Source organism: Gavia stellata, chromosome 2, assembly GCF_030936135.1.
Source record: "Gavia stellata isolate bGavSte3 chromosome 2, bGavSte3.hap2, whole genome shotgun sequence".
Lineage (NCBI taxonomy): Eukaryota > Metazoa > Chordata > Aves > Gaviiformes > Gaviidae > Gavia > Gavia stellata.
In genome coordinates, this window is record NC_082595.1 from 65,681,013 (window position 1) to 65,753,101 (window position 72,089).

Below are 72,089 nucleotides of genomic sequence, written 5' to 3' on the forward strand. Positions count from 1 at the left end.
AAACAGCTAAATGCCAGACTTCGTACCTTCTTTCTAGCTCTGAATGAGTGAAGGTTTAGCCTACTAGTCCGTCATGTAGTATGAACTGGTAGCATGGAGTAAATACCCAGAATGAAGGTCAGGGATGCTTTTTCTTTGGAGGAATACTATTGACAACATAACATAGAAAAATACTACTGTTCTCCACAATTTAACATTGACAAATACAGTATACTTTTTTATGCTTTACTGCCAATAAAGGATCATCTTGTTTCAAATTTACGGTACACTTCATTGCCAAGATATTTTTCCTAATATTCAGACTATGCTTTCTCCTAAGATACTTCTTACACATGGGTTTCTTTCTGTTGTTCTGTTTGAATTTTTTATCTTTTTTGCTATCTCTAAGCTGATGACTAGCTTAGGAAGGTACAAAAGAACAAAAAGATAGATCTGATGTATTCAAAATAATGAAACCCTCAGGATTTTGTATTAAAGTTATTTACAATGATTCTGAAACTGTCTCCCCAACAAAAAAAGAAAAAAAGAAAGATATTAACAGTTATGGAAGGAAAGTTATGAAGGAAATCAAAATACTGAAGATACAGAAAATCTAGAAAACTATCATTGGGAGTATGGTAAGTAAAGAAACTCACGTAAGAATTTATTTTTGCTTAAGGACAGGAAGTCTACAGAACTATGAGAAAAGTTACTTACATTTTACAAAAAATCAATACTTCTAAATGCCCTAAGATTGAATTGTGGAATTCACCAAACGCCAAAACTAAATTTGCAGAGGCGATCAGCTCCTTTGCAGGCGCGTGCTGCAGTGGAGCAGGGGATTGTGGCATACTGGGGATTTCCAGAGCCAGGGAAACCCCAGGGGAGCGCAGACCCCAGGAGCCAGCAGCTCTCATGAGAGCAGCTGACGAGATGTGGGTGGGTCCAGGAGTAATGGTGGCCACCCCCCACCCCCACAAAAGGCAGCCCCAGGGAGCACTAGTGACCAGGAGCACTGAAAACAGCACGGCACGGCACTTTGCGCTGCACTTTGCACAGAGAGGGCGCCTCTTGGAAGGAGGGGCATTCCGCTGGCTGAGCAGGAGACTTGAAGTACAAATAACCCAGCAACCAGGCACCCTTCTGTGACCATCCGCACAGGTCAAGGGCACTCGTCCTACCTGACCCTCAAGGCAGAATGGTGGCCGGTCGTCTGAGAGCAAAGGCTGCAGCTCTGGCTGGGGGTTCTGCACCAGCTACCCCAGCAGTGACTGATGCCTCCACCCAGACGAAGCTGCTGAAGGGAGAGGCTAGAGTGCAGACCTCAGACTGCAGGAGGTACCTAGACCTTTCTCCTGGGGCAGGGACAGGTGGCAGACCTGCCTGCAAAAGGTGTGCCCAGGTGGAGGACCTCCTGCAGCAGGTGGCTGAGCTCCAGGAGGCAGTGAGAAGGCTGTCTAACATCAGGGAGGCTGAGAAGAATTTAGATAGCTGGTTCCAAGCGCAGTCTGCAGTGGACCCACGGCCAAACAGCCAAAAAGTCCCCCACCGGCACACACAGAAGGGGTGAGGGGACAATAATGCAGAAGAATGAACAGTTGCAAGGGCAAGGACCGGCAGGAGGAAGAGACTTCCCCCAAAGCCTGAAGTGCCCTTGCAGAAATGCTTCACCACTCTGCACCCTGAAGAGGAAAGTCCCATCACACCAGGAAAGATGCTGGAGCTGAGTAAGGCATCCCGGTCTGCTCCCCATATAAAAACCAGCGCAACTAAGAAAAGGTGATGGGTGATAGTAGTAGGTGACTCTCTTCTGAGAGGTACGGAGGCACCCATTTGCCGACCTGATGCGTTCTTTAGAGAGGTGTGCTACTTACTGGGGGCTCGTATCAGGGATGTCACCAAGAGACTACCAAGCCTCGTACAAACCACTGACTGTTGTTTCATGTGGGCACCAGTCGTACAGCCAGGAGCAGTTTGAGGAGTATCAAGAAGGATTACAGAGCCCTGGGGGCAGTGGTAAAGGTCTCTGGAGAGTAGGTAGTTTTTTCATCAATCCCCCCCAGTCAAAGGGAAGGGGTTTGAAAGGGCCAGTCGAACTTGGCGAATCAACAAATGGTTACAAGACCTGGTGCCTGTGACAGTGTGCTCCCCTCCTCTTCCTGACCTGACCTTTTCCCATAACCCTACTCAAGCAATAACCACCAGTGGTGGTCATGATGGATGCATCTGGTCATGACGCATTCGGCTCAGAGTGGATTTGGGGGAAGCAGATAACAACACAATAGCCAAGGGCTAATTTATGGCAACGCATCCACCTAACCACAGTGTTGGTTCTGTCCAACTCAAGCCAGATTTGGAAGAAACTAAAATTTGTAGTCAGTATGTAAATATGACTATGAGTCAATCATCTTACCCCATAAATAGTAAGCAGCTCAAGAGCCCTTTGAGCTCTCCTGCACAGCAGCGGGCTGCATGCCAGGATTTCCCCTTGAGTAGGGACACCTCTCAAGGTTACTCCTCGAGGTTGAGAGATTCCTTGCCACAACAGATTCTTGGCATGTGACTAATAGCATGCTGAAACTTTGAAACCTTAGCTAAGTGATATAAGGTTGATTGCGCATATATAATCCTTTAGACATAAACCATTGCCCAAGTCTGGGACTAAGTCTGGATCTAGCTGCACCTAGACTCCTCTCTGAAAAGGAGTTTAGAAAGCAAGGTGGTCCTTTCTGAACATCACAACTCAACGGGGGGTCTCCCTGACAATTTGTCTCACCCTGTTCTCTATGCAGTAAATAGTCCAAGTGTACCTTGCCATTGAATCTTGTTAAACCACTGTCGCATTTACTATCAAATTTTGTTAACTCACTATTTTATATCAATAAAATGTATTGTTGCTTCTCTCTTACTAGTGAAGTGCATCTGTGACAGTGCCACAGCCAGGTGTTCAGCTACTTAGACTGTGGAACTCGTTTTGAGAAACCTTGTCTACTGGGGGCTGATGGGGTCCATCTGCCAGTCATAGGCTTGCCAAGCTGGTGAAGAGGGCTTTAAACTAAAGTTGGTGGGGGAGGGGAACCTCAATCCATCCCACTCCTACCAGTTTAATGCCAGTGCCAGCAATAGATGCCCAGAGCCTGGAGAAGGATCACAGGTCATTAGGAGAGCACCAGAAGAGGAGCACAAAGGAATTCCAGCCACTCCAGCCAGTAAGTCAGCCTCATCGGGGCCCAACGTAAATGCCTCTATACAAATGCACATAGCATAGGGAAAAAACAAGTGGAGTTAAAGACATGTGCATGCTTGCAGGGCTATGATCTTCTTGGCATCACGGAGACATGGTGGGATTACTTCTATTACTAGAGTGTTGGAATGGAAGGACACAGGCTCTTTAGGAAGGACAGGCAGGGGAGACAAGGAGGGGGTATCACCCTCTATGTCAATGACCAGCTGGAGTGCATGGAGCTCTGCCCAGGGATGGATGAGGAGCCAACCGAGAGCTTATGGGTCAGTATTAAAGGGAGGGCAGGGACAGGTGACATTATAGTGGGGGTCTGCTACAGGCCACCTGACCAGGAAGACCAAGCGGATGAGGCCCTCCATAGACAAATAGGAGCAGCCTCACATTCACAAGCCCTGGTCCTCATGGGGGACTTCAACCACCCCAATATCTGTTGGAGGGACAACACAGCAGATCGTAAGCAATCTGGGAGGTTCTTGGAATGCATTGATGATAACTTCCTTCTCCAAGTGATAGAGGAGCCAATGAGAAGGGTTGCTATACTGGACCTTGTTCTCAACAAAAAGGAGGGGCTGGTGGGGAATGTGAAGCTCAAGGGAGGCTTTGGCTGCAGTGACCATGATATGGTGGAGTTTAAGATCCTTAGGACACCAAGGGGGGGGACAGCAAGCTCACTACCCTGGACTTCAGGAGAGCAGACTGGCTTCTTCAGGTGTCTGCTTGGTAGAGTACCATGGGATAAAGCCCTGGAGGGAAGAGGAGCCCAAGAATGCTGGATAGTAGTGAAGGATCACCTCCTCCAAGCTGAGGAACGATGTATCCCAACAAAGAGGAAGTCAGGCAAAAATGCCAGGAGGCCTACAAGGATGAACAAGGAGCTCCTGGATGAGCTCAAACACAAAAAGGAAGTCTACAGAGGGTGGAAGCAGACAGGTAGCCCAGGAGGAATACAGAGAAATTGTCCACACAGCCAGAGATCAGGTTAGGAAAGCTAAAGCCCTGGTAGAATTAAATCTGGCCAGGGATGTCAAGGGCAACAAGAAAAGCTTCTATAGGTACATCGGTGATAAAAGGAAGACTAGGGAAAATGTGGGCCCTCTCCGGAAGGAAACGTGAGACCTGGTTACCCAGGATACGGAGAAGGCTGAGGTACTCAGTGACTTTTTTGCCTCAGTCTTTACTGGCAAGTGCTCAAGCCACACCACCCAAGTCGCAGAAGGCAAAGGCAGGGACTGGGAGAATGAAGAACAGCCCACTGTAGGAGAAGATCAGGTTCAAGACCATCTACGGAACCTGATGGTGCACAAGTTCATAGGACCTGATGAGATGCATCCGCAGGTCCTGAGGGAACTGGCGGATGAAGTTGCTAAGCCACTGTCCACCATATTTGAGAAGACATGGCAGTCCAGTGAACTTCCCATTGACTGGAAAAGAGGAAATATAACCCCCATTTTAAAAAGGGAAAAAAGGAAAACCTGGGGAGCTACAGGCCTGTCAGTCTTGCCTCTGTGCCCGGCAAGATCATGGAGCAGGTCCTCCTGGAAACTATGCTAAGACACATGAAAAACAAGGAGGTGAATGATGCCAGCCAACATGGCTTCACGAAGGGCAAATTGTGCCTGACAAAATTGGTGGCCTTCTATGACGGGTTTACAGCATTGGTGGATAGGGGAAGAGTGATTAATGTCATCTACCTGGACTTGTGCAAAGCATTTGACACTGTCCCACATGACATCCTTGCCTCTAAATTGGAGAGACATGGATTTGATGGATGGACCACTCAGTGGATAAGGAATTGGCTGGATGGTCACACTCAAAGAGTTGCAGTCAACAGCTCAATGTCCAGGTGGAGACCAGTGATGAGTGGTGTTCCTCAGGGATTGGTACTGGGACTGGTGCTTTTTCACATCTGTGTCGGCAACAGGGACAGTGGGATTGAGTGCACCCTCAGCAAGTTTGCCAATGACACCAAACTCTGTGGTGCAGTCGACACACTGGAGGGAAGGGATGCCATCCAGAGGGACCTTGACAGGCTTGAGAGGTGGGCCTGTGCGAACCTCATGAAGTTCAACAAGGCCAAGTGCAAGGTCCTGCACATGGGTCGGGGCAAACCCAAGCACAAATACAGACTGGGCAGAGAATGGAATGAGAGCAGCCCTGAGGAGGACTTGGGGGTATTGGTTGACGAGAAGCTCAACGTGACCCGGCAATGTGCGCTTGCAGCCCAGAAAGCCAACTGTATCCTGGGCTGCATCAAAAGAAGTGTGACCAGCAGGTCGAGAGAGGTGATTCTTCTCCTCTACTCCACTGTCATGAGAACCCACCTGGAGTAGTGCGTGCAGTTCTGGGGCTTCCAACATAAGGACACGGACCTATTGAAGGGAGTCCATAGGGCCACGAAGATGATCAGAGGGCTGGAGCACCTCTCCTGTGAAGACAGGCTGAGACAGTTGGGGTTGTTCAGCCTGGAGAAGAGAAGGCTCCAGGGAGACCTTATTGAAGCCTTTCAGTACCTGAAGGGAGCCTACAAGAAAGCTGGAGAGGGACTTTTTACAAGGGCATGTAGTGATGGGAGAGCGGGTAATGGCTTTAAGCTGAAAGAGGGTAGATTTAGATTAGATATTAGGAAGAAATCCTTCACTGTGAGGGTGGTGAGGCACTGGAACAAGTTGCCCAGAGAAGTTGTGGATGCCCCATCCCTGGAAGTGTTTACGGCCAGGTTGGATGGGGCTTGCACAACGTCATCTAGTGGAAGGTGTCCCTGCCCATGGCAGGGGAGTTGAAACTAAATGATATTTAAGGACCCTTCCAACCCAAACCATTCTATGATTCTAAAACTAAATAAAACTATTAACCAAAGCTAGGAGGATTATGGAAGATGGGTCCTTGAATACCTTAAGAAGCCACTCAGCTCCTTATTGCACTAAAAAACTTGAAAAAGGACAACAAATGCAATTTATTTAAGTTGTTTCCCTGAATGTCTGTTGATTATTGCTGACTACGGAAAAACAGAGGTTTCAGTACTAGGATTATCTTTAAACTGTTATAACGATTTGATTCTTTAGTGCTTACATTGTTTAATGTATACTAGCAGATCATGTTTTAATGATCTTTATTCTATAAGACAAAGTTAAAAGTTTTTCATGAGTTTTACTGGACACCCAAGTTGAAATTTGGAAATTTTTTTTCCAATTTAAGACATTTATACAGATAATCAGTAATTTTCAGTAGTTTTCCCTTTTTTTCTTTTTTTGTAGTGGAATGAACTAATGTTTTTTTTTTCTAGTAGAGCCATATTTTAACTTTCCATCACTCCATAAGGACTGGAGGAATAAGAATTAACTGATCTTTGGCTTTGCCTCACTTCTTCATTTATGTGCCTACTGCAATGCAAAATAGCAAAATAATATTTATCTGTCTTTCAACCTTTACAAGAATTCAGAAATAAAGGCAAATGTAAATTGGAAAATTTAGTTTATTATCTAGGGAATTTAATTGCATAATGAGATCACTCGTCTGAACTTACCATCCAGAACATGGATTCAACTTCGGAAGGTATTCATCTTGATGGAGTTTTTTTATGCAATTTTAGTTTACATATTTAAATTTAGCAGTAAAATAATTACCTTTAAGAGTTATGCACTGTCGACAAACAGCAGAATATGCTATTTTGCAGCAAAGTAACTATAATGATTTATTCTGGTCTAGATTTAGCTTAAAACAGCAATTAGTTCTGAAAGTGAGATGTGAGAGTATCAACTTTGTTTGTTTCATTCTTCAGATTGGGAAGGGGTATTCTGGAGGCCACAGATTAAGTCACTTCAAAAGCTGAGTAGCCAGCTTTCTTCAGCATTTCCTTAAAAGTTACCTGTGTCATCCTACCCTATGCAGGTTCTCTGGCTAATTTTAAAGAAATTTGAACACCTTCTTCAGGAGAGCTCGGTGATGTGAGTAACGTGGATCATGTATGCTTCTCTTTCTTTCATTCATCTCCCTAGAGAAGAAGTGTGGCTGTCATAAGACATATCCCAGTTGGATGAGCTAGGTTTTTTCTGTTGCATTTTAAGCGTGCACACTACTATTGAAATGTACTAAATGTTAAGTAACATCATATAAATGTGACATACAATAAAACCAAAACGTCAGGTTTGAAAGCCACACATCTTAGGCTAGCCCGCCTACTTTGTCAAAGGAAATACTAACACCAAAGACTGCAGTCTTTCCTTAGTACGGGGACCTCCTGTTACAAGCCAGTAGCAACAGTGAAGGTAAATGAACAGGATTCTTGTCCCATTTTATAACCTTAGCAAGCAGTGCAAATAAAATAAAAAAAATAGTAGTAAATTAAATTTTAAACATAGATTGTAAGAGAACAAGTTTTTGTAACTATTTTAGTCCTTGGTTAAGAAATTCATAGTTGTTAGTGGTTACTTACAATGATTTTTATATTATCTGGTTGTCTATTCATCAATTCAGAACTGATAAAAGTGCAAATTAATTGTATCGGAACAGTCATACCCTCTCTAAAAGATGGAGAGGGGCATAGTAAAATAAAAATAAATCAGTAAGTAAATAAAGGCAAGGCCAAAAGGCAAACTGCTAAAAATAAATCTGTTGAATGCACAAATGTGAAGAAGATATTTGCATTATTCATTGTGAGACAAAATATCGAAAGGATAAAGGTACCAAAAGCATTAAATGAATTTTGACAACGGTAAGCTATATGTCAGGGCTAACCAAAATGCAGACAACTAGCAGCAGGATTTAAAACTCCCAGTCAGAGGAAATGTTCCATGGCTCTAGAGAGATAAATAGTTGAATCAGGTTACATATTACTGCTGATTTACACAGATGACCGAGACAGAGAGACTGGCTACAAAGCTCTTAAGTTTGTTCATGGTAGAATAAAGTAACCAGTGAGCTGAACTCTGAAAAAATTGGATTGCTAATACATAAGAGATTAATCCTGGGAATTTACACTGTACAGTAAGAGTTTATTATTTCAGTTTAATAGCCTACTTCTCTGAATATTCCAGACAACATGAAATAATAGGAAGACTTTAAAAAATCGATCACTGTTTTAAACTACATACCCAGCTGTATGGACAGAATGGAGGTATAGGTAGCTTAAGATAAGAAAAAAAAACCAAAAAAAACCCCCACTAAATAAATAAAATTACGCTTGCTATATTAATTTTCTGTATTTCTTCTAGTAAGCCAAATCTCAAACAATTTAACTACTCCTTTCTTTATATTAACTGAAATAGTTCAAGATATGTAAGTAAGATATGATTTCCAGAATTTTCTCAGAACTGTATTGTTTGGAGTCAGTTTTGTATCCCAATTCTATAACACAGCCAAAGTACTAAAGGAAATTTACCATATAACAACATTTTCTGGAAGGCACTCAGATACTATAACAAATGTTAGCACCTTTGATTCATACTCAGGAGCTCAAATAGGTATAACAATTACAGGGCACATACCACATTGAAATTTGTAAATGGTTTAACTGTATGAAAGGTGAGAGTGAAAAGCAATTTTGCTTTTGACACATTAAAAGTCAAATATTTTTCCATCACTGGAAAAAAAGACGTAGGTGAAAAAACCACCCCAAACCTGATAGAACTAAAAACTACAGAAAAAAGTCTTGTGCAGCAGTTACATAAACAACTTTAATTCTCCCTTTCCTGAATAATGTGATCAATAAAAATGGAAGATCAATGAAAATAACTGTCTCTTGAGAGTGTGAGCTGCAGATGATATCCCTTACATTTTACTTAAGGAGGGTGTCATTAATATAATATAAATGTCATTATATGGTAAATTAATACCTTCAGCTGATCAGAAGCAAAAAGACAGTTGAAAAGTACTTTTTAATGCCTCATATTCTGGTGAAAATACAGCCCAGTCAGATCAACAAATCTGTAATTGGCAGGAGACATTAATATTTACTGATACAGACTCTCAGATACATTGGTAAACTTTGAAATCATCTTCGTCTGGCATTTAGACACCGTGACACTATTTGAAACCTAAGAGAAATGAGATTATAAAGTAAATTGTACTTATACATCTTACCATTTTTTTTTTTAACTTGAATCATGAAATTTAAAGCTACAAAGGAAATATATCTAAACATTGAGCTTGGGCATATTACAGAACTCTTAATAGTAGCTGTTTATGCACAAAGCCTGCAGTGGTTTTGAGGAGAGGAGAGGAGAGGAGAGGAGAGGAGAGGAGAGGAGAGGAGAGGAGAGGAGAGGAGAGGAGAGGAGAGGAGAGGAGAGGAGAGGAGAGGAGAGGAGAGGAGAGGAGAGGAGAGGAGAGGAGAGGAGAGGAGGGGAGGGGAGGGGAGGGGAGGGGAGGGGAGGGGAGGGGAGGGGAGGGGAGAGAATGGTATGTTTGAGGCTCTTCTGCATTATTTTGATAATCTGGAATATTAGAGTTTTAAAAATTATATTAACAATATGGTTCTTCCTTTAGTATAGATTATTCTCTTTTGTCCAGGGCAAGATTTTAAGTATAGTTTACCTATTACAAAAAATAAGTTCCCAGTAGTCCTTTAGCTTTACTTTGATATCATTCTTTAGATCAAAATCAATGGCTTAATAACCTACAAAAGATGATGAAAAATAAAAGAAAAAATAACAACCTATCTGTAGTATGTACAAAGTTTGAATTCACCTACAAACTACCAATAAAGAAAAAATCATATAGAAATTAAGCGAAAGAGAGAACTAATCTTGAGCTTACTTAATTTAGATTCAATTTCTCACCAAGACAGCCTAGCAGCTTCTTGGATTGTCTGTATAAAGGTATCTTCTTCCTCCCAGCAGTTGTCTGAATAGCCGAAAACCCCTATGAGGAAAAGTAGCTGAAGACGGAAGGCTTTGGTGATTGTTGGTAAAATACCTTTTTCAGCCCTCTCATTCAGGGGGGCAGGCTGCAGCGGATGCCTACCCACCATCCCTCAGGTTACTCTTCCACGTTATCTTGACCTTGAGACTCACAACCAGCACATCCCTGGTTATGACCTCTGTAGTAGCACACTTATACATGATACAAAAAGTCACTGAACAAAACATGTCTGATATTTGCTGCACTTACGAATCAAATTAAGTTTTCAACTAAGTGAATAATTTTATGAAGGAAGAAAGGCTGACACAGCAAAATTCATATACAGTAGAAGCATAAAATCCTTAGAAATGTGAGAAGAGAATGACAGAATTCTCTGTAGCTTGCTGTAAAGTAAAGACAAACCTGCAATTTATACTGAATATTTTGGGGGCAGGGGGGGTGGTGGTAAAAAAAAAAAAAAAAGCTTCTTAATTCCCTTTAAAAAATAACAACAGAAAACCCCCTCAGGTCTCTTCCTGTAAGGACATCAGAAGGAAACCTACCCTGTCTGGAATGGCAGGAATCTTTTTTCAAGAGATACATCTCACAGGGTTAGCTGTTTCAGCAGCACCTAGAAAAAATGTACAAGCATTGACATTGCTTAATCTGAAGTCCATTAGGGAAAGAAATAATAGAATGTGTCTCTCTTCAGTAACTAATGAATATATAAATTGCAGAGCACACAAGTAAATACCTTGGGGAAAGCCCTTCTCTCCACGTTGAATGTTTTCTTAAATCAGAAGTGCCTTGATTTAGTATTATTTTTTAACAGATAAATGTATTTTGCTGTTTAAAACACCATTTGCATGTAGTTTATTTTAATAGTAATAAAGTTTTGACCTTCTTTGCAAAACACTTTGAAATCTGTTAATGAAAAACACTATAGGAAAACCACGTGTTAGTATCATTAGTATTGTATGTGCAATTTAAACGACAGGAGTTCACAGTGAATTATACATGGTAATACACTAACAATAAGAAGTGGAAAAATAAGGAACATTTTGCAGGGACTTCTACTCCACCTCTATGGAGATTTATTAGGGGAGAGGAGAAGGGGAACGGAAATAAGTAAGCAACTCCTGGTGGTTCTTTCACACTAGTTAAGAAACTAACAGCATTCTTAGGGAATTATTCAGCTGCATGTAAGATTAATCAATAATATAAAGTATGTAAATTAAGTAAGCATTATGGCTTACAAGTCACTTGTAGTTAGTTCATGTGAACATACTTCCGTTGCAGCCATTCTGGAAAATATCTAAAGAAAAAGAGCATTACAAATACCCACTGATCAGGCAAGCTTTCAGTTAAGCAAGACGGAATCAGCACAAGAGTGCAATTTATAATCATCAAACTTATAGAAAAAGGAAAAAAAGTGGGAATTTATATAAGGAGTACCTCTTTTTTTTATTTCATTAACACAATTTATTTATGTGAAATAATAGGTGTGCCTTCTAATGCTTGAGATGAGATTCTTATTGTATTTGTCTGAGAAGTGTTAATCAATGTGTTTGACTCAGTGACAATAAGCCCCTACTCTTATAAGACTTAGGTTGTAAAACCAGTATAAACAATGATGGAATAGTCTGCAATTAACCAAAGTGAAAGGCAATAGGAAGTACAGTAATTTTCTCTGTTCAGAAATCTAATAGTGGGAAAAAGAGTATGGCAAGGTATTAGAGAGGTTCCTAAGACAGGAAATAGCTGGATGAGTAATTTGAAGTTAGTAAATCCTTTGGCCAAGGCAATTTAATGTTGCCAAGTGTTAGTAACAAGCCTCAGGCTTTAAAAACAATAATTAAACATACCATGTCTCAGGATTTGCCAAGCTTTGTCTGGACTTGTTTGATCTCAAGCATGTTTTAGCTTGATTTTACATGTATTCCCAAATTATTTAAGAAAAATCTGCAGTGGTGTCAACTGTTTTATGATGAGATGACTATTGCCTAGGTTGTGCTAGCTGTTACGGCAGAATGGTCAGGCCACTTGTTTGTGATGTGATTTTGAGCTTTTTAAAGGCATGTTATTACCTAACTTGCTGCTACCTTAAATTTTACTTATTTCTTTTGCAACTGCATGGCACATATTCTAAAATAAAGCATATTATATTAAAAAAAAAAAAAAGGACTAACAAGCCTACATAATCTTATTGTAAGTAAACCACATGGGCTAAAGGTGAATAAAGTGTGTAACTCATGAGCAAACACAGGGTTGAGAGGTATAACAATAACCCTGAACAATAACCCTCAAGACCGAGGAGGAAGAAACTCCCACTGTCAACATTGTGCTTGTCCCAGGAAAGAACTAGGGATGCTGACAACTTGCCATAACAACATGTAAGTAGGGTGGGCATTACACCAGACAAAGCAATATAGGCTAGAAAGTCAGTATATAACAATTTTAATTGTATTATTAAGAGGAGTTAGCAATAATTAGGTGAACTGGACTGTAAGTATTAAATTACCCCTTTAAACTGGACTTAAAAAATAACTCTCTATTTTGTTTAATCTGCTAGAACACTCACTACACTAATAGTAAATTGTCTTCCATCATTTCTTGCACATAATAAAAATGTGCAAGTAACAAAAGCTTTGAAAATGCCCCACGGCTTGAGTGATTAAGGATCTCAGTAAGAAAATATGATCAAAAAACACAAGAAATGCAGTGGGGTAGATAATGATCTATCTAACTCACTTTTCTATCTTTGATAATGGCAATAGAAGGTGCTGTTTAGGGATAGTACATGAGTCTGGCCATTATCTGCGGTCTATTGTTCCTCGTAGTCTCCAAGCACCCCCAGTCACTGGAAAAAGAATTTTTAGAAGATATACCCTTGCCTGCTCCCTGAACTATTTGGTTATGGACCTACTGTCCATGAATTTGTGTAAACTCTCTGATATTACCTGTCTTCAAAACCCTCTGTGGCAACTGAGTCCAAAAGTTCAGTCTGCTGTGTAAAAAAATACTTTAAAAAGCAGTGTCTTACTATTCCCAGTGAGTGATCCCTAGTTTTATTATTATGGAATTCTAAGAACAGAAGACGACCTGTGGAATCCAGTGCAAAAGAAAGGATTTAAGCAATATGAAGGATCTGCCTGTGGTGGGTTTACCTTGGCTAGCTACCAGGTGTCTACTTAGCCGCTCTCTCACTCCCCCGCCTCAAAAGGGGGAGAAAATACAATGGAAAAGCTCATGGGTTGCAGTAAGAACAGGGAGATCACTCACCAATTACCATGACGGGCAAAACAGACTTGACTAGGCAAAATTATTTTAATTTATTGCCAATTATTAATAAAGTATGATAGCAATAAATAAAAACAAAACTAAAAACACTCCCCTCCTCATCCCAGGGTCAAATTCACTTGCAAATATTCTATCTCCTCCCCCCTGCCTGAACAGTGGAGGGAGATGGAGAAGGGGGGTTGCAGTCAGTTCATAACATTTTGTCTCTGCCACTCCTACCTCCTCGCACTGTTCCCTTGCTCCAGCATGGGGTCCCTCCCACACGAGACAGTGTTTCACAAACTTCTCCAACATAGGTCCTTCCCATAGGCTGCAGTTCTCCAAGAACTGCTCCAGCATGGGTCCTTTCCACAGGGTCCTTCAGGAATGGTCTGCTCCATTGTGGGTCCCCCACAGGCAACAGGTCCTGCCAGAAAACTTGTTCCTGCATGAGCTCCTCTCCACAGGGTCCTTCAGGAATGGTCTGCTCCAGTGTGGGTCCCCCACAGGCAACAGGTCCTGCCAGAAAACTTCTTCCTGCATGATCTCCTCTCCACAGAGTCACAGGTCCTTCCAGGAGCCTGTTCTGGTGTAGGGTCTCCACAGGCTGCAGCTTCCTTCAGGGCATATCCCCCTGCTCTGGCGTGGGGTCCTCCATGGTTTGCAGTGTGGATACTGCTCCACCGTGGTCCTCCATGGGCTGCAGGGGAACCTCTGCTCTGGCACCTGGAGCAACTCCTCCCCCTCCTTCCTCACTGACATAAGTATCTGCAGGGTTGTTTCTCTCACGTTTTCTCACTCCTCTCTCTCAACTGTTGTTGTGCAGCATTTTTTACCCTTTCTTAAATACGCTATCACGCAGGTGCCACCAGCATTGTTGATGGGCTCAGCTTTAGCCAGCGGTGGGTCCATTTTGAAGCCAGATGAAATTGGCTCTCTCTGACATGTGGGCAGCTCCTGGTGTCTTCTCACAGTATCCACCCCTTCAGCCCCCACGCTACCAAAACCTTGCCATGAAAACCCGATACACTGCTGAAGTAAATTTATGAAACACCTGACAGGAGAAAGGATCAGCTTGAAAATAGAAATCAGACTTTTGAAGATAGTTGTGAATGACAACCTCATAGAGGTGTGAAAGCTGGACTTTAAGGTAGTGATTCAGAAAAGCAGCTTTACCTAAAAATAGTGAGAATACAGAAGGCAATTATCACTTAATCCATAGCTATCTGTACAGAGAGATTATTGAATTATTTGAATTATTTTATGTTAATTTTATCCAAAGAAACATCACAGTCAATTTGGTTTTAGATTCTATGGAATATGCTTTACCCATTAGTTGTTCCAATACCTTTGTGTAACTGTCCTTTTTAGTATTCTCCATGAAATTCCATAAATTCCAAATGGAGTCCATTTAGGATTAAATTTGTTTATCCCAAATCCCTTTCACTGTTTTTCTATGAGAAATACATCATTTTAGTTACCATTAAATTAGAGTTTAGTTTAGTTTAGTTACCATTAAATTCACCTCTCAGAAAGTAGGATGACATGAAAAACACATTATGAAAAAAACCCTGCATGTAAAATGGAAAAATTTGCAATGAAAAATGAAAAAAAAAAAAAAGAAGAAACTAGAATTTCTGCCCTGGACCTGGCCTGGACAGGTTTGAATACTGCAAAGAAAATGAAAGGAAAAAAAAGGATGCTGTGTTTTATTTTACTGGGGGGGGGGGGGGGGAGGCGGAACATGTAAATTATTTCAGCTAATGTCTCCAAGGAATTGGTCTAGATAGAATTTGATTTACAAAGGAGGGGCATCTTAGATTTTCTACGCATGGTAGATTTTCTATATAAGAAGTGTAACGTCAAGATAATTACAACTGATATTAGATTAGATTTTAATTTTGCACTGTCATCGTAAGAATCATTTTGACAGCCAAGAAGAAAAGGAGCAGAAATTAAGATCTCGGATAAACACAAGTAGAAAAGGTCAGATGTCTAAATGCAAGATGTTCAAATGCAAAGGTGACTTTTATAAAATCATCACATCCCTGATGTAATCATGGAGAAACATAGCATTGTTTATCTGTTTTAGCCTTACGTTAGTTTTGTTTTTATGGAAGATTTGGGGTGCAAGGCAATTGAGTAGTAACAGTATGAAGATATGAACACAATAGGTTGACCCAAGATACAACAGAGGATTTAGTGAGTATGAAACTAATTAGTAAGCAAAGAAAGAAAGTAAAGAAGCAGAAGAATATATAAAGAGAAATGTTATGTAAGATAAGAGGAACGAAATAGGATGTTTGACTTGAAAGACAAATGTGTGCAAATAACAGCAAACAAGTAAGAATGATGGAGAAATATCTCAAAGTTACACAACATTCAGGAAATAGTAATTACAGAATCACAGAGTCACAGAATCACTATGGTTGGAAAAGACCTGTAAGATCATCAAGTCCAACCATCAACCCAACACCACCATGCCCACTAAACCATGTCCCACAATGCCATGTCCACACATTCCTTGAATACCTCCACTGAGGATGACTCCACAACTTCCCTGGGCAGCTTATTCCAATGTTTCACCACTCTCTCAGTAAAGAAATTTTTCCTAATATCCAGCCTGAACCTCCCCTGGCACAACTTGAGGCGACTTCTTCTTGTCCTGTCACTAGTCACTTGGGAGAAGAGACCAACACCCACCTATCTGCAACCCCCTTTCAGGTAATTGTAGAGAGCAATAAGGTCTCCCCTCAGCCTCCTCTTCTGCAGACTCAACAACCCCAGCTCCCTCAGCCACTCCTCATAAGACTTGTGCTTCAGAATTAAATGTGTCCTGGAGAAGTATTACACAGTAAAATGAAAGAAAGAAAATGACAGAGGGAAAAATTTTGATTTTTTTTCCTTTTAGGAAAGAAATATTGCGTATGAACGGTAATGTAGGTGAGAAACCCACAACAAAGACAAGGTAAAACTATTGAATAGTATTTACAAGGAACAGGTATTCAGTAAATCTGTGAAAGCAACAGTTATATCAACCTGTAACAAAAAGACAAGAATGAGCACAAGACATACGAAGGAATTTGTCTGTTTCATATTCCAAGAAAGCTCTTCATGGAGTTTTTAACAGACTAGAAGGAATAAAGTGGAGCTTGCAGAGCAATAGGCCAGATATGTATCTGCAGTGCTAAACCAGGAAAGCAACAGATTTAGAATTAAAATCAATTTGAACAAGACAAATGCGGGGTGGGGGGCAGAGAGTCAAGGAAGGAAGCAAATATTGATAGGAAAAAACCCAAGAACTAGAAGGGAGAGGAATATTTTGGAGGATTCATTTAAGAAAAAAAAAGATTATGAAGCTGACGGAAGATTCACTCACTACTGTTGCATCTGCTCAATCTGGATATTTGATAACTATCAATATCAAAAGTTATTTGCTAAAAATTAAAGCCAACATAGCAAAGACAACAGTCATGATGAACATGGCAAACTACTTGTTGCAGGAGTATATGGAACTGAAATTCACTGAAGGGACAATGAACAAACAAAACTGAATTAAAGTGAACAAGCAACACAAAATAAGACCTTATCAGATTTTAAGAATGTAGCTGTCATAGTTTGGTTGTGTATCAAGTATAATGCTATAACAGATACCTGATGATAGGTATCCGAGTGCTCAGAGGAGAATAGTTAAGTGCTACATAGGCATGATGAACTAAAAGATGGAACAAAAAGATTTATAGAAGAAAGGAATGATGGAAATCACATACAACTAAGACCAGAGGAATTGAACTCTTCAGTGTAATAAGATGACTTTATTACACTGATGTTGACCTAATTTCTTTGACTAAAAAATATATATATATATAGTGACTGTACTGTTTTTTACTCAGGAAATCAGTGACTAACTTTGTGCTATTGATTCCAAATTTTCTCTGTTGAAAATTTGTATGTTCTGCATGTGTGGCTTATTGACTATGTCTATCAAGCCAAAAGCGTGAATCATGGACCAAGGACCCATTATTCTAGGCACTGTATTTACACATAGTAAAAATGTCAAACCTAGCAAGGCCATAAAATCTCTTTTTCTTATTTCCTCCATTTTGGTCCCTCTTGTCTTTCCCATCCTTTTCCCTAATGTGAATTGTCCTGTTATTTGTCTAGCGTGAATTTGGAAACCCAGTAGCATTTGTGTATTATTAGCCTGATACCCCGCACTTATATGTGTAAACAAACATATTCAAAGTTCACAGTTGCAGTTTCCTGCTCCAGACTTTATATCTTTCTGTAAGATTTTTTATACTATGAGATTAAAATGGCTTCTCTATCACAGGAACAGAGAAGATCCTGTTTAACTAGCCTAACCATATATACCTGAATGATCGAGTAAAGTCAGTCCCAAACCACAATCTAATCCAGATTGACAGCCAGTTTAGCACTTACCTCAATCAGGAAAGTTAGCAACATAAATAAATTACTGAATTCAGTCTCAGGTAAATCAACAGAGAATCTACCTCTAAAATAACACAGTTAAAAGGAGAATATGAATTAACTACATCAAATAACAGTTCTCAGACATTTAGATGCAATTTTTGTCCTAATGACTGTATGTTCCGTTTCAAGGCAAAGACATTTCCTCCTCTTCTGTCTCAGCAGATTACCTTCCTTAGCCCAATGCTGCAGGATAAGACATAAATCAGACTCATTTTGAAAACATAACTGGAAACTCTATGTTAACTATTACTTGTTTTTCACACAAATTACAAGCCTTTGAGTTTAGTTTGTTCTTGATTTTATTTTCATCAAATTTATTTATGGTGTCTGTTCATTCTTTAGCTATGAAAAAACTGTGGTAAGGCTGGAGCCAAAGCCAGATGTGTAGTTGAAATACACTCTAAACAATTTCCATCTGTATGATTTCTTCGATGTGTGATTCCACTGCACTACATATCTTGGCATGCTCGTCAATCTGCCCCTGTTTGAAGTTAACATTCCCTTAGGAGAAGGAAAATATCATTATGTAAATTGCCTGAGTGAGCTGTTCTGTCTCAGTGTTTTCACAAACAGTCAATCTGTGAGTACTAATGCTAGGAATCAGAACAGAATCCTTTTTTAAGAGTTAAAAAAAAAGTCTGAGATGCGATGAGATGATTAGGTCAAGTAAGCAGAAATGTAGTGTGCGTTTTAAAGCAACATATCATATTTTCATGGCACATTATCTTACTTATTTAGTATCATTAGATTTCTCACAGTTGCAAGCGATCACAATCTGGTGAATAAGCTCCTCTAAATGGTTCATATATCCCATTCAACTATTTATAATTGTTAAGCCTGTGTAAAAGAACATTTTAAAAGTTGAGAAGTCAAGTAAAGAAAAATTAATCTGAAAGTTAAAATTGCCTTATAACCTTGCTTCAAAGCCCTTCTATATATGTTTTCTGATGTTGCCATATTTTTGTCTACTCTCTTGCTTCATTTGGTAAAAAAATAAACATTGTTAACTTCCACCAGATAGTTAATATTTTATATTTTGGTTTTGTTTTAACTTTATTGTTCAAAGTATAGCTTTAGGGTCTATTTACTGGACTTTATTTAAATGCTGTTCTGATTACAGATTATCAATTATCTCCCAGGTTGTTCTGGACTATTCTAAGCAGTAGAGTATCTGAATTTTTAAAAATATATTTGGGAGGTGAGGGAGCAGTATAATTTCATTTTATAGCTGGAGAGCCAAAACAGAGGAAGATTAAGATTGAAAGACTGCTACATTTTGGGCAGGAGCAGCTGGAACCTCTTATGCCTAAGTAGTTTTCATTATGTAGCACTTGATATGTTCAAGGCACATGCCTCTTTGTTTTTAATTGCTGTTGTGAATATACAGCATCTTCAGCAAATTGTTTTGAAAGATCTCATATTCGATAATTCATAAAAATGATTGACCATTTTCAAAGAGTTTTGTTAGGTTACTTGCTTCATATCTCATAAAGTCTCAAGCAAATCAAATAAGAATTTGTCCTAATTAGCTTTTAGAATACTAAATCAGTAGAGTATCCTTCTATCTGATGAGGACTCTACTTTAGTCCTTGCATACTTCCCAGATTCTGAAGAAAGTAATGTAGCAATGACAACCTTCATCACTACACAATCTTTCTTGCTGTGTCTGCATCTGTCCTATGCAATGAAGTAAATGCAAAAATATTATTCCACTTGCAAATAACAGTTTCATCATTGTATTAACATTCAAGGTAGCATATAATCTGTCAAAGTTTGGCTTTGCAATATGTTATCAACTGCTTTTAATGTGGTTTCAAAGTTTAGATTTTTTTTTTTTTTAATAAAAAGTTTTATAAAGACACCTCTCTGTTATGGCTGTTGCCAAATGAACTGGTTAACAACAGTAATATGTTGTTATATACTACGTGAATAGCATTTAAGCATTTTGCCATTCTGTTTCTCACCTATTGCTGACAGAAACCACAAAACTCAAAAATCTTCTAGTGGGTGAGAGATGAACAGAATCTTCTGCATATTCCCCTACTATAAATCAGGATCAGTTCTCAAATCTCTCTAATCCAATTCCAAGCCTTGTTTTATTTTGCTTATTCCCTCACCTTCAAATCCTATTCCCAATTTCCTTGAGCAGTGAGTAAAAATATCCACCTTTTGTTTCTATCTTCAAATTCAAAACCTTTCTCAGTTACCACCTTGCCTCACCCTCTAAGCCCAACACCATTATTGCTACCAAATCTCTTCAACTCTTGTCCAAGAAGTATATAATAAGTACATTTTCCCCTTCGGATCCTTTTCTAGACTGCCTTACCTCTGTCTTGATTTATTTTTTTTCTGAAGATTAACCTTCCATTTTGCCTGGTTCTGTGTGATCTTCTAGTTAGCCATTATTCTCCACCACAATTCTCCTATATTGTCAAAAATACCTTTTCACAGTGTTACATTTTTAGCCCTAGTCCCAATATCTAAATCCATCCTCTACCCAAATTAATCCAACTCTCTCATGTTTCTTACTCCAATTCCCTCTTGTCACACTTCTGTTTGCATATATTCCTAACAAGCTTTCCCCACATTGCCGAAGGGCATCCAGACGCAAATTCTGCAATCTCTGCAGCTACTACTTGACATTCACAATACCAGTACTCATCTCCCCTATCCTTCTTCTAGGCCTCATTCCCTGTCTTAATCCCTCTAGAAAATCCTAGAAAAATGTGTAGAGTTCTGTAATTTGGGAAGATAAAACTGTCATGTGGAATAAGACAGCTGTCATGAATTGAAGTCTGAATTTGTTTTACTAAAGATAAAACCTTTGTGATTTTTTGTTTGTTTCTTCCCAAATAATAGTAAATAAATTAAAAAAATATTATGGAGAGATAAAAAATATTCATTAATTTATGTCAAATTCAGGTAATAAAAAGTAATTGGATTTTTATTTTTATACATTTTGTTTAACTATTTATTTCAAAAATCCCTTTCTTTTAGAATTTTAAAAAATCCTTCTAATTATTTTTTTAGGATTTTTTTAATAACCTCTTTTAAAAAATACTGAATGTGGGTAAAACAATTTTAAAATATACGGCACATTTCAAGGCACCTAGTTCAATCCCAATAATTTTTGGGTTTATGTTTATCTTACAAAAAAGGCTGAAAAATTTTAAGTGTTCAAATGAAATCCAATTTTTATATCATTATTTCACTGGTGATCAGAAAGATTACCTTAAAAGTACCTTTTTCCTGTCCCTGCTAAGAGTTTTTGGAATGTGCAAGACAAAACTTAGAAGTTCAAAGAGGAAAACCAATATAATGGTATGCTAAATGACTCACCTGAAAGACTTGGGTGATTAGCACAGATTAAGCTAACATTCTCCATTTCTTATATTGGTGTCCAGCTCAGTCAGGACAAAGAACAGCCTTGAAACAAAAAAACGTGTTTGCAAAAAAACCAGAATGAGGTTGAATTGAATGGTCATCTTCAGAAAAAAATTCTGCCCAAATTTCTCATTTTAATCTACAGCCTTAGTAGTCTGCTGTTAGCTGTGTCCGTTTGCAAAAAGACTGATCTCTGTGTCAGAAAAAAGAAGTTATATACACACACAAGATACAGAAGCTTAGCTATATCTGTATAAACTTACATTAATGTTTAAAATGTAGTGACTTGATGGAGAGAATAAAAAAACTCAAATCTATATAACAATTTATATAGTCATCTGTAAGAATTGAGCTGCATGTGGTATCAGTAACATAAAGTGTTCCATTTATTAAACCGATATGCTTGAAAGCAGCCAAATATCAATCAAAACACTTCTATCTGATCCAGTAAAACACACATTGTAAATTCTATGCATATTCATTAGCTTAAATATTTGTGTTGTTCACTAAATCACAGTTGAATGTTATTTTTTCACTCTATCTGCATTATGTTCAACAGAAATACAATATTAAAAATACATAATACTGAATTTATAAATACAAAAAATCAAGAAAAAATTAATTTCCCAACTCTCTGGAGTGGCAGACAGTCATGTTAAGAAGAATGTGACTGTTTTGCTACGTTCAAAAGAGCTTATATACATGTCATACCAGCAAACTGCCCAGTGTTTTGCAGAAGCAGAGAACAAATTCAAAAATTTTGTTACAATAACACAAAAAAGCTGAATATCAAAAATGTTTTTGAAATACATTATAGAAACAAATTTTGTGATAATGACAAATTCCACACAGTCACTATTTCAGAAGGAAACTAGGTGAGAAATAGTCCATGCCTCAGAGCACTGAAGCAACAGGGACAGATGATGCAATTTTATTAAGTTTAGAAAATATACCTTTTTCTACCAATATGAGTATTTTTATTTTTATTGCTTCTTTGTTCTTTCTCCCTAACATAGTTTATGATTACCTGTAGTAAGGTGTCAGAGCTTGCAAGCATTTTAAAATGTACAATACAACATACCCTGAGCTAGAATTTTTCTTTTTCTTAAAGTTTCATTTGTAACAAAGCAGAAAAAAGATGAAGAAAGAAAGGAAGGTCTGTTATTTCACAGATAGTTTATGGTACAATTTATGTAGTAAAACTCCAAGATGGAAAATAATACACAATATGGAAATTATATAGCATCTTTAATACAGCTTTCTGCAATAACTAGCTATTTGTTTTACTTTATTCTGCTCGGCTAGAGTAGAATATGTTCCACTAGTAATATAAATACAAAGCATGTACTGCAGGAGATATTGCAACTGAAAGGTTGGATGTAAGTGCTAATACGGTTGTGTTAACAAACACAATTTTGTGCAAAAGTGTATTGATATTTTAATGTGAAAATGAAAAAGAAACTTACTAATATGACAAGACTTTTATATCTGATATTTTACTTTTCCATGTTGACAATTTTTCTGCTGTTACAGTCATCTCTCAACTCCTGATTACATGATAACTCTCTATTACTATGTGTTTCAAAGTGTGAAGGCATCCTTTAGGTTAAAACACTGATTTGTCCTGTATTTCCATTTTCAGTTTAGCTGGGGATATGCTTCTTCATTGAATCAGCAGAAATACTTCTTGGATTTCATAGAAAGCCTACAGCAAAATTTCAGGTTTCAATAAACAACAATTTGGAATGGGCTTCCGTCTATACCCAAGTAGTTTGTTGGCATTTCACTCATTACTTCAGCATCTCTAGATTCAGAATATTCCCTCATTTATTCCCACAGCAGTATATAGCTCTGTTGTTTTTCAGAATATTTAACTCTCTACATCCCATACTATGTCTCAGAATAACCTCTGCCACATTGTTTTATTTATAAAGTCTCATCTTACTATCAATTTACTATCAATTGTAATTGGTATGCACTTAGAAAAACAAACACTGGTGATGATGTTGTTTGTTATTAGCAAAGGAAATATGACACAATTTGACTACTGTAACTGTTGCTAATAGTTGGTAACCACTGCCAAATGTTGACTTTCCAATGGCAGCAGATACGGTACTTACTCCATGGAGTGAAAGATAGTGAGCATGAAAAAACTATAGTTCTTGTTCATTATGGTTTCACATCATTAAAGAATGACAGATAGTTTATCCCCTGCCAATATTAATTTCTTTCATGTAGCTCAAACTGTGATTTCTGGAACCAGAAATCCTAGGACTCTTTTTAAAGTCACACCTAGTTGCTAAATGCATGGCTATGAAAAGAGCATTGATTTTTTTCCAAGGGTGAGCTTAAAAGATTTAACAGCAGTACTGTATATACACTATGTCATGTGGGTCTTTTTTTTATTTGCGGTTATTTTTGTGCTCAAGGCAAAGAAATATTTATTAGAACCCACATGAGGGCCCTATGGAAACAATCAAGGAAGGCTTTTAATGAGCTAAGAACACAATTTTCATTGCAAGATATGGCAGAGGGTCTCTGCAGACATAGTAAGCAAGAAAGGTGTATGCACAAAGAAAACCGGAAGTCTTTTGGCCTTCAGGAGGGATTTTCTTTAAGACAGTGACGAAAGTATATTTTCTCTTTTTTTTTTCCTTGTCTGAGTAATTAGGAATGGGTGAATGGCTGAGAAATATCCATTGTAAAAAATTGATTAATGAAGGTAATTATAAGTTACCATAATCATTTGCATATACTTTTTTTTCCTGAAGAACGGTTTGCCATTGACTGAAGTATATGAGTTCTGCAGTAATGGCTGAATGCTGGTATCATTTTTCCTGTTGAGTAACAAATTTGAAATCTTGCAAAAAGGGAAATAGAAGTGTATGTATGAATCCTCATGCACACAGAATACAATTTCTAGCTATCAGCACTTTTTAAAATAGACCTAACAGTACTTTCAGAAAAATAGAAATAAAGCCATAGAAAAGAAAGCAGGCCATAGTCACCACTCATGTTTTGCTTCATAGGGCCTCTCAGTGGTTGAATCTCCCTAGACAAAGGGATCATTTATTAATGTGGCATTTCAGATTGGATCTAAATGAAAAAACATAAAGACACATGAATTAATTCATGTATTATAAGCAGTAAAGCAATCCTAGCAGAGCATCTGTGTGGTTTACTATGCATGTGGATGGGCATGGAATGGATGGTGCTATACTGATATATTCCTAATAACATTAGTCTCAAAATTAATACAAAAATCTTTAAAAAAACCCATAGTGAACATCTGCTGTAAATGTCACCACAGCATCTGTGTGGGAAAATAATTCTGATAAAATACAGGTAATTACTCCTAACATTCACAGAAAGATTACATTAGAAGGGCGAGTTTCTAGATGAGTCAGAGCCAGCCAAGAAGTAACTAGCACATATCCTCATGCAAACAGATAGCCCGGCAGGAGAGGATTTTAACAGAATAAGCTATTTTCAGCTTCTTTGAAGTCTCTTTATTGGCAGAGGAGAGTGAAACCAAAAAAGGAAGCAGTACAACTTAGCTAAGAAGGCAACATGGTTAGATTAACCATGACAAGTAATGGTAAAATAATTTAGTATTTTAAGGCTTCAGGTGGGTTCAGGTTTTTAAAGATTTTTTGACAATCAATGAGCTGACTCAAAACATCATATTTTGTCTTTTTTAAATGAACTTAGCTTTTTCAAATCCCCTCTAATAGACATCTTGGCTGTGTTGCTTTTTATATAGCATAAATGTTATTAGAGTAGTTTAATCAATTTTATGCCAAAACTTATCTAGGCTTTACTAATGCTTTCAACTGGAGTATAGAATGTTATTTGTTCTCTCCGAGCCTGGGTACAAAGAATTAGAATGACGGCATACAATTTCATACTTACAGCTCAGTCTTTTAATCAGCTATATTTCAGAGCTGGACAAGAAAAAAAGATTTTTTGCTGTTTTAAAACATCACAAATGCATATGAAGATAATTACTTGCACAGCTAATAGACTGTTTTAGTATCTTCTCTGTGGAGTGCTTTCTTGTTAACTTACCCAGTACAGTCCTGTCAAAGTTTAATGCTTCAGATGCAGCATATAATTTTAACCTAATGCACAGCACTGTTAATATTTCAAACATTATGGTATGTGCGCTGAGACAGAAATGTGTAGTTCGTTTAATAAGCCATCTAAAATGACTTGGATCTCTGAAATTATTTGGAGATTTAAGGCAAAATGTGGGTTTTATGTGTGTTTTGTTTTTTTGTTTTGGGTGGGGTTTTTTCCCTTTTTTTTGTAATTACGCACAGGTGAGCCAATTCAGCAATACCCATCTTGGCTGAGGAAGATGTATGGTTACCCAACCAGTAATCAGTGTTAAAATGGAAGGTTTTGAGATATGGCTTTCTCTCCTTTATGCTTAGTAAAACAGCCATTTTATTAGATGTTGATCTTAACTTCCAACATGATGACCTCTGATCATGACGCTGACTTGCCGTAAAAGCACAGAGTCTGGTCACAGAAAGCAATCAGTTGCATGATTATGATTCTGAATATCCACTCCAAATCTTGCTCTTTATCAGGAATTCTCTGCCTTTACACACAAGCTGTAATCTGCATTGTCTTTACCCCTAAAGGACTGTACCTATAGAAAAAAACTAGGCTAACAGACATACTGCGTATCAAGAAAGTATTTAACAACCTAAGTACTTATACCTCACTAGAGCATTAATTTGTTGTCCCAAACTCGTATCTTATAGATGGATAGACAAGCTGTAATGGATGTTTTTCACATACGAGATATAAAATAAGAATTTCAACAGAACGAAAAATTTCTTCCCAGTTAGCTGTTATCTCTCCCTTTCTTGCTTTGCAGCTGATTATGCAGATACAAGGAAAGAATGCAGCATGATGCCTACAAGTGTCCTAGAGTAGTATCCCTGACAGCTGTTAGTTTTCTCTTTCTCTGAGGTGCAGTCTCTTGTACTGATTGATGTACAGACAAGCACGTCAAAATCTAACACATACATGGGCTAGATTCATTATGTTTTCCACCTTTTGGTTCTTGTCAGTTTGATCTGTACTGTAGGGACCATACAAGCCACTTATCATTCTTGTTGCCAAAGGGCATCTGTGCTGTTCATTTGCTCAGCCTTGCAGAGATAAACGCAGCTTGCTGCAATTAATAAGATAGCTGTTCTCTGGACACAATTTGTAGAAATAAATTTAAGTTATGTCACAGTGTGCTCATGGATATGTATGGGTAGTAATATAGATCTAATACACAAGACATTTCTTCTCAGACAACTGACATAATCGGTATGGTAAAGATTATCTTTTCAGCCAGATTCCTCTGAACATATTTTGGAATCAGTTACAGACAGACACAAGAGAAAATATGTATTTCACACAGGTTTTCAACATTTGTTTTTGTTCTCCAACTGAGAATGAAACAAAATATTTCAAAATGCACTATGATAATGTTTCTTGCCCTGTGTTCCATGGAAGCAACCTATGAAACCATTGCAATGTATTTATTTTTTTTAAAACATGTATTTGACCATATATTCCCTGTCATGTGGAAGATAAAAAATGGAATGGAAAAGGGTGATAACAGCTTACTACTGTGAACTCACAAATCTCAGGCTTTTAAGAAAAATTAAAATAAACACCATTGAGGCTATACTGTGCACAATGGCACAAATCCAGCACTGGATTTGGTGTGAGGGTGGGGATGGGGCATGGTTTTTGTTTGTTTGGGGTTTTTTTCCAAACCAGCTAGGTGATACTTGTGAATTTTGGTTTAAGTGTTCCATGGGCTATAAAAAGACTGAAAAACACCACTTCAGTATTTTAAATATTGCCTCAATTTAAATATTTCTTCTTCAGTCTTCACAGTTTATATTTTATATTGTACAGTGATAAGTTGTTTTGAGGGGAAACATGACATATTTAATTCAGGAAACACTGAAACAGAACATTAAGGAAATGCCTAACCACTTACCTTGTCTTCTCTGAAACAATTTTTGTATAAAATCTCCATGGTGTCAGAGGTACTTTACTTTCTTTGCACTGATCTCTAATATTATCCATACAATAAGGGCTGAACACAGAGGAAACTACTACACATTTTCAAGGAATCAGTTGTGCTTCAAAAGAAGCATGTTAGTAAAATATAACACTAATTTCAGTACAACTTCATTTTACTATCACCTTAAAAACACACGCTTCAGAGAAGTTTATCCTACAGTCTTTATATAGATAACTCACAAGAAAGCTTTCCACAACAACTGGTATTTAGAACTGAAATTCTCCAGTGAGGCAATAATATGGACCAGAGGAGATCTGTTGAGAGTGACAAAAAATAACTGAAGTATTACGCAGGACATGTGTTAGTAACCAACAACCAAAAAACATTTTCCAGTAACAACGGAGTCCAGGTCCCCATTATAAGAACAGATAAGTCCCAGCTGCACAGAATTTCAGGATACCAATGTATCAAAGTACATATAGCCAACCAACCAAACAAAAAACCCAAACCTAACTGGTTGGCAGCCTTGCAAAGAAGATTAAAAAATAAAGGGAATGCCTGTTTATTCACCTTCCTGAGCTGGAGACAGCTGGAAGGAAGAAAGAAGAGTCCTCAACAGCAAACACCTCTCTGGCTAAGAAAGCTTTCCTGAAAGAGGACCAAGAGGATTCCTGAAAGGGAAAAGGAGTGTGCCTGGGATGAACAGGGGTTCTGGCTGAGGGCTTATGGAGTGCTGTTCCACAAAACAGATGATCAGGATAAATGCTTTTGTGCTTGACTGGTACAACCCTGAGAATTAAAAACATCTTCTTTCCTGCAGAAGGGAGTTCAACTCTTTTACCTCATCAGGCATTTATATACACTATTTTAAAAACGTAACTTACTTTTTTTGACCAAGAAAGATTTTTTAAAACCTTTTTATGACTTTGAGACTTAAGTCATTGACATTATTTAAATGCAAATTTTATATGTGCAGTGTGATCACTGAAGCTTGGTTTTCTTCCAAGTTATCCCACTGGGCCATAACATATGCTTTAAGACCAGTTACGTTTAGACGGTTTTGGGATATGTATAATCACACTGAATAATTCCAATTCTATTTGTTTCCCTTGGAGGTTTCTCAAATACTTTGATGCATTCTACTTCTCTGTCTTTCCATTCCTCATCAAAGTCACAATGAATTCCCGTTAGAGGCATTATAAGAATATATCCTCAGGGTTATTATTTATTCTTAGGCAGACTGACTAAAATTCAGTTTTATCCTTCTCCTATCCCACTATTATTCAGTGGGCATTTAGAAACACTAAGTCTCATTGGCTTAGATTCAAAGAGAATTTAGGAGCTAAAGCATCCCAATACCTAACTTTTAAGCACTGGTCCCAAGGATGGAATCATAACATTAAGCTCCCTATATGATTCATTAGAGAAGTTAGGCATCTTAAAGTAGGATGCACAAAAATGTACATGCTAAGGAGGGATCTATGTACAATGCATTTAATTCCTTTTTCTCCATTTTGAGAAGTTACAGTCTATGACTCTCACTTGTCCTGTCCCAGCAGGACGGTTCTATATCTCCCTTGTTCTGGATGCCAGGATGAACATATCAGATACGTATTGAAAATGTTCTCACTCTACACAGAGTAACAAATATCACTCAGCCAGAAGGAGTAGTCTGCTAGATTTTAATCTTGTGACAAAAGCCTACAAGAAAGGTGTGAGAAAGCCTGAAAGCTGTATTTTCCAAGATTTACCTCAGCATTTCACAGGCTTTCATTTGGCACACAGATACTTTGGTTATGTTTATGCTGGTAAACAGAATGGACTAGGACTAACATTGCTACAACTAAACTGTCATCCATCCCTCAGATGGAAGACCTCATCCATACTGCTTGGCAGGAATACCCTTAGCTCTCCTCAAAAACTTTATTCTTTGCTCTTCTCCAGACTACTTTGCACAGCCTGGGAAGGTGTTAGCTGTCATGAAGCAAAAGTTTCAGGGTGTATGTTAATGGTTAAACAGTCATTATGTACTCAATTCCATGCCCTGGTCACTTAGTTTACTAGTACAAATATGATCTTTATGGGATAGGATGAAAATGCAAGACGTCCTGATTCTCAGGGGAAAGCATTCCTATTACGCAACTGGGAAGAAGAGTTGCCTCTTATTTTCACCCTAGCCTGGCGAGTTTATTCCCCTAGAATTAGGGGCAGGTGGGAGGCAGGGAGGACACCATGCACTTTTATCCAGGAAATAGATGTGAGGTTGTTTTCTTCTAGAGAATAAAAAAACAAACAAATAACCAAAACAACCCAGCTTTCTCACATTTTAGATTAACAGTCTAATATAAAAGGGAAATTTCAAAACAAGTTTGAATAAAAGCCTTGATGAGAAATAATCTGAGAAATATTGAGTTTATGAATCTTAATGAGGCATGGGCAAGAGGAGAGAATCAAGCTATCCAGTTAAAACTGATGGATTTTTGACCATATTCAAAGGAGGAAGGTCAGTGCAGCAGATGAGGCTTTCAGGATCACAGTTTTGAGCTAATATGTCTTTCATAGTGATCATAATTTTATATTGGTTAATATATTCCATAACTTCATATTAGTATATCAAGGTCTATCTTCCCTATTTCAGTCTGATCTGCACTTTAATCACATCTGAGGATTCCTTCTGATGTATGAACACATCCAAGTACGAGAAGGAGGAATGTGCATACATCTTGTGCTCTGATGCCATGATGTACTTGGGGTGTCCAGGAACCATCAGAGAGAGTCACACAAATAAATAATAAGAGTCACAAACTGGACAGTCTCTGGTTGTCTTGTAACCTGAAATACTCTGGTTTGTAAGGCAGCTGCGCCTTTCAGGCACAAGCAGGGAAAAGGAACCATTGGATGCTGTGAAAAAAAGTTATATTGACAGTATTCTAAACAGCCACACAGTGCATGCTCTGTTTAGGGAACATACACACATACATATACAAAAAAAGGAAACGTAACACAAAGACTGCTGAAAGCTGCTGGTCAAAAACTGAAATACTATGTGCATTGTAAAAACCCTGACTTAACATTTACAAAAAACACTGCGATTGGAGTAAAATGCTAATGGAAACATGCATGTAATTCATATTTATGACCTTAGTGAGAACTGGCTCTATTAACTTGAGTACAGATGGTCAGATATTTCCCAGGGAAATATTTTCATTAAAAAATGTTTCACTGAGCCTGAATGCTTTGTTTGACTCATCTCAGGTTTGACTACATTTTGCCAAATCAAAGGCAAATCCTCCAGTCCTGCCAGGCTGCTTCAGAGCAATCAATTTACTGCTGCCAAGTTTGGCAGGTCTGGGACAGATCTACCAGACTGCTTCCAGAACAGGAAACATGAAAGCTTTGCTTGTCAAAAGCTGGGGCAGGTTCACATAACTGATTTGTTCTGGGTCAGTCTACATGATGGATCTGCCCTAGAGTCACTGACCCTGGAAGCGGTTGGCTATGGTGTTCCCAGTTCTGGAACGAATTGTCTGGTAACCGACAAATTACCGAGATCCTGTGGCTTGAGAGTCTATACAGCGGGGCTGATGGTCTTACTAAAGCCTCCAGTCTGAGAGTCTGGGAGCCACAATGCAGCAAAGCTCTGAGGGGCTTAAATGATCTCTCAGAGATCGCAAGCTCTATGCAACAAAGCCAGGACCTAAAGCCCTTACAGGCTTCTCCATTCCGCCTTTTACGCTGATCTGCATGATGGGGCATCCTGAAGACACATAGCTCCAGAGCTGCTCGACAATGATACTGTCAATTCCTCCAGCCAATGTTATCTAGTGTCTTAGGCTCAGATGCAGTACTTCAGAAATTTTTCTTTTATGGAAAACTATATGTATATATACGTTTACATATACATACATACATATGTGTATATATACACACACACAAACATACACACACACACATATGTGTACATATAAAAAATATGTATATGCATGTGTGTTTGAATTTAATTCCAGGAATCAAGTCAGTTCCAGGGATCAAATGACAAGAAACCATTAAAAGGATAATCTCCACAAAATGACACATTTAGGGAAGTAGTTAATGAATGTAGTAAAAGCCACCAAGTAGTCTGTCTTACATGGCAATAGACACACTGCAATACGAAGGACTCCTTTATTTGTAAGAAAAATAATGATACAAAAGTAAAGAAAGCAATCTAGAATAATAAGCACTTACTTCCATTGTTCTTCTCAGCTACGTGAGTTTGAGAGGCCCATTCTCTATTTTTTAAATAACTTTGATTACTTCTTTTTTTCTTCTCAAACTATTTCATTCTTGCAATCAAAACTCTAATCAAATTTTAAAGGATTGATCCTCTGGTTTTTTGGTCACTTATCTCTCTTTAACCTCTTGCCAGGGTACTACTTAATTTTCTAATTTAGCTTAATCAGAATGAAACCAGCTATCAACTGTAAAAGAGTTAAGGAAAACAGTCCAGCATTTCATTTCCATGTCTTAGAATGTTAAGCCATAGTGTGACACTGTTTTACTATATTTTCAGCTTCAATGTTAACATGCAATATCACCCAATAACAACAACAGAAAAGTATTATAGCTTGACAAACTGATTTCTCAAGGTTTGCTTCCACATTTGGAATGTGATTTTTATCTGACCCATTCAATCAGCTCCAGCTCAAAGTGAGGAAAGAGGTATTGTTAGGTTTCTAAGTGTATTCACTATACTTTCTGCCTCTTTTATTCCTTTTTTTTTTCTTTTTCCAATGATTTTTTTTTTCTTTTTCCAAAGATTTTCCTTTTTAAAACTTTAAGAAGTGTGGGGCATTAGTCCTAAGAATTGAGTGGTTCTATTTTGAGTGTCCAACATAAGGTATCTGAAGAAAGACAACTTAAAATAAAAATTATAAATAAAATAAAGTAAAAAACAAACAAACAAAAAAAACCAAACAAAAAAAAAACCCAAAAAACCTGCTGGCTGCTTGTGTTCTGTTAATTGATGTCCTCTAAGGAGTCTTGAACTGGGAAATCTGAAATAATTTGTTTAAATCTGAATTTCTGAGGTGTTTTCAGGCTCTTTATTCCAAGACGTCTATTGTATTTGTGAAAAATATACAGATCTAGTTACTTACAAGTTTTGCGGATGGATAATACAAGACCATACAAGATTAATTAAGTAATATCCAGCAACTCAGCAAGTCAGTGGCAAGCCAAAGAAACTGAAAACCCTTTATTTGATCTAGATATAAGATGACTCTTTGGGAAACAGCAAAAAGACAGTATCCTCAATGAGCTTTTTAGAAGGATTAGTCTCAAGAAAATATTACGTAATGCTAATATAAAGGGCAAAGTGCTGTAGGGAAAACAAGACTGAAAAATAAAGTAGAGAAGGTATTCCTCTGGGCTTGTGGGCTAGGGAAGAAAGGCTGCCAAAGTTTGCCTATAAATGATAAAAATTCATTGGTTGAACTCATGTGAGGTGGTGGGATACCTTCAAAACAATAGCTAGGGATAAAAAAACCATCTTGACTGGTATGGAATTTCTTGCTTTAGGTAGAGAGGACATCATGAAAATGATTTATTTCCCATTTAAAAATAATGGTGGTGGAAAGAGTAGGGAGAAAAGAGGAATCTTCTGAAAAGCTTGGCAGAGGTAGTTTAGCTCTGCATTGTAATCTTTTGCCTTCTCTTAGATTAATTTGATAAATGAGCTATTAAAAAATTATGAAAAGAAGTGAATTAGTGACCTTAAACTGGTACTATCTGCGTGAAAAATATCCATATTACTAAAGTGCTTCAGACATAATGGTGAAAGTAATCTCTAGACTATTATAAGTATTCATACATGCTATTACTATCCTATCTGTATGTCACAGTGTCATGTGCACCAAGATGGGATTGTGAAAATACACAAATGGCTTAGCTGATCTCATCTGGACTCGTGAAAGAAAAGTTCAGATAGGTCTGACCTGCAGTAACAGATTGCAAAATCCAAGAGATTGAGCCTACATATCAACAACTACATATAACTGTAGTTTCAGATCTGAAGTTGGAGCCAATAAATCTAAAATAAAAAAGTATCAGAAAGTTAATAGCTTCTATACTTTGCTCAATAAACTTTCCTTCCATAAATTCTTGCCTCAGTGGTGAAAATAATAGTTGGTTTTGATCTAATGTCAGTTCAGGAGACAGGTGCCAGCCAAACAACACAGAGGATTTTACTGTTTTCATTTTAGGAAAACTGAAGGAAGATCACATGCTGGGCAGGAGAGCATGAAGATTGTTTGATAAGATTCCATTAAAGTGAGCTGACAGCAAGGTTAGAAGTGAACTGGGAAAACCTCACCTGGGTAATATCTAGGAAAGAAACAATCAGTTTGACATTTTCCAGGTTAAAGATTTCACATTATCAAAATGGAAGTCAAGTGTTCCTTTTTAAAGGCAGCACAGCCAATACTGGGATCACTCTAACTCATTTTGGACTGAAGAAATAATTTTCTTCCTATGGTGAACATGACAGATGAAGAGTTCTAAAATTGCACTAAATATTGTAAGAAATATTGCTGTAAGTGCACTGTATCTTGCCTTGCTGTATTACGATACTCAAAGACTGATTTAAGTGTTAAGCTAACTCCATTTCTGATTTTTTTTATTTTAAATATTCTGTCATATCCTCATTAACATCTCATTACTAAGCAGTTAGCTAAGGAAAAGGACAAAGAAGGAAAAAGAAAATTAGATGCAACACTATAGGGCATATTTTCACCTTGATGAGCAAAAGTAACTCATTAGGGGTTACTGAAAGTCATACACATGCTTTGGACGAATAATGCCCTCAAGGTATTTTGAAATTATTAAAATGTTACAGCAACAATATTGATTTTTTTATGTAAAAGAGTAATTTACTAATTCCAGATAGGAATACATGTAGGGAAAAACATGTATACAGACAAGAGAAAAATAATTAAGCACTTCCAGAATTGCTTCTTTTTTTCAGTGACAGTGGGAGAGAGGAAATGTGAGAATAAAATAACACTGTAATTTAAAAGTTAAAATGGTTAAATGCATACATAAATTATTAATAGTTTCTTCACTACTATACAGGGACTTCTGAATAGTTTCTCATATTCCTTTTTGGAGGGGAAGAGGAGATGATTTTGAGAGAAGTATCTGAGAACTGACTGAATCCCAAATGAAATGCATATGTGATCTGAACAGGTACAAACTGAATCCTCTGGAAATGAAGCAGTACTGCATTAAGGGTTCAATCACTACAGGTGCAGCCTCCATTAACCATGTGTGTGCTTCAGTGCTCTGCTGGAACAGAGAAAGAATGTGCAGTGCTTAGCAGGATCAGCCCCAAACTCCCACCACACACACATACATGATCAAGTTATTTCCTCTACATTTGTATTTTCATTGACTTAGTTTTGGGTTATGAAATTGTTTCTAGTTGGCTAGTCACACGCTGACTCAAACACTAAACATGCCTTCAAAACCAGAAAAGCACTGTCATCAAAATGGCTTCTGTATCAGAAAATACAAAGAAGCTCTGTTTCCCACTCACTACCACTAGCTTAGCCGTAAAAACCGAAATTACCCTTGTCAGCTTAAATTCGTGAAGAGAATAAGTCCCTGAACAGCAATCCGAAACATACATTTGGACTTTGGTGAGCTGCATTTTTATTCCCACATACTGCCCTCTGAAATCTGGTCTGTTTGTGCAGGGGTGTTCTCAACTCCAAATTACCAGTGCAAGAACTTTCAGAACTGACATCTATAGAGAAAATAGCATGGCCTTTTCTGACCTATGAAACATTCCTGAAAGAATGGGTGAATGACCATCAGGTACACTCTGTTGAGTTGCAATGTCTTGTTAATATACATCTGTTTTCTTTCTGGACTATATTATTCTTGAGCAGCCACAGGAATGCCCTACCATTTATTTAGCAGTTTTCTCCTGTTTGTTTTGCTAGTACAACCATGGCCACAATGCATTTGTAGTAAATGCTGCCTGTTTCAGAGATTTCGTCTTGAAGACTTAAGTGTCTGAGATCAACTGGGAGAGCTCTTCAGCAGAAGCAGTGTCTGATTTAAGGATCCAGTTATGTTTTATTCTTCTTAATCTGTGAAAATATTAATGGTCATCACACAGAAGTGTATAATGGCACCAAAAGCAAAGGCTGCAGAGACAACTTTTTGGGTATCAAAAGTGACAAGCTGGCAGCCCTGGATTCCCTCTGTGATCAGAAAGGAGGAGAATCTCTAGCTGCATTTGAAGTAGTAACATTTTGATGCCCAGTCACATATTTGGATGTTACTTTTTTGCCAAAGCCGTGCCGTTAGTACAGCTGCCCTACCACAGAGAGATGTCTCGGGACATTAAAGTATCAGTGTGCAAGAACATGATGATGAAACTAAGCCAGTATTTTTTATTAATTGAATTTTTAATTATACAAAAGGATCTACAAGTGACTATACTAATTACAGTGAACTGAGGAAAATACAAAAGCCAAAATGGAATCATTGTTATAAAGTATAATATTTTATAATTTAATGTTCTATTATTTTAGACAAGTCAAATAAAAACAATGCAAAGTGGGCAATGGGAATAGAATAAGCCACTGGGAACACAGAGTAAATTTGTAGGTCAAACAGAGAAATGCCGTTCTGAGCCAGGAAACCATCACTGTCAAACAATGACATTACTATCTCGGACACTGTTTCAATAGGCCTAACAACAAAACGCCCCCTGCAGATTGCAATTCTGAGTTCACCTCATTAGTCAAACAAATAAATACTATGCAATTTGATGGCGGAATAATTCCATACCTTCAAGAACAATCTTTTATGGACTTTGATGTTGTAAAACGTTATAAATTAGTGCTGGGTGCTGCTGGAAGAGGTCCTAGTTCAATCTCCTTGCTTAAAGAAAGAAACAATCGTACTTAAACCAAATTAAGTCTCACTTTAAATCAAGTTTCATAAATGGGAAATACATGTTTGACCAGTCATTTTCCTTTAGTAACCATTTTGATACCCACAAAACCGCAGCATTTTTATGAATCTACAAAGAAAATCTTTGTAGGCAAATAATTTTCTTCGCTAACATGACTAAAGAAGCCACTAATGCTGTCCACAGGAATTATGCAATTGACTGTGTATAAAATCACAGTAGTGAGAGTAGTGACGTCTAGAAGTAACGGGCTTGAAATAAGCTAGTTTGGGTGCTAGCTGCAGTTTAACAGAGTTTAATGTGTGCTTTTTAATGTGATAAGCTCTGTGTTGTCAAGCCTGTATGCTTACAAATAAACTTCAGCTCAGTAGTCTCTAGTTTTCTTGGATGCTTCTGTAGCCACTTTGCATCACAATTAGTTTGCACAGTGGGGCAGACTCAGGGCAGTGAAAGGGCTTACGAGGAATCAATGCTCAAATATGGTTTTCCTCACAGTTCTGTAACATGTAGGAGGAGTCTGAATCCAGGCTGGGTAACATGTCATTAAATAATTTATTTGCACACATCAATAGCTATTTCAGTATGCAGATTCTTACAAAATATGTGAAAAAGAATTCTACAAGTAACGTGTTCCCAAGAAAGCACATGGTCTTAGGCTCCTGCCTGTACTCTTACTTCAGTAAGGTTGAAATCTACTCTTCAGGTAAAGATAGTTCACAGATCCTTTTCTACTTCTTTCCCTGGGTGAGTGGACTGGAATCCAATGCAAAAATAATCTCTGTCTTTCATGGCTTTCCTGTTTTATATAAAGTTTCTGTTCATTATTAATGGTGGCTTAGAGAATATTTACATATTCTCTGTTTCCAGACTATATTTATTCTCCATTATTTTTCCCATGCTGAATATGATATGTAACAATGAAAGCCAAAATCAGGAAGAAGGATTTTTTTTTTTTTTTTTTTTTATTAGGAGATCTAAAGGAGAGGTCCATTATATTTAGATGATGTAGTTACTATTTTTATGACAAGCATAAGGTCATAAATATCAGGTCATTAGTTTGAAAACTTTAGCATCAGCTCAATGCTAGTTCTTAGCCTGAGTATTTTTTTTTTCTGTTTTTATTCTAAGGCATATTGACAATTTGTGGCATGCACACAATAAGCAAAGGAAAACATAAAAAGAGCTGTCTTTGTAAAGCATCTTGTTTTGAGAAAAGGGAATTCAATCATCTTTTTTGGAAATGGAAATGTGAACAGAACTTAAAGCCTTCAAAAAGGCACAGTCTAAAATTATAATGCTTAGCATTGGGGAGTATGTTAGAATATTACTCCTGCTATGCCAGTTGGCATGCAAGACTTCCACTTAGCAGTAAAGAATGTTGATAATGTGCCTCAAGTGTTTCTAAATTCCAATTAAATACTTCCTCATTTTGTGTGTGCGCTGGGACCATTCTTTCATGGCTTGAATAGATCAAACTATGTTACTGGGGCTGTTGTGCCCATCTTGATGCACAGACAAGAATAACAGTAGGATAATTTTAGAGTTTTTTTGGCTCAGGGTTTTTTTGGCTTGGTAGTTTTACTTTGTTAAAGAACTTAGCAGTTGAAAAAATGTATGTATTAATGGAAACAAGAATTACAATGTCAGGACAGGTTAACAACTATTCATGCCTAGAATGCTCCACACTGACTGGTGTGGGATACATAAGAAATAGAAGTAAAGCCACCAAATGTATGCCACCTATGGCATACAATTATTTTTTTTATCTGTTTACTAATAATTTGAAATCCTTGTTTTGCCATTAGAAATCAAATTTTCCTGCATATTCATATCTCAGCTTTCTTAAAACTGAAAATATTCATTTTCTCTATTTTGAGCTGATTTAAAGCTGTGATTTTCAGAACATATTGAGAACTTCCCACTCAGTGTTACTCCTTTTGAGTACAGAAAAAGAGAGACATCCAAAATGACTACTTATCTCTGAAAACCTAGGAAATAAATCTCTACTATTTCCCTGAGTGTTCTTTAGCCATTTGCTTTTGAAATAGTTCATACCTATTAATAACAAATCATATCACATCAGTTAATTCAATAGACAAACACTAATCATAGAATCATGGAATCATTTAGGTCAGAAAAGACCTTTAAGATCATCAAGTCCAACCGTTAACCTAACCCTGCTGAGTCCACCACTAAACCATGTTCCTAACCACCTCATCCACACTTCTTTTAAATACCTCCAGGTATTAATAGTAATAATCTATTTAAATGCCTCCTGCATCCTGCACCTAAACTGGACTGCTGCAGTTTGTCTGTGAGAAGGTGTCAGCTCAGAAAAGGCTAGAAACCCTTATTGTGCCGTTTTGTTGTTGAGTCATGAGGAGACAGAATTTTCTTTAGTCCTCTGTTCTCCCTCCTCTCTGAGTGTATATAAAATGGAACGGCAGACTCTGGCAGTAGGAAAGTAATTTCCCTTTCTGTTTATGCAGTATGTAACATTTTGTCTTAACATAAATTAGCACAAAGCCTCATCCTTAAAAGCAGCATCTTCATTCAGCTTTATAAGTGCTTTCTAGGACTTTTCAGCAGAGGGAGACACTGTGAAAAATTGATCTTGCTTTATTTCTTTCCAGTTTGGCTTGAAGGTCGATGTAGATGTTTTGTCTCATTTGACTAATGTGGAGTCCGTTTGAACAGCCCAAGGGCAGAAGTTTAACTCATAATCAAATGCTGAGATCACATTTTCTCTCTAAAACACAGGAGGTGGGGAGAAATATGAACAACAACAAAAAAAACCCAGCCAAAAAAAGAATTGCGCATAACTAAGGAAAAAAGGTAGGAATGTGACACAAATGTTACTGGACTGTACAGAAAATAACTCTAAAGGAAATAAAAATACTTTAGAAGATAAAAAATTATTTTAGGACCATCAATACTTAAGGTTAGGCAATTTTTTTCTTTTTTTTTTTTTCTTCCTCTGACTAATATATTTGTATGTGACTTTAACAGGTCAGTCTGAAATTTTGCAAGTAGATTGTCTGTTTGATACAGAAATTTTTGGAGAGTTTCAGGAAAAGAAGTCCAACAGAGGAACATGAAAAACTAGTAGTTATATTCTCAAAAGTTGTTTTCATTGTTTATTCGTTTGTTTGTTTAATCTTTACTATTCATATACTTAGAGATGAAACAGTTCATGGGTAGCTGTGGTGCCAACCACTGCAAGTAAGATCTGGTACCATCATTGCTCTGCATACCAGTTCCCAAAGGGCACAGAGAAATACAGGGAATCAGTGCAGTGGCATCAGAAAATCCCTTGAAAATCTCTCCGAACTAGGAACAGAACACAGTAAAGTAAGAAGAGTGGGAACCATCACATGATGATAAGGAGAGAAAGAACGTAAAAGAGACAGACCAATAATCAAGGGCAGAAAATGTGATCCACATGTATCTCCATATATATTTATGCTGTGCATATAATGTGGCAGGGGACAGAGAAAGCATATGACACTGTGAGGATTTAGGCACATCCCACCCATAGGATAAAATTAAATGCTTGAATCCTCAATAAGACATCAGAAAAATTTGCAAAACCAGTGAAGTGGCTCTTTGCAAGCCTCTACAAGGAAATCATCTTCCAGTGCCATTCTCTACTTAATCTTGTTCCAAAGAGTTTGATAATCTATTAATATCATCATTTGCTCACTCAAGCTCAAGGCAAAGTTATCTACTGTCTCTAAATGTCACCATCATGTGTCTGCATTTTCTACTGGCTTCTATAGAATTAACATTTTCTGTTTACTTTGTCAAAACCCTAGGAAATTACACTTCCAGCACATCACCATTATTAAAGTTAAAATTCAAGTTCTAAAGAGCAATTACAAGATTAACTTACATATGTAACCCTTATTTTCTACGCTGTTATATATGGAATTGTATTCTTAAATGTGTGATCACATGATTACATGTTTGCATGTAATTTCATGACTATAAGCTATTTTTCCCAGTGATTTCTGTCTCATTCTGTTCACAAAGCTGATATTGATTAATTAATAAACATTTGCTTATACTTTGCTGCTTCTCATTTTTTCAGTGCTTTAGTAAAATATTCTGATTTTGCAGAATATTGTACATGCAATTGTTTAGTTTACTGGACTATTTTTTAATTTTCCTCCGTGTCAGCAGACCACCTTAAAACCAAATCTTCCTCACTGCCATCTAACCATTTGTTCTAAAATTATAATTTCACTCCATTCTAGTAACCTTCTGTATAATTAGACACTGGCTTCTAAGTTGGATTGAAGCAACAACCTCCAGCACTATAAGAAAAACTTAGAAGATAGAACACAGTATCATAGCTGTCTGAAAACATCCTGCAAGAAAACTAAGTTTCCTCACATATGCACCAGAAACCACACTATATATCGTAAGACTATACTCTAGGAAGCTTCATTGATTTTATTTTTTTTTTATAAATATGGAAATCCATAGATTTTTCTTATTTATTAGACATAACACCTATCACTACAATAAAAAAGAATTTTCTGTACTAATCCTGATGTTCACTCATGTCCAATATCAGAAGCTCTCTCCATAAAGACTAGAATTATCTGTCTGACTATTTTAACTTTTTTTCTCTGCAGTAATTAGTTAGCCATTTGAACATAAGTAGGAAAAAGGAAATGTTTTTTGTTGTTACTTTAAATAAATCCCATAGCCATTTATTTTCCAGGGGGTCTGTAGCCAAAAAAACTGAAGTTCATTTGAAAGCTAAAGCTTTACAAGATAACCTTCAGTGGGGAGTGGTGCCTTTTATTGTCCTATAGGAAATCTGTTTTGATTTCACAGAATGATAAGCCTTTGAAAACTGTGGACTGAAAATACACAGTAGACTTTTTGTTAAGCTCTTTAAGTGCCCAACCAGGAAAGGATTCACTGCACATGAATAAGAGCTAAATTAGCTGTGTATTGTAAAGTCTTATTAAATGCAAGGTTGTAAGTCCTTGGCAGAGCTTGGGTCCCAACAAAGGTTTTCTGCACACTTTGTCAGGTACTCCAGAGAGATCACCATTCTGATGTGCTATAAGATCTTTTCAGCATTCTTTGGTTGATCTGAGCTTTAAGCCATATCTTCCAGCAAATCTGAAAAATAGTTATGTTTTTTTGTTGGAGGAGGCTAATTTATTTGTTTTTCCTTTCAGGCATCTTTCTTAAAGAGGGAATGTGTTTCACAGGAAGAAAGGACTTAGAAGCAGCTGTACCGGATTCTTTAGCTCAGGATTGTATTATGACTTCTGAATATATGACAGTCACCCACAAGTGCAAAGAAGAACAAACATATTTGTGTTTTAATTCTATATGTATAGGAAAAGACAGGTGCTGTTACTGTATAAAAGGCAAGATACAAGAGGTGAATGAAATAATTAAACAAGCAGGTAACAGTGGACTCTGAAATAATCTCATAAAAAAAGTACTCTCTGTAGTCTTATGCATGCATGTTCCTTTAGATTCTATAACAGAATAATGAACACCACTGCAAGTCTTTTAAATGTTGATGATATTTTACAAGAAGGCTGTAAAGGAAATATGCATATTCTGAAATATCTTATGCAGGATACGTTCCCTGTCATTGCTTTCATAAGAATCACGTTCAATGTATAATTATTATTGTTAAAATATAGAAACACATTAATAAATCTCACACTAAAATAAAGAACATGACATAATGAATATTCAATGAAATAGTAAAATACTATGATGGAATTATTATTATGGAGTCATAAGAATATGAAAATGAAGAGAATATCCTTACCCTGAGTGGCATGCAATCTGCTCACGGATTGTTTTGACTCTGTCCTCCAGACCCATATGCAACTAGGTTTTCATATCTCTGCTGCTAGTACTGAAAAGATATTCTAGACCTTTTATATTCTGGAAACAGATTTTTCTAATTTCCAGACTAATTAATTCTTGGTGACTTGACAAACATTTCTTCTCATGTCAACCTTACCTTTCAAATTTAATGGTACTTTTTTCCCATTTTTTCAATACCTAAATGAATTTATTTAAAAAGTTATATTCTCTTTTGGCTGTTTTTGTGACTAGCTAACCTGTATAAGCTTTTCTATGGCATAGAGATTGAAGCTAACTTTACAATAGTCAGCTCAGGTGCTGTTAGCAGCCTAGCAATAGCCACACTGAGATGACCGTTGCCTCCTTTGCTCTGTTTCTAAAAAAGAAAACCTATATTTACACTGATTTTTCTCTTTAGATGCCAGAGATGAGAAATCTGTGAGGAATATGTGAGAGAGATGTTTTGTCTCTTTCCAGGTCAAACTTTTTTGTTTGCATTAGACTGTTAAAGAAGATCTTTGAAGAAACTCCAGCTTTACTCATTCCTTGGGATCTCTTTTAAGCATTAACTTAACATTTCATAATATAAGAAGTATGCACAAAGATGACTGTGTACTTGTATATGTGTCTACAAAACTGGGGAATTATTTCCCAAAGTTTAGAAAATTACCTATTAGACAAGGTTTTCTCTCTTTAGGAATCATGGACACTTAATATGGAGGAACTGAACTGGAGTACCCTTCTCTTTTCATTTAAACTGATCAAATTGTTTTCAGGAGATTAAAAAATCAGTCATTGTTCACCTAGGTTGACATAATGACTTTGATGGGAAAGGCTCTTACTTCATTGTCAATTGCATATGAAGCACAAATAAACTTTCAAATATATTATTTGATTTGGTTTCATGAAAATAAATTAAATAACAATGATCACTTACATAGACATAGAAGAACCAGATTGAGCCAATGTTTATGATTTATTATTAGCAATAATAGAAAAGTACAGTTTTACACCTACTTTATTTTTGCACATGTGCATCCCTTTGCATATATGCATTGCGTGTGAATACCCCGAATGTACTCTACATTGATAGGTAAAGTTGCCTAGTTTCCAATATATTTAGGTCCACAAACAAGTAAATATAACAATAGTCAGAGTGAATTCCACACTGAAGTGATGAAGTTAGTCAGGCTTAGCAAAATTTGTATGGATAAGATTTTTTCTTTCCTCTGGGCAGCAGACAATTTGCACAATTTTAGGTTGTTACCAGTAAGATCAATTTTCTATGGCATTATCAACTTCATTTTCTGTTGTTCATGGCGAACTGCAACTTACACCAAATTATGTTTTAAATAATGCCATATCAGTCTTTCCTTTGAACTAGATGGCATTGGCTTGAGAGGAGCTTTTAATTCCACTAGAGCCATGTGCTTGGAACAAAAGTAATGTGGCAGATCCACTGAAACTTGTGAATGAATTATTGCTGGAACATAGAATACCTGATTTTTGCACTTTAACATCAATCTTTTGGCAGCATAGCTGCTGCAGATGAAAAAAGTGGGTCTCAGCTTTTATTCTTATTCATGTGTTGACCTTAAATTACCCCTTTTCCCAGATGGCCAGTCATCTCTCAGTTCTGAAATGCTAACTGGCACCATTATGCTTGTCATACTATTGCAAACCTGTTCTTAAATTATGTACCATAAGAAATGTTTTATTACTATATGACAAAAAAATAAAAAATTAAAAAATTAAAGAACAGAGAGATTCTCTGCTTGACAAAGAGAGGAAAAGGAACATAAAAGATTATTACCCTAGAGCTTTTCAGATATTGTTCTCTATTTGTTTTATTTAGACTTACTCAAATGAAATCAACTCTACTTTCATAGTGAAACAAGGCTATCACATTCTTCTGAGAACAATTCATCAATCATTGTATCAAAATTGAGAGGCTGACAGAAAAACTACTTTCCTCCCAAACATATGCTTGGGCAATTTTGGCCTCATGGTTGAACATAAACTCTCTAAAATGCTTTGGAGAGGAAAAAGTCCTACCACAATGCAGAAAATGGTATGGTGAACACATTATGCCAAAGGGCTTGACAACAGAAGAAAGTGTTTGCCTTCAGCAATATCACTATATTCTTCTACAGTTTAGCTACAGTTTAGCTAAGAAGCTTTTTCCTCTCACACAGAGGTAGCAAAATAGTTTGAAGTGGAAAGGACTTCCTTTGCAGTATACAGTATATATTACAACTTGGGGTTGAACTCCTTTTCTGAAAAGTATACGCTACCTGATTATGGTCTAAGTAACAGATACAATGTCAGCTTCTTTTTATGGTGAGCATTTTTTTGTTTGTTTGTTTGTTTTTTAATTTTCTGCATTTGTGAAAGTTCCTGCACACACACATCTTTTTCATTTCAACTGTCCAATTGCTAAGTGGTTTAGACTTTTTAAGAGGGGAGGATAAAGCAATTTATAATATTTTCCTTTGATACATACAACACTTAAGTATTCATGCACACACACACATACAGATACAGAGTTTTCTTTTTGTTTACATATTATTCTTAATTCTTTTCTTTAAAATTTTCCTTCACTTTGCTTTCTTCTTGGTTTCAGGATTCACTTCCTCTTTTAATGTACAATTGGAAAGCTTATACATCACCTTCTAGAATTCTACTATTCTTTCCCTCCATTCTTTCTTCAGCCTACTTTTTCATCTCTATTCATACCCAAATTAATTCCCTGTTTACTCCTTTAAAAGAAAGGTTTTGTTGCCTGAGCATTTTTCCTCACCCAGTACATCTTTTCCCCCCTATTTGCCACTGGTTTATCAGATTCAGTCTGTTTGATCTCATTCAATTCACTAGAGAGTTTCCTTCTCTTGCCTAATTTATCAGCTCAGCATTCTCACCTCAAATATATTTATTACACTAAGATGCTTCTCTCGGTCTATCAGTTCTACACTGAGTCTTCCCTGTGTTCTCTTCAGTTTTGAATTCTCTTTCCTAATCTATTTTTTCCATTTCTTATTCTTTAACAGCAAACTTGCTTTATTCCAAATCTTCCTAACCCAATCAAAATAGTTATTCTCATATCTAACCTATGCAGCTATTGATGTCTTTCCTTCATTGATTACCATATTTTCTTGGTTTCCATTCCATCAAATGAAATATTAGATATTCTTTCCTCTTGCAACATGTATGGCGCACAGCTCTGCTGATTGTTTTTCTTAACTGAATGTATATTATTTTTTACCTAAAGATTCATTTTTAACTTCTAAATGTTTCCAGCTTCTCAGGAAAAGAAGACAAGATTGTTGTCTTAGTAGTCCATGCAAGTTGTAACCTTTCCAGGCAGACTGACCCAAGCAAGACTTAGAGTCAAGATTTCTATCAACAAATTCTCACATCAGAATCTGCCATATAGCAATTTTTTTTTCTTATTCAAGCTGTATCAGGACATTTTCTTTGCGTTTGTTACACTACATTCTTTTCTGATAAGATTCCCAAAGGAAATTAAAGAAGGAACAACAGATAAAGTAAAACAACCAATATCTGGAGTTTTCAGAGTTGCCTACTAAACAATGCAACTGAATGTCTGTTTAAAAAGTGTTGAATATAATCATCTCAGTGACCTAGTTCATGACAGAGAATAAAGATGACACTTCCCACAAGCCTGGTATCTATTCTCCTATATTTCCTTCATAGTAGGATATGTTTCAAACTGTTTGTGCCTGTAAAGACTTCGCAGGAAGCTCCTATCATTTATGTGATTTTAGAGTGAAATTTTCATTTATGTGATTTTAGAGTGAAATTTTCAAGTGTGTCATTAAGCTGTAAACTTTAAACAGGATCCTCAGGTTTAATTCAAGCCACTATCCCTGTTTCATTGCCCATGTCTCAACATCTTCCACTTTTGTCCACAATCAGAAGTCTACAAAGGAATAGAATAATTCTGATTGTTAGTCCAGATTAGGAAGTGCAGGGAAGATAATTATTAAAGCATTAGTAATGATTGATGCATAGAGAAAGGGAATACTCTATTTCCAAAGAGAGGTTAAGAAGCAATAGATATGAATTGATTATTGAAATTTTTTCAGATTACAGAAATCCAAAAAAATGTTCTTTATTCAGAAAGAGTAAGGGAGTTCTCAGATTATCAAAGGAGTTTTTGGAACTTCTATCACCAGAGATTTTAAGGTCAGGTTAGACAAATATCTGTTAGGAATGGTTTAAGAATATTAGATGGTTTAAAAGCATATCATGGACTAGAGGAAATGTATTTCCTCTGGACCTAATTTTTAGCAGGCAGCTGAGGTCTATAAACTGCAAAAGAAAGATAAAGACTCATGTAGAAATACTAAATATAGTTCTGTTTCCTAATACTTCCACAGTAAGGATAAAACATTTTATTACTACAAAAATGTGTTAATAGCCCATATAAAATCTGTTGTTTTCAGCTCTTCCTCTAGCTTGTTAACTTCAGATTATATGACTGCATATTAATGGAAATACTGTTACTGAAAAAGTAATTGCTTAACATTTTTCTCAGAGTGTAGTTTCAGTAAAAAATTATCACAGTTCATTTTTTCCCAATTTAAAACTTACCAAGGAAAGAGAAGTTCAAATGCTAGAGCATTCTAGCATTCATCTTAATTCATAGTAAGTCACACAGCTTCTCCCATATTTTTTTCTTCTTTTCTATTTCTTCCCATCCTGTAGAAGTGGGGAGTGATAAAACAGCCCAAATGTGATAAAAGAAGCAAAGCAATATTTTTGTTGAAATTGTTACCCTCATTGTTAAAATTCTCAGGGGAATTATCTTCATTTTACTATGATGTCTGTTATTAATATTCTGCACTTTAACATTGCATATGCAACCAAATATTGCACGTGTAACCTGCTACTTTAGTGTTTACAGTGAGAATGAACTGAACTTGGCTGAATATTACGCATTTACCCTTTGGAGACCTGTCTTTTTCCTACTACTTCCAATCACTCTTTCTTGAAAGAGTGAGCGTGAAGCAATACATAAAAGAAAAAACAAATACAGTTTTCCTGGTATATGTAACAGATAAATATGCACAATATGATTTTACTACCAAAGTCAAAAGCAATTCTCTACAGAATTTGGTCTCATGTTAAGTTTGGTTACAAACTGTTAATTAAGGCAAACATGAAAATCAGCAAAGTGTTAGCAATGTTTCAAAATACACGGTCTATGAAAGATTCTTCACAGTCAGAAAGGTCTTACAAGAATTTCACAGAAATACCATATGTCCAGACATTAAAACAAGGTCATTTAGTTCCTGATTGAGACTTCAGGATTACGCGCTGCAGTCCATCTCCTGAAGTTTGCCTGAAGCACAGCCTCAAACAAGGGTGAAGCAACCAGAGCTTCCTCAACAAAATCACACAGAAATATTGTGATTTCATCAGCTGGCTGAGTAAAGATAGGTATCTCACGTATTAAAATGCAGTTGTAGCCAAAAAGGAAAGTAAACTTAAACATGCCTTAGGTGGTGTTTAAGGTAAGGGTGGCCCTGCTGTATTAATATGTTCTAGTGATATGCCTGGATTATGCTTACTTTCTATTCTGGTATGTCTAGTTTGCAAGAAAAACATCACTAATAATAAAGCAGCATATGTAAATATATTAATTATTAATTATTAACAACAGCCTTGTATTGTCTCAGCCTGTTTCACTTGAAGTCATATGTACTTCAAAATGTGCATAATACTACAAACTACAGGCAAGACTAACCATTCTACCCTTGCATTGTGTACAGTGCTGTGTGTACTACATAAAATCAAATGCAGCCGCCAAAGATGGGTCACCAGCTTAAAACACATGCCTAGCTGATTCAAGTGGACTGACATCTGACAAGGCAGATATGTCCAAAACTTTTGAAATAGCCATGGTTACAATACCATGCCAATATTTCTGAGGCAAATAAAGTATAAAATGTTCTTCCTTTACTTTGTAGAAGAAAAGTCTGTAGAACTGTGTTGCCATTGTCAGTGAAGAAGATGTAAGGAGTATAATCTGACATATATTAATATGATTCATTCCACTTCATATGCAAAAAAAAGCCAGTTTACATGACTTAGGACAGTCAATTTAATAAGAGAGATCTTGAGGGTGGATGCATTAAAAAAAATATGGATACAAGAAGTGTAGCTCAGTCAGTCAGATTGGGACTCACAATGCCTATCTTGCAGGCTTTTGCATCTCAGCTACTTATCATTTATATAGCTGTTAGAAGGAACTAGGCAACCCTAGGACAAGTTTTAGATTTCTGGTTTAGGAAGAGTTATATATTGCTTCATTGTTTTTATCACTGGCACCATAATTGAGAGAAATATTTTTAAAAATCGATTAATACCACTTCTGGTTAATATTGAAATAATTTGAAATACTCTAAAATTGAAATACTCTTAAATTATTAAATTATACTTCTATTTTAATTCCTCTGAAACCTTGCTTGCAAAAAACCCCAAAGCAATAAATGCTGAAAAAGTTTAACCAAGAAAAAAAGCTAATTTGAAACCCACAAAAATACACTCTATAACTAATAAGAGGTAAAGTGCAAATTTGAAAAAAAAACGAAGCTATGCTTTAAATCAGGTCCATTGTCCTTTCAATCAGTCATCCACTCTAATGGTCTGGTGCATCTTCCTAGGAAAAAAATTAAAATGCAGTCAAACTCATTATTCTGCGAAACTTTGCATATTCACTTAACTTTATGCCCTTTGAACACTTCAGCTAAATTCACCAGGACTGCTTACAAAGCATAAAGTTAATCTCTGGTGCAAGTCTTTACAGTATCAAGGCCAACATCTGCAACCCTGAGCATTCACATTCTCTTAAGCTGATTCTGTTTCCTCTGCTTCTCCTCCATCCTGCCAGTGGATGTTTAGAGTATCATGCTGTTTTTTGCTGCAAGCTGGAAAAGACACTTGAGAACAAAATGTTCTTCCTTGGGATTTCCCAGGGGGCAAAGACACTAAATTACACATACGTTCAGTTTCTGTTTACACAATCAATGAAAATACCCACCACAAATCATGTGACTAACACTGGATGCAATTGACTTTAAAATTAATTCCTTTTCACAGTTTCACTTGAGTCAGAAGGGAAATAACACCATTCAAAATATATTAAGTGCTTTCTTCCATCTAATGTTGTTCTGATCCTTAAGATGTATATGTTTTCAGACACAGTCTGGTAACTTTCTTTTTCTTTTTAGCCTTTAAAGTGGCTGTCAGCCACTTAAACCTCAGCAATTTTTGTGAACAAGAAATTAACTTCTTTTACTATATCCAGCCCCTCTAAAAAAATCTCAGTGTGGTACATATAAGGCTTTTGTTTCAATATAATTACCAAACATATTGACCAACATGTGTAGTTGGATGAAAAATTACTATTTTGAAAACGACTAAGCAAATAGAAAGAGGTAATTTTAACAAAGGACTGATTATTATTATTGGCTGTTTTCAAATTTCAAGCACATTCAGTATAAATTGTACAAATCCAGAAGCCTTTGAAGGTTCAGAATTACTCAAGTATTTACACAATCAATAACACCAACCTCATTCATAAGCTTTTACTAAACAGCTTACAAATTACTCTAGTGATGCTAACAGGTCTACCCTGTGTTTCTCCTGTTCTAAAAATGGACTCTTCAGTATTGTCTTGTTTCTTTTTGTTCTATCTTTCTATACTTTCACTTTTTAATACCTCCTATTTTGTCTGTGCACTGTCTAATCCATAATTTATCTACAGATAAGAGAACAGAACCAAAGTTAAATTCTTAAATTACAATATTTCTCTCTTTTTATTATCTTCACATATAATGGGTTCCCATGCTGTCTTTGAAAACCATTTAATGCTTCTATGAAAGTATAGAATCAGAGAGTTATAGAATGGATTTGGTTGGAAGAGACCTTTAAAGATCACCCAGTCCACCCCCCCTGAAATGAGCAGGGATATCTTCAACTAGATCAGGTTGCTCAGAGCCCCATCCAACCTGACCTTGAATGTTTCCAGGGATGGGGCATCTACCACCTCTCTGGGTAACCTGTTCCAGTGTTTCATCACCCTCATCATAAAAAAAAAATTCTTCCTTATATCAAGTTTGGATGCATGCTCTTTTAGTTTAAAATCATTGCCTCTTGTCCTATGGCTACAAAAAAAGCCTATTAAAAAGTCTGTCTCCAACCTTTTAATGAAAATTTGGAGGTGTTTCAGCTAAAAAAATCTTGTGCAGACCTTTTAAATAATGAAATCAGTATTTGGGCAGTGATAATCTCTATGCTATTCAACAGATCTGCACAGAACAATAAATATAGAAGAAAAAACCTCCAAAAATTCTTTTTATTCTATAAATTCAATAAAACTGTGATGTCTTTAATTAGTTTACTTCTGCAGACCTTCTCTTGAGATATGACTGAAACCCACTACCATATTGCTCTGGGAATGTGGCAGAATAAAATTTTCATGTAAGGCTTTTTTCCCCATTTTCCTTGTGTAAATTGGATCCTGGGTTGACATCTGTTGAGCTCTTTTCCACTGATTCACAGTGTTCGATATACTGGGAGGCTACATACTGCCATTTTGAAGTTAGCACAATTAATTAAACTACCATCACCACTTAACACTCACCATCTCCTCCAAATTCCTCTTTCCTCTGCTTTTCTCCTTGTGCAAAGAATGATAAGCAAGATAAGGATTAAAGGTGAAATGGTAAAGTACTGTTGTAGTTTTCCTTTTTTTTTTGTTTGCTTGTTTGGCTTTTTCTAACTCTGCACACAGGGCAGGATTTTGCTTCTACTCTTTTGTCACTGTTCTTCAATCCACCTGGAATCACAGCAAGTCTGGTATTTCTGAGGCAGAGCTCCCTTCCTCTTTCCAAACTCTTACCACTAATATATCACAGAATAACAATCTCCCTTCATGAGTAGAGACTCAATCCTCCCTGATTCCAGTCCTGAGGAACCTCTTTTTCTGTTTTTTCCCCTGACTGAGGCTGTTCTTCGCTCTGAACTTGCAAAGTCCTGTGTATATCTAGATTTATTCACTCAGATCACGACACACAATGCAAATTCATGTAATTGGCCAGTAAAAATCTCTACTTTCCTCTGTCCTCCTCTCTACATTCAACAATATGAATGCAGGCCATCTTAATTGTTGCTCCTTTTACAAGTCCCTTAAGAGGCAGGTAAAAGCTTGAGACATTGGGAACCCAAGAGTGTGCTCGTGTGATATGAAGAGCTCATTTTTTAAAGTTAGCTTTTTCTGGAAATGAATGTTCAAAGTCACAATATATCAAAGACTGTTTAGCTCATCACTTTGACCATCTTCAATCAAATTACTTCTTCTATAAATGAATGAACCATCACCACTGAACAAATCAGTTTATTATACTGTCATTATTGAGCAAAATTATCTGCAAAAACACTGCAGTAGAGTTTCACAATAGTTCTTTGGACAACACTTTAGTAGCACTCTGAAAGGAAAGATCTATTTATTCTAATACAGCTGTTTGCTTCCTGTCATTTAAATAGTCTGTGGACTAAGATAATGCTTCAATCTCAAAAAATTAATTAGTCAATTTAAAATCAATCTATCATAGCTTTTTACAGTGCTAACAACAGTGGTATGACTGTTACTTTGTAGAACGTTTTTACAGATATATTTGATGAATTGTTAGGCCCGAACTCAGGAAATAGCTCACACTTTATTTAATTTGTGGAATGGATATGCATCAATAATCTGTGTCTAAATGTAGAGTATTGGCACCCAAGTTTTTTGCTGAGACGCTGAGAAACAAACATTTGAAATGGATCTGCCAGCACCTTTCCATAAATTAAGTACCCTGAAATCTCAAAAAATTTTGAATCTCAAAAATTAGGTTTTATTAAAACACAACCAAAAATGAGTCTTTTACATAGGAAAAAAAACCAGAGTCAAACAAACAAAAAACACCCAAACCCAGCCTCTAAGAGAGACAGAGTGGGATTAGAAACCAATGACTCGGATAAGAGTACAAGAGTAGCACCTCCCTGCTTCATGTGTCCTTGCTGTATAGATATTTTTTTCCCCAAACTTCCTCTCAGATAAAACTTTCCAGATTGTCTGGCTTGCAACAAATTCTGTAAAGTCCTCCTTGAGCCTTAGGAAAAGTTTCTTTCTTTCTATAAGTTTCAAGGCCTGCTGTGTCTTCTACGAGCTCATTTCAGCAAAGCCCCCAACTCCACCCTAAGTCTTCACTATTCTGACAACTCATTTTCCTAGACTGAAGAAGTGCCTGTCCCACTGCACTCTGCAAAAATCCCCCAGCTGAGGATGTTCATTCCTCAAATGCAGTCTCTTGTCTCCTAAACAGCTCTGCCTGACCTGGTATGCAACAACAGCAAAGCAAATACAGATTCTTCATCGCTGCTGTTTAGCCTCACCCTAGGAGGATCATAACTGAATAACGCACAAAAACTATCTATCACACTCACCAAAACGAAAATTTTTCTATCTGTATATAATTGGGTGAAAGAAGTTTGGAAATAATGGTTTAAAACTGCAAAACTTTGCCCTACTACTACACTGTGGTGCTGTGTATCAATAAATCAGCTTAGGTACGAGGACCAGGCTAGGTTAAGTAACATTCAATTTTATCAGGGCTTGCTTAGAATTGTCTCTACAACACATTAATGTATGGAACATTGATGTATTCCAAATCATATTCTGCATTATTCATCACTCCCTCATGCTTGCTAGTACTGCCAGAGCAGAAAGAAGTGTGTGTTTTAAATGAAATTAAAAGAAAAAAAAAACAGTAAACATAAAGCTTGCATGAAAATTAGATGAATTTGCTTCTCTTGCTCTACATACTAGTTGTAATTATAATTTCACACTGTTTGTTTATGTGCAGAAGCAATGCCTGTTGGATCATATTAACTTGCATGTAGAAGTGTGAGCAATCAAATCCTATTAATTTCAAAGAGGATTCTCAAAGGGGAATCTTCTGTTGATGCAAATTAATGAAACCTTTTTTGACAACACTAACAAAAATAAATGGTATTAAGACCAAAATTTGTAAGCATAATGAAACAGAAGGGAAAAGAGATGGTAGCATAGCTGTTACTGTTTAAAGGCCTTTGCCTTCATCAACTGTTTTCAACCGCAAATTAGATTAAAATTATATTAGTCCTCTACCCCAAATTACAGGAGCAACACATATTGTTCCACTGCAGAGCAGAAGGAAACAATCTGATAGCCAGAACAGCACCCAAGCCTGTTTACCAGAAGCTTCATCTACACATCCTTGAACCAAGCCTTCCTTCAACACCTGTTTTGTCATGCATTTAACTTCTTCGAGAGATTCAGTTCTGTAAATATAACCATAAGGAAATAAAAACATAGCACTATATTGACAGAGCTGAAGCAAAGCATGTTCTGATGATTCTGACTTGCTAAGTGTACTTGTTTTGGCTGGGATAGAGTTAATTTTCTTCACGGTAGCTTGTATGGTGCTATGTTATGGCTTCATGACCAAAACAGTGTTGTTAACACAGGGATGTTTTAGTTATTGCTGAACAGTGCTAGCACAGCATCAGCGCCTTTTCTGCTTCTCACACTGCCCTGCTAGCGAGTCGGCTGGGGGTGCACAAGAAACTAGGGGGTTACACAGCCGGGTCAGCTAACCCAAACTGACCAAAGGGATATCCCATAACATATGACATCACGCTCAGCAATAAAAGCTGCGGGGAAGAAGGAGGAACGGGGACGTTCAGAGTTATGGCGCTTGTCTTCCCAAATAACCATTACATGTGATGGAGCCCTGCTTTCCTGGAGATGGCTGGAACACCTGCCTGCCCATGGGTAGTAGTGAATTAATCCCTTGTTTTGCTTTGCTTGCCTGCGTGGCTTTGCTTTACCTATTAAACTGTCTTTATCTCAACCCACAAGTTTTCTCACTTTTACCCGTCTGATTCTCTTCTTGATCCCACTGAGGGGGAATGAGCGAGCGCCTGTGTGGTGCTTAGCTGCTGACTGGGGTTAACCCACAACACTAAGTAATGCAGTCCATAAGGCATCCTGGAATCAATTTCTACTTCATACATGATGATTAAAATACAAAGAAAGCTAAGGAGTATTTATTCTTCTTCAGTGGATGGAATTAGATTCTGATCTTGAGTGAATCCTTGCTTCTGATATCAGTGGTACTGCAAAAACGCTACAGAACAGAACTGCTCCCACACTCAGGGATGCAGGTATTGAATGTCCCCATGAAAACAACACTAGGACCACTGGCTGAGGCTGACCATGTGCTAGGCTGTAATAAAGAAAATAAGGCAGATGGACCATACTGAGAAATCTATTTACATTTTTGGTGTCAAAAGCTCGTGAGAAGTTCATGCATACACTGTTGTACTCTTACAAGCAGTTACATATTATAAAAATAACTTAGTTGTATTTGGAGAGTGTGAGCATTAAAAACATACATCAGACTGTTCGTATCACTAAATTTCCTGGAATGGCAACAATTTCAGGTTTTAAAACATTGTAAGTAATAATAATAAAGAAAAAATGGCAAGCAATACCCAAAGATCATTCCACCACTGCTAGAGGTCACTATCAAATCATATTATAATTCCACCCGTTCTAGAGGTCACTATCAAATCGTATTATAATGTACTTCAAATGCAAAAGAACTTTATTCTTCACATAAGCATCTACAGTATATCTAAGCGTTCTTTTCCCTACTGAAATTTGGTACAAGGAGGATGAAATACAGGCCACACTCCAGTTGCAGTGATAGACTGATTGTTTATGAAAGTAAAGGAAATAGTAACGAGCAACACAGGCCAATGCTTCTCAATAACTAGTAGCTCAAATGTTGAAAGTTCTTGTCCAAATATTGTTCTGAGAATAGTCCTTCTTGACAAGATAGATGAGCCACCTTTTCACTTAAAAGTTCAAATGTCAATTATCTAGGCTCTCTATCAAAATTTTCACAAATTGGACTAGACAGCTTGAGTGATTTGGTTCCTAATGGACTGCAGTATCAGCACAGAAGATGCAGAAGACTTGCATGGGATTCACAGTTTTTATTTTAAACCAAAAGACATCATTGTGATTATGTGATCTGGCCTACTACACAAAAAAAGACCATAAGATTTCTTGCAATTTGCTTCACTCCAATGGCTAGAGTTTTAAAAAGCTTAATTTTTAGAGAAACACAATTCCCTGAGTAAAATTTAGTCATCAAAAATTTTCTGTAACTATTGAGAATTGATGACTTATCACCCTTGCTAGCACATATTACCAGTAGGCCTATATGGTTAGCTTTAATTTCCAGCCTTTGAAAACTGTTATATTTTTTATTTTATGGACAAGCCAGACTTCTGTTTTCTTCACAAACTGGGATAAAATCATTCCCTAATCTACCTGCCTGGTTAGGCATTACTTTTCAAACACAAGATGCTGTGATGGAATTTTCACACTTGCTTCCAAAGCTGTTGTCGTGACAGATTTGTGTCCAACAGCCATCTATAGCTCCACTGGCACAGCATCTCACCTGGAGCACTCCTGGGAACAATGTCTGTGACCAGAGGATCACTGCTGATCTCCCTAATTGCATGGGCAACCGTGGTCACTTCTTTGGGACTTTCTGTTCAAAACTTGAATGTATCAGGCTAGAAAAGTTGTGCTGCAAAAGCATCCAACTTAGATGAATTTCTAGAAATTAAAGGACGTGTCTATAATTCAGTAACATAAATAGCACTTTCAGACAAATCTCTTCCTCATTTTTCATATTACATCTGACTCAATTTTTAAAAGATACCTCAAAATCTCTTCAGGATTTCAGGATTTCTTTCCTGTGTTCTGGGTTTTCTTGTGTGTTTTGGTGTAGTTTATTTTTCCCAGATGAAAAATTACGATTTCTAATTTTGAGATACAACTTGTCAAGTGATAAATAACTTCTCTTTTCTCTTGCTTTCAGGTGGCTGAATAAATACCTCGGCTGCAAATCAAGGTCTCAAGAATCTTTCCGGAAAAAAATCTTCACCACTGTCAAAGTCGTTCTCTTGTTCTGTTTAAAAATACCTACTCAATAATTTATGATTTTTTTAAATGACTGCCTCATCCAGAGAAAGACAGTTTGGTATTCTTCTTTTGTTTAGTACACGACATTTAAGACAAAGATACAGTAGAAACAATATAAGTGTTTAAATTTATGGTCAACTGCAGTTTACTTAGTTTTCCACATTCATACAGGTGCTTAAGTAATGTGATCAAATCCTTCTAGTGATGAGTCACAACTTCTTCAAAATTTCCTTCTAGAATGCCAAGTTATGTCCATACGGCCTATATCCTCTATTCATAACTGTGTGACATTACTTCCTATTTTACAATGGAATGCATACTGTTTGCTCACACATTACCAGATCCTGGCTGATTCAGTACCTTTTAAGCTACAAAAGTATGATTGGGGGGGTGGGGCCAGTAGCATATATGGTGATTGCTGTTCCAACTCTTCTCATTTCTTAGCAAGACCTCTAGCCCTGAGGTATAAGGAATTTACCAAAGAAAGCCCAAACAACCCCAAACAACCTTTTGTTTTGCACATCTCATAGTTCTTTGATTAATTCAGTTCTTGGCAATTCTGTGTTAAATGAATATTTACTTTTTTGTCTTTCCTCACGCTCTTGGTTAGTTGGCTCTTGGTTAGTCCAGCTCCTAGAAGATGACTTCTTGTTTCTACTGAAATTGAAGATATTTAAACTGATCAGCCTTTTTTCTCTAGAAAAAAGTCTAATGGCTTAATGTTCCACAAAATAAAAAAATAAAAAAAAACAAGTTCCTCCTCCTTAGTCTATAACTTTTCTGATTATTGGCAGCCAGTTCCACGTTTCCTTGAATCTGGGATTAGGATGCTTTCTGAATCTATTCAAGTGTTCCTCTCTAGAGCTGGCTCCCCTTTCAATAGTTTATTTAAATAAAACTGACTTAAAGCTGTCAAAATCCTCTGTCATTATCAGAGCAGATGATGTCAAAGACTTCCTGGTTCACCAGGGATTTTCAGTGTTCGCTGAATGTACCAAATCAATATCCGCTCCTGTCAAATGAACATCACTCATAACTAATTTCACATTGAAACAAATTAAAGATTATATTCTGTGGTTGGAACATTGGTGCAGTGACAGATTTGTTTAGGATGATTTCACAGGCATAAAATGATTTTTTTTTAAAATAATTATTTAATAATGGGATTTGTTTGTATGTCTATCATACATTTAAAATAAAACATCCTTCATTCCCTAAGCATCAGTACTGAAATTCAGCTTCCAAAGAACATATTCAGCAACCACACAGTGCACTAGGAATTTCTCCAGAGACTCCTAAGACAGAAAATAATGATGTTATAATTTATAAACTCTTCCTGTCCATCTACACATTCAAATGTTACATAGTAGACTAGACAACTGACTTGAAATAAAATAATAATCAGAAGGCTCTATGCCACTTCCCCAAAATGAGCAATCTCTTTTCAGTATATTAGCTTTTTGTAATGAAAACTATTATCAGTTTGAAAACTGTATGTCAAATTTATCTGACCAAATATGAATTTCTACACATCTACCACTAAGCGAGAAAACTTAAGCTGCTTTTATGACCACGGGAGAGAAAGTGCCAGTTTCAAGCTGTGATTAATGTTATCCTAAAGTAAATATTTAAAACCTTACAGATGAATACCTTAGAAATGCCTTCTTTTCCTCCACTGGCATGGGCGACAGCTATGTTGTAAACATTTGAACTGCTGTGAAGTGAAGTCCCCTACACTCTCCTGGAAGATTTTTTAATTTTTTTTCATTTTTTAATGATTTCAGGAGTTAGTTAGACTTATTTTTGGAAGCAAGAGATCCTGTGCAGGACTTGGTCTTTGAAGATTCACCTTACACAATGAATTCAGAATCTCAGTAACTGCAGGTGTCTTTCAGAAGGGAAGATAAATGAAACTGCATTGTTTGATTAAGTCAAATATAAATTTCAGGAAGACGGTACCATTTAGTAAAGTGACACTTCTTTAAAAAATGGTTTTCAGCTAAGGCATCCAAGTATCACATACCTAAATCATCAAAACACCACGTGAAACTGAGCAATTAAAGGAAATCAGTTGGATCTTTATTTTTTCATAGATAGGAATGGAATACAGATTATTCTGCTCTTGGGACCCTAAATGGAAGACATTCTATAGATGATGATTGTATATGGTCATTCCTAGTTTGTCTTAAGCCCAACGATTGCAGAACTATTTTACAAAAAGACAAACATCTTCAGCAGGAAGGGCTAAGAAAAACTTACTACAAAACATCTGATAGCTCTTTCAAAAGTTTTAGAAGTACCACATGAAAAATTGGGAAGACATATAAAAGTCTTTATCCCTTGTCAGGCTTCTGATTTTGGCTGTACTCCCATCTTAGATGACCATGTACCTCTAGGGTGTAAGATATGGAACCTGGAAGATGACCATCAATAATGCGTCCTTTGCTTCTGGGAATGTACACCAAATTCTATAGAAAGGTAGTACTTAGTTTGATATTTCTTATTTCATTTTACTAAAAACCAAAATCACAGAATCACCTATCACTGAGATTGCATAGGACCTCTGGAGATCGCATAGTCCAATGCCCTGCTCAAGCAGGGTCAACTACAAAAGGTTGCCTAGGACATTATCCAGTTGGATATTGAATATCTCTAAGGATAGAGACTCCACAACCTCTCTAAGCAAATGGTTTCAACTATCCTAACAGTGAAAACTATCCTAACAGTGAAAAAGGATTATCTTACATTTAAGCAGAATTTCTTGTATTTCAGTTTGTGGCCAATGACTCTTGTTCATTCAGTGAATATCACTTAGAAAAGCCTGCCTCCATCTTCTTTGGTCTCCCCCATCAGGTACTTACATACATTGCTCAGATGTGCCTGAGCCTTCTCTTTTCCAGGCTGAACAACCCCAGCTCTCTCAGCCTTGCGTTGTATGACAGATACTCTAAGCCCTTATTTGGCCTTTTGGTGGGCTTACTTCAGGATGTCTGTGTCTCACTTGTACTCAGGAGCCCAGAACCAGACATAGTGATCCAGATGTGGTCTTGGATGAAACATTTCAGACTAAATGAAATGCTTAGTTAAATCAGGAATTACTATTTATATACCATTCCTCAGTACTGTCACTGAGCCTAGAAACAATTATTGACATTGTGTTTTTAAGGAAACACTGTAACCACTAAATTCATTAGGAGAAGTTAATATCCTATGACAAATAACTGCGACTCAAAAGTAAAGATCAGTCATACCCCAGCACTCCTGTCTTGCGCAGTCTTATTAGAGTCAATAAACTCAACACTCAAAACTTCACCTTTGGTACTTCCTTCATATCAGTATGCAAGCAACCCTATGATTTAAGATAATTTGAAAAACATACTCCCTTTTGTGGCGTGTATAATATGGGATACTGTATTATCCTGTTTTGGGTTGTTGTTTGAGAGCTTAGGAAACATAGCTTTATTTTCTACCTGTCAAATACTATTTCAGTTGTCTGAGGCTTGCAATATCTGGTAACTTAAAATATGTTCTTTTATGTAGTCTACAGACAGGTGTTCAAGGAATGTGTGGACGTGGCATTGTGGGACATGGTTTAGTGGGCATGGTGGTGTTGGGTTGATGGTTGGACTTGATGACAAAATGCATCCGGTCCTAAGGATCCTCTTCACAATGGTGCAGAAATGGTTCTACCTCCAAGAAAAGCCATTAGCACATCACATGGCAGATATTCATGGTCTTGGGTAGCAGACATTTCCGAGATGTAAAGATGCCCTTTATTGCAAGAAGGCCAGTGACACTTTTTATATAGTCTGAAAAACTGCTATATTTAAAGACATATCTGGAAGTTAGCATTAGATGACAAGTTAAGGGAAGGAAAATATGTGGTTTACCAAACCAAACAGTGTTAATGTTTAGTTGTTATGCTTACAATCTACAAATATTGGAAAAAAATGGAGGTTTATCATTGCAGCTCCAAGCTACAGGTCTTATACAAAGGACAATTTTTAAGGCTATATTTAACTATTAATTTTGGTTTAAAACTATGCAGTTTTCTGTACTTCCAATTTAACACGCCAGTATTTGTTTATCACTGTAGGGCATCACGGACAGCTGCAAAGTGAAGATTCAACTGGATGTTGGCAGACTTGCACAGAAATGTAATGTTGCTCTGGGTTACAGCTACAGTCTAATTTTGGCTGGTGAGTAAACACACTTGAGCTTGGTTGTTTGTTCTTTGATCATTATTGGTTGAAGGTGTTCAAGGAACGTGTGGACGAGGCATTGTGGGATATGGTCTAATGGGCATGGTGGTGTTAGTTGATGGCTTAATGATCTTACAGGTCTTTTCCAACCTTAGTGATTCTGTGATCTTTTAAATAATAATGATATGAAACCTTTCTTTGTCATATGCCTTCTTCTATATTTGTATTTTACCTTTCATCCTACAGTAGGTTTTTTTTGTCTAGTTGTGAAACTATCATGTATACTTTGCCTTTTGCATTTATTGAAGGCCATCTTCCAAAATTTTTTCCTCAGAAAGATAGTTGCCAGGTCTCATAGTGTCTATCATGTTGCCCTGATCTTTTGTGCTAGGTACAAGCCAGAAAATTTCAAGTGTGTTTCTGCTTTGCTACACTAGTAGTTTATGAACAATGCTTCCAGTCATTTACTCGTGTTTGAGATCTACAGATCATGAGCAGCAACAGGACTAGAAAAGAGATCCAGTGCAGAATAAGCACAGCAGCAAAAACCCCCAAAAGATTAATGATTTTGCAACTTCAAGTTTTATATCTTATTGATCCAAGACACAAATGATTTTTATATCATAAATGATGCAAGGACAATGAGTGTATGAGTCTATGGAAAATAGTAAATATAGTGATTCTGTTTAATACAGCTGAATTTTGTCATCTTGCTCATGATGAGAACTTTGTTACATGAACAGACATTCTGATACACATCATGTACTACACAATTTACAAAAACTGATTCAAAAATTTGATTAAAGCTTGAGTAGACTCAGTTCATCAGCTAAGACAGTAGTTCTGTAGATGTTAAGAGGCCAAATTTCTAATTTGTACTTATTGTCTTCATAAAGGAAGTTAAAATAGTTCCATTTACTTTGAGGAAAAAAATTTTTAGAAAGGATACATCTTACAATCATAACAGATCCAGTCAAAACAGGAGTTTGGGACTTCATAAATATTGGCATTGTGGAATTTAATTTTATTTAAAATACAGCTGTTTAAAGGATAGTACAATAGCCTTATTTGTGAAAAAAGATCAGAGTTTGTTTAAGTAAACAAAAAGGGCCCAGTTTCCCTATGCATTTCCACATTCCTCCTGTCTGGAGATCATGTGATGAATTTTTAAATTATTTCATTGGCAGCTATCCTTTTGTTCACTGTTGATCCATACTTTGTTAGTTGAAACCCATCGCCTTATTGCCTGTGTTAAAACAATTATTTAATCCTTGCAAAAAATAATATTTTCTTTCATCTTTTTTTCTATTCCGGATAAAAACAATGTTCCGAAGGAATGAAACTGAGTCCAGGTTGGACTCGATGATCTTACAGGTCTTTTCCAACCGTACTGATTCTGTGATTCTGTGATTAGATGTGTGTCATTTTTTTATAAGACAGAAAGCATATACCTACATTCCTGAGTATTGGAGAGTTTGAAGAAAAACTAGAATTTATAATTATCTACATGCATTTTTCTCTGAGTTCTTGCAGCTATGTTCTGTTCAGCGATAAAATGTATGGTACTACCTGTTGTAAGCTGCAGCATAAACATTTTCCAGAGTAATTTCAATAATTCATGGAAACATGTAACATTTGTTTGTTGTCTTAGAGCAAATTATAGCCTCTGAGACACCAGAACAGTGACAAACATATGGTCCATCTACCTAATATAATATTTTAGGCAAATGGCCATCCTAGACTTCTCTGATTTTTATGTGCATCAGCAGAGAAGTGTCTGGAGTTTTGTGTTTCCCATCTAAATTAAGTTTCTGCCTCCTTCCCTTCCCTTCCCTTCCCTTCCCTTCCCTTCCGCTTCCCTTCCCTTCCCTTCCCTTCCCTTCCCTTCCCTTCCCTTCCCTTCCCTTCCCTTCCCTTCCCTTCCCTTCCCTTCCCTTCCCTTCGCTTCCCTTCCTTCCCTTCCTTCCCTTCCTTTCCCTTCCCTTCCTTTCCCTTCCCTTCCTTTCCCTTCCTTCTTTCCTTTCCTTTCCTTTCCTTTCCTTTCCTTTCCTTTCCTTTCCTTTCTTTCCTTTCCTTTCCTTTCCTTTCCTTTCCTTTCCTTTCCTTTCCTTTCCTTTCCTTTCCTTTCCTTTCCTTTCCTTTCCTTTCCTTTCTTTCCTTTCCTTTCCCTTCCTTTCCTTCCTTTCCCTTCCTTTCCCTTCCTTTCCCTTCCTTTCCCTTCCTTTCCTTCCTTTCCTTCCTTTCCCTTTCCTTTCCTTTCCTTTCCTTTCCTTTCCTTTCCTTTCCTTTCCTTTCTTTCCTTTCCTTTCCTTTCCTTTCCTTTCCTTTCCTTTCCTTTCCTTTCCTTTCCTTTCCTTTCCTTTCCTTTCCTTTCCTTTCCTTTCCTTTCCTTCCTTTCCTTTCCTTTCCCTTCCTTCCCTTCCTTTCCCTTCCTTTCCCTTCCTTTTCCTTTCCTTTCCTTCTTTCCTTTCCTTTCCTTTCCTTTCCTTTCCTTTCCTTTCCTTTCCTTTCTTTCCTTTCCTTTCCTTTCCTTTCTTTCCTTTCCTTTCCTTTCCTTTCCTTTCCTTTCCTTTCCTTTCCTTTCCTTCCTTTCCTTTCCTTTCCTTTCCTTTCCTTTCCTTCTTCCTTTCCTTTCCTTTCCTTTCTTTCCTTTCCTTTCCTTTCTTTCCTTTCTTTTCCTTTCCCCTTTCCTTTCCTTTCCTTTCCTTTCCTTTCCTTTCCCTTTCCTTTCCTTTCCTTTCCTTTCCTCTCCTCTCCTCTCCTCTCCTCTCCTCTCCTCTCCTCTCCTCTCCTCTCCTCTCCTCTCCTCTCCTCTTTGGTATTACCAAAGAAAATGCTTGCCTACTGCAATATAAAATTAAATACCCACTTTTATTAATAAGTGAATATCAATTAATAAAACACATAGTATACTGGTGCAAAATACTATGTCTTCATTTCACTTTCCTTCTTTTATGTCATGCTGGGCTGGTTTTCAGCTGATTTATCATTGCAGCTTGGTTTTGTGTCATCTGAGGAAGAGATTTTGGCTAGAATCCATCAGTTGGCTTCTCCCTTGACAATATATGAGATTAAAAGGTGAAGGCGAACCTGTGCTATGTATGACTGACTGATCCATGTTTCTGACCCTCTGTCCTTAGATTTATACTAATAAATTAAATGTGGCTAGGTCTGCTTTCCAATGTTAAGGACAACTGGCATGCAATGCCATGGACTCATCCATACATTAATCTCTCTAACCTCTTAGGCAGGATGTCCTCGTTGAAACTGTTTATTGTTCCATGCCAATTCCTGCACTTTGCCTGTGACCACTCTAAAAGTTTATCAATAAATGCAATTTGACAACATAGACAACTAGATTCAGATGCCTGGGTATGTCCTGACCTTGTTTATTTCAGTAGGAATAGCCTAGTATGAAACTTACATATGTATTCTTATTATGTAAGAATAATTTAGAGAAATATTGAGCTTCAAAAATTCATACGTGAAATAGAGTAAGCCTAAAAATCAGGAAAGATTATTTTTTAACTCAGTGATCTTCAAATTAGGATACTTAGTCTTTCCTCAGACAGACTCCTAGTTCAACAACCTCCTCCTAAATATAACACAAAACGTTGCAGTGGTCTAGTACTGTTGGGATGTCACCACTTCAGCCATGGTGGATCTGGTTTCCCTGTAGAAAACCTTTGTAAGCAGAGCTCACTTTCTGGTGCCTTCTTTCAGTTCAATATACTTAACTTCTCTCTACAGCAAGCCTTATGTTTGTTTGCCATCCTCACAGAAATGTGTAATACTCATATGGTGAGGATAGCTCCTCCAGAAGCACACACACACCCTTTTTTTTCCCTGATAATCTTGAAAAATAGGAGAGGAAATTATTTTTATTTTCAGTGAATCAGACTGAATGCATATCTGATATGTGTCTCTAATTCAACACTGTGAAACATAGACTTTTCCTCTGCTATGTGTTCCATTTACCACCACAGGAACCAACTATCGAATTACACTAAATATGCACCGCTTCTGGAGAAGTTTTATTAGCAGAATTTAAGCAAACAAAAGCAATTTATACTCCATTGGGATGTGCCTATGCAGTTAACCCTAATGAGAGAGGAAACATTATTTTAAAATTTGTCCTTTAAACCATTCTGTGTAAAATCCAAGTTATGAAGTTGTTCATCCCTATGGACATCATATGAACAAATTCCCCACATGGCATTTTACCACTAATTTTCATCTCCTTGAACTAAACACAAACAATCTGACAACTGGTTTATGCAAATATGTTCTGAACTTCTTTGAAGTAGCTATTTTTAAAGGAAGATATCATCTCTGCTTGGGGCTGAGCACTGAAATGATTTATATTTGTTTCAATAATAAAAAAATGCTAGAAGTTATTTTCTACATGGCTTGCTCCATTAGATACATTTATTCTGACAGGAAGTGCTGAAATGCTAGCAATAAAGTGCTGGAATTACACATTTGAGTTTAACATCAAAATTCAGCAGAAAATTCCAAGTAAGATAAGGCTTGTATCTTTGAACTAAACTGGGAGACATGTATTATTTAAACAGCCATACATTCAAACACAGCTTGTCCAAGTCAAAAGCTGTTCTCTGAAGGGTCGTATGGAGAAGGAGATGGTATGGAAAGAATAGCTGAAACCATATGAACAAATTCCATAACCTTGGTTTAGGGGAGAAAATTAACTGAAAAGAGAAAAGGTTAAAACGAAGTTTTAACAGGGAGGCATTGGCATGGTTTTAGCATGGAAGTAGTTTACAAGGCATCTGAAAAACCACCCTGGTTTAGATACTATTAGTTTATTCATGGAATAGTTGGAAAAAACCTGACAAGCTTCTGAATATGCAAGGACCTTTTCTAATTTCATAGCTTGTCTTGATCTATGTACTTGATCTAATACCATCAGCCCAATGGGATGGCAGAAACCTCCTGAAGTTCAAAAAAGGGTAGGGCGACGTTCTACACCTGGGGAAGAACAACCCCATGCACCAGTATATTCTGAGGTCTGACTGGCTGGAAAACAGCTTTGCAGAAAAAGATCTGGGGGCCCTAATGGACACCAAGTTGAAGAGCCAGCAATGTGCCCTTGTGGCAAAGGCAGCTAATGGAAACCTGGGCTGCATCAGTTGGAGTGTTGACAGCAGGTTGAGGGAGATGAACCTTCCCTTCTACTCAGCACTGGTGAGGCCACATCTGGAGTTCTGTGTCCGGTCCTTGGTTCTTGAGTACAAGAGAGATATGGGCATAGTGCAGAGACTCCAGCAAAGGACCATGAAGATGATGAAGGGACTGGAGCACCTCTCCTATGAGGAAAGGCTGAGAGACCTGGGACTGTTCAGCCTAGAGAAGAGATGGCTCAGGGGGGATCTTATCAATGCACATAAATACCTGAAGGGAGGGTGCAAAGAAGATGGAGCCATGCTCTTTCCACGGGTGCTCAGTGACAGGACAAGAGGCAATGGGCAAACTGAAACACAGGAGGTTCTATCAGGAAAACACTTTTTTACTGTGCGGGTGACTGAGCACTGGCACAGGTTGCCCAGAGATTTTCTGGAGTCTCTATCCTTGGAGCTATTCAGAAGGTGTCTGGACATGGTCCTGGGCAAGTGACTCTGGGTGACCCTGCTTAATCCAGGGGGTTGGACAAGACGACCTCCAGATATGTCTTCCAACCTCAATCATTCTGTGATCTAAAAATGGTTTTGTTTATCTACTTTCTTATGTCCTTAGATCCTGGTTAACACACCAAAAAAGTTATTTCATTACCTGTACCTTTGATATGTCCTGTCATAAAAAATTCAGAATTTATTTATTTATTCATCTGCAACAAAAAATTGCTATGAAAAATATATGGTATCTGACTTACTTACAAACACAGCAAAGCCACATTTTCTATGTCTTAGAGTGGACATAGATAATTTCAAAGAGACCGGCTACAACTAAGAAGCTGGTAAGGAACTAGACGGAGGTGCACAGAGACGGGTTTAACCCATATCTTTACTAAAGCTTACCTGTAGGACTTTGTAAAATTTGGGCGAATTACCTGTGTCTTATCAATAAGGAGTTATATATATTTGGCTTCTTTTTCAGATACTTATAATTTCATTTATTATTTTTTTGGGAGCAAGAATTAATTCTCACTATAATATTTAATATAATCATTTATTATAGTATTTAATATAATGATTTTTACTGTCATACTGGAAATGTTGATAGAAGACATTAAGGAGAGTTGAAGGAATTTTGGTTTTTTGCTAATTTTTAAGACTAGGACTAGTTAAAGCTCATTACTGTAGAAAATATGCCTAAAATAAGATACTATGGATTTTCTCAGATCAAATTATCATTGGCTAATATGTGATTTTGATTTCAGGATTACCACATACTTTTTTTTGTCAGTGGCTTTTTGCCATTTAACTCTCAGTATCTCAACTGCTGAAAGTGTGGTCAACAGTGTGATGAAATAAAAGTCATCATCATCATCAAGGTATGATATATTTGTTATCTATTAGCATTCGGTGATAATTGGAGTAGTATTTTAACAATTGAGAAATTATCCAACACTCAAAATCAAAAGCTGGGCTGAGTCAAAAAGGAAAGTACTTTTTTTCTTTCATGTTTTAAAGTGGAACAGCTACATAGTAAAAAAATGTGTGCTTCAGGTTGTACATTGAATTCACTGATGAAGGGTCTTCTCTTTGGTTGTTTGTTTTGGAGTTGTTTGGTTTTTGGGGTTTTTTTTAATTAAGAACAACATTCTCAGCTATTAAAAACATATCAACCTGAAAAAATAAAGCTTTAAAAATCTGAAGAAATAGGATGGGGAAGAAAGCTAATCTTCTTTTCAGGTGAACTGAGCCATACAAAACTAACCATCAGTCAGTATTTCATGAGAATGATGGCTGAGAAAATACCTGTGAGTAGAATTAGTCAGAATTTTTTCCAAAGTATAGATCATCACCAAAATTTGCTTACTCTCCAAAAATCTAAATAGCTTTCAAAATGCAAATGAACTTGCTTAGTTTCCTGCCACATTGCCAACACAGTCCCTCAGCAGCCAGAATGATCAGATCACTAAGAATATCTGGAATCTGTATTCCCCTCATTCCATGAAACTTATTTTGGAAAATCTTTCTATACAGAACTTTGACAATCTATTTAACTAAAGCAATTTCCAGCTTTCTGAATTATCATCCCTCTGAAATATTCTGCCTGCCTACTGTTTCCTTCTTCACTGTTCTCAGGGAAGTAGGGTAGTTGTTTTGTCTCATTTTTCCCTTACATATTTTGGCTGCACTGCCGTCTATTTTTGCATGCAATGGTGCCTGCTGAGCAATTCAAATATTCAGCACAGTGTCTTTAAAATGACAAGAGGTGAAGAATGCAGGAAATCTGACTTGAAAGGCATTTTTTTGCCTCATGCTAGTCTAAAACACACATGTATTTACCTCCAACTGAAGCTACTAGATTTTCTCAGGCAAATAAAATGGTAAGTTTCCCAAACAGAAAGATCATGTATATTTATGTAAATCTACCTGATTTACTTAAAACAACAAAGAAATAGCAAATTATAATTATTCGTGAAAAAGGCAGAGAAAATACTGGAGTTAATTTTATCATTGTAGAATGTCTACAGTTCCAAATTATTTTATTCAGAGCTGAACAAGCAAGCAAACAAACAAACAAACTAAAAACAGAGAGCATACCTTAAAAGTACAAAACCAAAGAGTCATAAAAATGTAATAGTCATGGACTAAAATTCAAAAGTGTCAAAGAAAATTTTGATACTCTCTTAAATCTTCTGACTGTCTGTAATTTTTCTTCTTTCTGTGGGGTGTTCCTGTCCTGAACTGTAATACCATGACATAATCGGTCCTAGAAGAAGGAGTAACCAAACTCATATGCAGCTAATTTATCATGATTGTCACTCTGGCTGTACTAGTTCTGATACTTGCTCCTTTAGAGCCACCTCAGCATGTCTATGTGGTTCTGCCATTCAGCTATTCAGCTGTACTGTAAGAATTTTTGTTCAACTTACTGTGCACCATCTGGAAAAATTATCTCAAAATATAAATCTAATGACAGCTGCCATCCTTCTCTATTGCTGAGAGGTGGTGGAGTCAGTTGCAGGGATGGATTGAAGACAAGCTATAAGACCAGACTGAAGAACATGAAGAGTTCCGCTATACTGGATGTCTCCTTGCTCGTATTTGACATACATCTTGTCTCTATCTCTGTGCAGTCACAACATATGTTTGAGTTAGCTGTAGTCATGATGATACCATATTCCCTAATTCTGAACATAGTCTCCGCATAGGGTGGAACCAGCAAGCTTGAATGAAGACCAGTATCTTTTTTCACAGGTATACTTCTCTTTATCAACTAGTTATGGGGCAAGAACTGATGGTATTCTGTGGTTGTATTACACAGATCAAAAAAGTAATTGTAATGGTCCTTTCTGGCTTTTACATCCAGGAGAATAATCTGTGCTGTAAGCTCAAGCTCTCATTTTAGTTGATTTTAAAGTAAATATTATTCTTAATGTTTCATATTATGTATTGCAAATTCCAAGAAGCTGGTGAAACTATAAGATACTTATGTTAGCAAATTCATATCCTTTTCATATATGCCATAAATTTCTTCAAATTACTGATTTTTTAATACTTGTGAGAGTCAGTTAAACATATTTTACATTCAGAAAAAAAAAAAACAGCTCTCTGTACTAATACACAGTGACTATTATATTAAAATCTATTTTATACAGATGCACATGCACATAAACACACAGAGAGTTACATTAAAGAGTGACAAGATGAATATTCATTTCCCATCCTTACCCTACAAATCTGTATTTTTATCAGGTCTTAGAGATGACAGGATGCAATACTGCAATTGGGTTATTTCTTTTTCTTAGTCTATATTTCAGATTCATAGTCACTCTTAAAAAGATTTGTCCAAAATCTTCTGAGTCAGTAGCAGAATAAGAAATGGATCTAAACAATCTTTGTTTCCTTTTTTCATTTCTAATCATTTAGACATCATTTGTACTCCTGCTACGAGTCCTAGAGTCTACCTCAGCATTATCTAGTATTATTAGTGATTATATTGGTCACAATAACATGGGTTGGTCAATTTATTTTTTTTTCCTGTAGGCAATCATGTTTCATAACAGCCAGGGATATGCCTGGGCTATAAAGAGATGGGAATACAAATTGCACAAGATGGAGATGTCACAGTGCAGATGTAAAACTTCCCTCTGTGTTGCACAATGTCTGATATATGGCACACACTGTAACAGTATGATAATTACTTACAGTATGTCTGAACTGTGAATAGGTTGCACCTCTTCAATGTGAAAGTTTCCTGGAAAAAGAAGAAGGTTTATCTGTCACAGTTATGGATGAGCAAGTCAAAGAAACAAGTAAAAAACATATCAGATGTTTTCACAAGTTCTTGATTAAGTGAACAAGCATGTCATAAAGCAGGCAGAGTTATTGTTCTACACATTCCCTTCCAGACTTCTGAACTCTCTCGCACCCTCCTGGTGATGTGGAGGGGTGCATGACTATCATTTAGATTCATATGATAATGTCTTATGTCATCTTGTCACTGAGGAGGCAATGTTATGACACAGTAAATGGCCAACCTCCTTACCAGCTAACTGCATGTTAGGGCTACTAGTCCTCTTTGGCATGTGGTGTCATGGAGTGCAGCATAAGCCAAGGCATATACTGAAGACAGGCGAAATGACAAACTAGCTTTGGAGCAGAATGACACTTGTCTTCTCCAACCAACAGATTTAATGAAGTTAGTAAGTAACCAGAGACATCAAAACATATTGTGACGGAGAGAAAGACTTCACTGTCAGGTTCAAATTAACGATTTATTTGAACTTCACTCACAGGTCCAATACACCACTGTTGCAGGTTCTTTTATGGATACAATGGAGGAATGCACTATTGCAATTAAATACACAATTCACAAGCATGCTAGATAGTAATACCTTACAAAAAAGAGTGCACTAATCACGATCTTAAAGCATGCCAAATACCATATGTATGTTTCTTAATCACTTACCCTCTCTCTCAGGTAAGGCCTCTCAATCCCTGGGAAGTTACCTTGTACAGCATCCTGGACAAGGGGGAAAGAATCTCCTACAGGCCAGCTGTATCCTTGGAAAAGCGACTCTCCCCATTTTTCTGCCCAAACCTTACGGTTTTTATTCCCTGATTTGATGGGTGGGGGCAGGCTTATGCACGAATGTATATCTCTGGTGCCTTGATGGCTTGGCTCCTTAGTCTGTATGGTAATTTAGTGATGTCTAGCACACAAAGTTACTGAATAGTGGTGGAATGGTACTCAGGGCATTTTGTTTCTTAAGGGATCATTCAGGCTCCATTTGGGTTTCAGCAGTGTTCAGACAACCCCGGGCTGAGCAGTTTCCGCAGCTCCCCCCAGGTCATCTCTGCATAGATAAGGATTTGTCAAGGTGAGACAAAGCTGAGTCGAATCACAACTCCCTGCATCTCGCCTTGGTGCTTCGAAACAGGTTTAGCCGGGTGATCCCATACACATATGCTATGCTTTACAGCCTATTCTCAGTACAGGAGCACAAAAAAAGTAATTTCTTAGACACAGTATTTTTCAGCCAACAAAAATAATTTTAAAATGCCTGGGCAGGCTTAAAATGATAGGAAGTTAGCCTGTCAGTAAACATTGTATATTGGTGGGTGCTTCTTAATTTTTTTTTTTTGTAGAGCAGACTGTTCTATTAAGCATTGTTAATCATATACGCTCTCTTCACATTTCTTTAAGCACAGCATTGAACTACCTCTTTAAAAACTGTATTCCAGCAGAGGTCCCAAACACCTATCTTCTAGGAAACAAAAAAAGAAAAATTAAAAGGGGGGCCTTGGCTTGAGCATGGCTGCATCCTGAGAAGCTGAATACAGGAGCTGGCAAAACAACTTTTTCTTCTGGAGGAACATGAGACTTGTATACCTCCTTACAAAACCTACCAATCTACTAGCAACTCATTCTAGGCACATATTTACAGCTGTGATCCATGCTGGGATGCTGTCACAAAGAGTATTCCTCTCCTTTTTTTTTTTTTGTTTTCTGCAGAGCTGATGATTTTTGAATGCAGAAAAGTGTTTGTCATAGGAGTCATAGAAATAATAGTTTCACCACAATGGACCAGTGCATACGTTAGCAAATGTGAAGCCCATCTTCAAGAAAGGATGGAAGGAGGATCTGGTGAACTACAGGCCTGTCCCTCAGTGCCAGGGAAGGTTGTAGAGCAAATCATCTTGAGTGCCATCATGTGGCATGTACATGACAACCAGGCAATCAGGCCCAGTCAGCATGGGTTTATGAAAGGCAGGTCCTGCTTAACTAACCTGATCTCCTTCTGTGACAAGGTGACCTGCTTAGTGGATGAAGGAAAGGCTGTGGATGTAGTCTACCTAGACTTTAATAAAGCCTTTGACACCAATTCTCACAGCATCCTCCTGGAGAAACTGACTGCTTGGACTGGTGCACTCTTTGCTGGGTAGAAAACTGGCTGCATGGCCAGGCCCAAAGGGTTGTGGTGAATTGAGTTAAACCCAGTTGACGGCCGGTCACAAGCGGTGTTCCCCAAGGCTCGGTACTGGGGCTGGTCTTGTTTAATATCTTTA